This window comes from Numida meleagris, chromosome 1 (assembly GCF_002078875.1).
Source record: "Numida meleagris isolate 19003 breed g44 Domestic line chromosome 1, NumMel1.0, whole genome shotgun sequence".
In the NCBI taxonomy this organism is placed as follows: domain Eukaryota; kingdom Metazoa; phylum Chordata; class Aves; order Galliformes; family Numididae; genus Numida; species Numida meleagris.
Window position 1 is genome coordinate 170,489,736 of NC_034409.1, and position 72,089 is coordinate 170,561,824.

The following is a 72,089-nucleotide window of genomic DNA, read 5'->3' on the forward strand; positions in this document are numbered from 1 at the left end:
CCCTAATGCTGTTTACTGAGTGCACTGCAACTGGATTTTCTACTGCTGTTTCCAAATTCATTTATTCAGAACTTTTCTGCTACAGTAGAAACTGTAGAGACTGATCTCTATGTCATTCCAAGTTACTGCAGCCTCTGGCATCTTCACCATTTTGTAGATACAAACCAGTGTTCAGCCCTCAGCTAAATCTGTAATCTTTCAAAAAAAGTTGGCAAAACCATCTTCGAATAAAACATGCTGACGAGGCTTAGTTATTCTGATTGCTATAGAGTGGTGTAGGTTGGAAGGGACCTCCAGAAGTCTGTAGTCCAACCTCCTGCTGTTCAGCTGGAGCAGATCACATCAGCTTACGTTTTGCATATCTTCAAGGTTGAAATTCACAAACTCTAGGTAACCTTTACCGTATTTGACCCTGGTAAAAATAAATATTTCTCTCTTGGATTGAATCAAAACTTTTTCATATGCATTTGTCTATGCTGCTATTCATGCTTACATTTCAAAAGAGTCTGGATGCTCAGTCTTCTCTATGCTTTTCTTTAAGGAAGCTGTTGATAGCACCAAGATCTTCTTATGCCTCCTCTTCTTCAGGCTGAAAATTGATCACACCTGCCAACCCTTAACAGCCCCTAGGATTTGTTTTGGAGCCTAAAGCTAAGCACTCCAGCATGTGGTCCCACAAATACTGAATAGAACAGAAGAATCTCCTCCCCTAGCCTACTGGCTACGCTCTTGATAGCGCAGTCCAGGTGGCCACCCTTGCTGGAAGATTTATCAGTGGCTTATGGCCAGCTTGTTGTTTGTTAGGAACCGCCATGTCTTTTCCTGTGAATCTGCATTCTAGTCAGTGCCTCTAGCCTGCACTTTTCAGGACTTTGAATTTGGTTCTTGTTGGATTTCATTAGGTTTCTTTACAGCAGTTTCTCTCTCCAGCACTGTCTGAATGGTAGCCTCCTTCACAGTGACTGCTCTCTTCAATTTGTTAATCATCAGTAAACTTGCTGTGAGCGTGCTCTGGCCTGTATTCCAGGTACTGGCTCAGAGTCAAGCAGTCTTATGCTGCTGACCACACTTCAAGACTGATTGAGGAGCCAGCTTTCTACCAACATTATTTCTCAGTTATCACATCCATCCAATCTCATCAGTTTGGCTGTAAGGGTATTACGGGCTTTGTTGAAGTCAAAATATACAACCACCTCCCTTGTTTCCCCTTGTCCACACAATCAGTCATATCATCATACCCTAATATGTTGGTGCTACTGAAATAACTGAATTTAATTATGTCAAAATTAATCTGTTGTAATCCAAGTGTTTACCTTCAACAACTGGTCTACCTTATTTTTAAGCAATCCTTGCCATCCATTGCCTTCACATAATCCGAAGATGTGTCTTTAACTTTTTTTTTTCTTTATCTGGAATAAAGAAGTGGAGGAAACTCCCCTGTACTGCAAGGTCACTACTGTTCCTGAAGTAATTGATAAGAATCTTGATGGTTTGAAGTTTCAACCGACTTGCACATGACCTTGGTCCGCGAGATATTTTTGCTGCTCTCACTTCAGCTCCCAAACCATCTGGTGAAGCACATATTTAGACTTGCTGTCCTCTGCCAACCCAGCCAACTAGCATGGTCTGGGCTCATCCTCACATGCACTCCGTGACCCAGTTCCTGAGATCTCACCTAGTTAGGGCACCTTGTAATCCCTGAGTGGAGAGTGGGACCTGTAAGTTTCCTGGAGAGGAGGTCAAAGAAGAGTGTCCTGGGGCAGACAGTACACTGTGGCCAGGATACAGCCTCAGAGACTTTCTAGTGATTCTGCGGCTCTTTCTGAGCTGTCTGCATACAGCCTCTAGTATGACAACTATTCAGTAGGCTGGTTACATTCTTGAAAAAGTTCTTCAAATAGTGTTTAGCAAAAACTGGTAGTAAGGAAAATGGTTACTGATTAACACTCTTGCTGTTAAGATTTTACTACTGCAGTCACTAACACTGAATTTGACATGAATGCTAACCTAGGTCCAAGTTAATACTGAAATTATTGGTTTGGCATGGAATGTGTTTTCAATATGTCTTTTGAAAAGGTAGCATTCAGTAAATGCTGAAGGCTAAATAAGCAGATAAATTTAAATGCAGTTGTAGTACACTGATTCTCTGAATTTTTGTTTCTTGATTAGATAGCAGATAATTTTGCATTCAATCCATAAATCAAGTGATAATTCACTGATTAGATAATAGCATCAATTCTAAGTTGAAACTGTCAAAAATCACCTGTCCTAGTATATACCAGTCAAATTAAAATGACTTCTTGTTCTTACGGTAAGATTTCATACACTCTATCCTATTGTTCTACCCTCATACATTAGATCCTACTGGATCACTAATCCACCAGGAATCAGTCTGCTTCTTGGCTCTTCATCTCCTGGTTTTCTGCTGTGTTAATTAGCAAATGGAACTGGCTCAAAGAGAAGATTGACAGCTTCCAGAACTGGCATAAGGTAAGCAGCAAACGTGTGCAGCTAAACATGAGGATCAGGACCCTGCCATTTCGGTAACAGCAAGAAAACAGATTGGCCCATTCCAATGTCTCAAGCATTAGAGCCAAAATTCACATAATTTGAAAGCCAGCTTTTGGATGCCAATGCTGGTTTTGGCTATGTTAACGTAACGATAAAACATAACTCGTTTGAAACTTGGGAAGCAGTTATGTCTTACCTAGCAAGCTTGAGGGCTATAAAATACGGCTTGCTGATCGCGCAACAGAAGTAAAATTAGAGCCTTTGTTAATTTCATAGTGTGTCAGTAAAACAAAATTGCAGTCCATTTTCCTGATAAAGGGCATAGATCATTTCTCCAGTCAGCACTCGGTCCCATGGCATGTTGACTTGACCAACAGCACCAATCTCGCCCAGTTTCACACTGTCTCTTGCATCAAGCGCTGCTTTTCTGAGCAGCTGGTGAACCATTTACAGGTCACTAACCCCCTGAAATTTCTGGGCTTTTTGAGTTCTGTGGGCTTGTTGAGTTCTCACTTGAATGTCAAAGCTGGCACTGAAGCAGCCACAGAAAGCGACAGGGAAACAGAGGTGCGACCACGCAGCACTAAGCTGTGCGATTAACGCAGTCGGCCTCGTGAAGCTTTGCCTTAAGAATGCAAAGAATAGAGCTAGAACCACGGCCGCCGCGCAGCCGGGGCAGGGCGGGCCCCGCCGCTCCCTCAGGCGGCCGCCGGGCACACAGTGGCCTTTCCCCGGTCCCTGGGGCGCTGGCGGCGCCATGGGGGAGCGCGGCGACCCCGAAGGGCTGGAGCTGGAGCTGGAGCTGGGGCGGGAGAGGCGGAGGCAGTGAGTGACGGGGCTGGGGCCGAAGGAGAGGTCCCAGGGGTGGGGGGTAGGCAGCAAAATGGCGGGTGGTACCGGGCTGGTGTTGCCTCAGTGGGTACCTGCCGGGAGGTCCCGCAGTGCAGTCTGCGTCTGTGGGGATTGAAAAGAGTTGGGGGGGAGGAGTGTGGCTCTTGGTGAAAATCTGGGATTGCAGGGAGAAGCTGCAGGCCGTGGTGGAATGTAGCAGGTCAGGGGGCTGGGGCTGGGGCTGGCACTGGCACTGGCACTGGCACTGGCACTGGCACTGGCACTGGCACGAGGAGCCTGTGGAAATGGGTGAACAGTTCGAGCCAGAATGAAGCTGGCTGTGAGCAGGCAGGGAAATGGGGCTGGGAGGGAGCTTGCATGGGGTAAGAACTGGTTTATGGGTCAGAAAAGGGCTTAGGGGAGTGATTCCTGTTTGAGGTGGAGAAGGGAATGGGTGATGAGGTGATTGCAATGCACATTTCTTTCCAGAGTGGAGTAAAGCTGGAAAGCCAGATTTCACTGTCAGTGACTATCCCTGAGATGTCTTCCTACCGCAGTTTTGCAGTGGTGGCAGCGTGTTACTGCTGTAAGCAGCACATGTTTCAGGGTTCTGACTAAATCGTTTGATGTTAACAGTGTTCATGTTAATGTTCTGTTCTATGGAATTCCAGGGATTTTGTTTTTCTGGTTTTTTTTTTTTTGTCAGTTACATCTTTATTAAGGAACATTATTGCCTTCTGAATGCTAATAAACAGAAAGTTAAAATACCAGGAGCTCCTTGAGGTGCTGCCTTAATTCAGACCCTTACTTTCTATACAATATTCAGAGATTCAGTTCCATGCCTGTTTTTCCCTGGACAGTGTTTATTTCAGTCTCCAGGCTGAAGGTTCTCTGCAAGCTATTCCTGCAGTTGTACTTTATGAAATACTTATCCACTTGTGGGAAGGGGATGCTGGAATTTATGGTAGAGTCAGTATGTTGGGTTGGGCAGCATCTCTGCTCAAAATGGTGCAAAAAGAAGCTCGGTCATACTTGCACCTGTGTATAAGCAAAGATCCTTTTAAAGAATCTCCTGAGTAGTAAGTAGTGTGTCAGTGTAACACAGAAATTATCCAAGGCAAACACCAACTTTTATTTACCAGACACACCATTTTGTTATAGGTGCCCGAATAAAAAGCTGACTGGTATTGACTTTATTTCACTGCTTTGATTTATTATTGTTTTAACTAATGAAAACCTGGGTATTTTATGCACCTGAAGTTCTTGCTGATATCCCTGAGAATGTTCTGCAACACTGGCCCAAAGCACATTGGTCACATTGAGACGCTGTGTCGCATTGAGAAGCTGTGTCTTCTGTGTTGATCAAACTAAAAATACACGTATTTAACAAAAATCTCTATTTCAGTAGCATGAAGAGACACAGTGAAAAGCCTGCTGTTCCTGCTGGGTTCTGCAGCTACGTCCCATGTTTATCTTGTGTGTACAAACAGGCAGTGCCATTATTGTATTGTTATTTATTCAACTGTTGGCAACCACGGTTGTTAGAAATCAACATCTGAACCAGGCGCCTGTGTTGTCAGTGAATACAGAAGGCTTTAAGGTGTGATTCATCTGACCTACTTTGGTTGGCTGCTTTAAAAGGAGATGACTCACACCCTGAGAAGTTTCTCTCCATTGAATATAAAGAAAGCTGAGGATGACTGGCTTGCAGATAGATGTCGGCATTCCTTAGAGCAGTCTCATCCTTGTCATCCTTTTGCTGGCTTATTTGATTATTGTTCCGCTCAGACAGTTTGCTAACAGCCCACCTACCACTCTCATTTAAGAAGGGATTTTTACTTCAAAGAGTAAATTGAATCATCCGTGTCAGTAAGGGGTCTTTACCTAGGTACCTGCTGATTCTCAAAGATTGTGGATATAATACTGTGAAAGGCTTTAATGAAAGTCAGTAGTTTAATCTGACACTGAATTACTGTAATCGAGATTTAGCACAGGTTCTGTTTGGGAACTGTCACGACAAATGTTCCTGAGGTAGAGAGGAAGCATAATACTGCATTATACTTCTTAATAGACAGGGGTCTTTAAGCCGTACATGTATGCATGTCAGCTTACTCTGTCAATTTACTAATGTCGATAGAGTTGCATGTGAGAATTCCACTTTGAGATTTCAGCATTTGTGGCTTTCCAGACAAGGAGGGTTGTAGGATTTCCCAGCACACCGCTGACTGACAGTGCCTGGAGCTTTCAGTGCTATATATGTTCTTCCCTGCGGTGCCGTTTGTAATGTGTGGTATCGTTTGCCTTGTTCATAGATTCTGAAGGCATCTGTGTATTTTGTCTTCTACAGGAACCAGTAAAGGCCTGCTATGTTGCAGAGCTGGAGCCCTAGAACTAATGATTTGCCTTAAGCTTCACCTGTAATATGCCACTGGTCTCTCTCCTGTAAACAAAATGGCTTCAGGCAGTCTTTTGCCCAATATGTGCACTAGATACCGAGATCTGGATAGCAAAGGGTGCGGGAAATGGTTTTCGTCCTAAGTGGCTGTCACTTTCAAGCAAAACACCACCTCTGAATTGTCTTAAAAGGAACCTCTGCAAATTTCTGTCTTTATTTTCAATCACAGACTTCTTATCCGAACTGCAGCTTTTTTCTCCTTCACAAGAGCGTTCCTGACATTGTTTCGTACGTGTGGATGTCATTAAATTTCCCCAGTGAGAAACTTAGGGGCTTCCAGGGTTTATGGGCTTTCTTCTGTGATGACTATCATTTGTCCAGTGATATGGGAAAAAATCATGGGCCTTGAGTATGTCTAATTATTAATAAATGTGGGGCTATTGGTAAAATCACACCAGTGTCCCTCTAAGTACAGCCCAAAGCTGTGGGCAAGCAGCTGCACAGAGCTGCTGTTTTACATTCACAGTAACAGACAAGTGGTTTGGCCTGTTGTTTCCTATCCCAATTAGAAGTACCTCCATAAATGCCAAATACTGCCAATGCAACAGTGAGCTGAAGCACTTAACAAGTTGGTCAAAGTGATTTATTTCTGCATCCCTTCTCTGTCAATACAAAGAGCATAGTTTACTGCTTATACTCTGAATAACTAGAGAGTTACTGCCCTGGCTATTCCTAGTTGCTATTGGAATACTAAAAGTTTACTAATAATCATTTTTTTAAAGAAAATGTTTTTCATTTCCAAATGAAAATAAGATTTTCTCTCAGCAGTTACAGCCTGATACCTCACAATTTATCATTTCAGCATACATTTTAAGCAGGAAGGAATATAGTTGGAAGTTGGTTAGCAGCTTTGCTAATGAGGCACAAAGAAGAACAAAATCTAACTTGTGCTGTAAGAGATGTTATGTATAGTCTTGAAATGACGACAGAAACTAAAAACTGATAACATCATGTTTGAAGGACTCATTCTTACCATTCTCACCCTCCGCATCCATCTAAGCACACAATTTTCTTTAAGAGGAAAAATTGATTTCATTTGGATATAGCTCAGCTCTATTTACGTCTTTGCCTGTGTCTAACTCCAGCTGTTTCTTCCTTCCAAAAATGCCATTTTAACACTCGCCATCATCACAATTTCCTCTCTTAAAAGCACTGAGAGGCTGATAGAAATCTGCTGTAAGGAAATGTTATCTATTTGTGTTGAAAATATGCCAGTGATTTAATAAGATTTTGTCTTCCTTCTTAGCTATCTGCCTCTGCCATTTGGAGTGGGAACAAATAAGCCGCAGTGATCAGATTTCCTCCAATTTTCCTGGATCTAAGCCTTTTGACTCATGTGCTTCAACTCTATCTTTGGTGAGACTTCCACCACAACCTTTTCTGTCTCCAGTCTGCTGCCTGTACTTTCATTATTTCTTTACCTGTGTTCCCCTTCTCTAATTTAAAGTTGGTGGGGAAGAACAGCATTAGAGCAATGAGAGATTGGAAGACCCGGTTCTCTTTGGTTATGGGAGATTTCTGTCTAATTGTAACTCAGTGTGTTTCTTGCACTGAAAACTTACCTGAATTACCTTCAATTACCCTTCTGCTTATTTTATTTTCTTTAAACTTCTATGCTGTTTCAGTTTTTCCTTCCCTCCCCATTCCAGGCATCTGTCTTCTATTTCTTAAGATTGGTTGGTCTGCTTCTGTTTCCATAGCTTTCAGTTGAAACTGATGTTCCAAGCTATAGAAAATAAAATTCTGCTAACTGAATGTGATCGTGGAACAAGCAATAGATGATACTGTTCTGGCGCCAGAGCAGATGACTAAACCTTTTATTTCTAATATAGCTAACTATTTCTTGAAGAACATTTCTCATGAATGTGTTCAGAATGGGAAGATCTACGTTGATGTGAAAGCTTCCCTTACACAACCCACCAATAAATAAGACACACAATGGTTTTCTGTCTTGCATGTTTTAATGAACTAGGCTAAGATTTGAAATACATCTTATTTGTTTTGATTACCATATTTGTATTGTAAAGCATATTCCAATTTGCAGAGTTGTGTTCTCAGTTCTTCTGAAAGATCTCAAGTTGGCCTTTGAAAAACGGATGCATTCAAGAGCCTTGGTTTGTTTTGGAAATCTTCCGAACAACTTGATATGAAATAATCACAAAGTGCTTTTGTATTGTGTTGTGCTGCATTTTGTTTGGAGCTGAGTTGAAAATATATTTGATTTAGTCCTTTTTTTTTTAAAATAATTAAATTAATACAAAGCCATTTTATTAACTTTTCTAAATACCACAGGCAAATGCTTGAAAATTCAATATTTGAATTGAGAAAAACAGTAACAGAACTGGAGAAAAAGCTTAGCAGTGTTGAAGATGAGGGTAAGTGAATTGCAACAGAGTCTTACTAACTGAATAGGAAACAAAGCAAATCAATTGGTTTTGGTAGACCCTACAGTGATACAAATTTTTATTTTGGAATATTAGTTTTCCCTTTTCAAAAAATGACTATTGTAGATGTGAAATGTGAAAAATTAAGGAACTGTAATGTGAAATGAAAGATGTGAAATTATGGAGTTCTAAATGCTGCATGTTAGCTTTTTTTCTGTTAACTATTAAAGAAATAATGGATGACATGAATTCATAGAGTTAGTCAGTTAATATTCTGGCCACACTAAGCCCTGTGGAAAAAAAAAAATCCCTTGATCTATATTTTCTAGCTCTTTTGTAATTCAAATGAATACTTCCTCATTATGGGGATGACTAACTGGAGACTTTCTCAGTCTTCAGGAAAAAAAATGTAAGAATAATTTGAAAAAAAAAAGTTAACTTCTACTTGAAATAGCATGAAATAATCTGGGAAACAGAATAACACTGTGTTTGTTTTAAAGGTAATGAGTGGAAAACCAGATATGAGATGCAAGTAGAATTGAATAGACAGCTGCAAAGGCAAATTGATATTCTTAAAGACAAGGTGGAGCTTATTCGTGGAAATCCAACAGGTGGAAATGGGTATTCATAATTGTTTTTCAGTAGAATTAGTGATTATATGTTGAATGAAATCACTGAGTTACACCTTCTGCTTATTTGTAGATAAACTGGCCGTTGTTCGCATCTTTGATCAAATGCCTGTGGTGAGTACAGTGGAATTCAGTTGCTTTAGTTTCAAAACCACAGAAGAAATTAAAGTAAATTAAAGAAATTGTAATTTTTTTTTTTGTTCCTTGACAAAAAATATTGGTGGTCCTGCTGAGAAACCAAAGCATACAGCCCCACTTACTTTCTTAATTGTTTCAGTTAGACAGTTGCTTATAAATACGTAAGGTGTAGCAAAATAATGAAGTGGGAGCATAAGCCCTAAATGTTGGCAATAATTGTGTAGTAGATTTTTTGATCGAGTGAAGATTCTACATCATGTGTGGTGAGGTGTATGAGATGGAGTAGCTAGACTGGTTCTATCAATAACTGAAAAAAATATAAAACCTTGATCACAAAATGATGGAATTGCTTAGGCTGGAAGGGACCCCTTTGCAATTTTCTAGTCCAACACCCCTACTCAAGCCAGGTCATCTACAGCAGGTTGCTTGGCATGATGCCTAGTGAGAATTTGAGTATCTCCATAGATGGAACCTTCCCAACTTCTCTGGGCAATATGTTCCAGTATTTGAACAATAAAAAAAGTGTTTTCTTAATTTAGATAGAATTTCATGTGTTTTGGGTTGTGCCCGTTACCTCTTGTCCTGTCACTTGGCACCACTGAGAATACCCTGGCTCCCTCTTCTTCCTTCCATCCCATCAGGTACTTATGCTCATGGATAAAATCCCCCTGAACTTTCTTTTCTGCACACTGAGCATCCCCATCTCTCTCAGCCTCTTCTGCATATACCAGTGCATGGAGTTTTCCTCACCAGGAGGAAGACTTTAAATCTTTGCTTGTTTAATTGAACTCTGTGAGGTTCCCCTCAGCACAATCCTCCAGTGTATCAAGCACTACTCCCACTTTCGTAGCGTACGTGACAATAAATAACAACAATTGCTGTTATTTTGTGTAATATAGTCCAAGGAAAATTCCTAATTGTATACTAAGTACTCCATTTTTGCAAAGCAGAACTGGGTTTTTATATTTTGTTAAGTTTTATTGCTTAATATGCTTTTATTTCACCAGCTGCATTTCAGCAAAGCATAAAACAACTTCTTATGCACTTAACACAAGTAGAAGTGTCTCCATCTGACTCCCGTGCTTCAGATTCTGAAGATTAATGAGAGTTCACTGAGCCTAGAGGAGTCTGCATGCTGTGTTAGTGGGAATTATTACCCATTTTAAGCAGAGTGTGAATAATTGATTGCTTATTCTGATCTAATTCGTGGCATTCAGATAGTAAATATTCTTTTTAGTTTTAGTGCTGTCCTGGACTCCATGGTGTTTTCTAGATGGCTGGATTTTTTTTTTAAACAGCCAATTAAAAGCAATGACAGAACAAAATCCTTCCCATCTCATTTGCCTGTTTCAGGGATTTGATTTAAAAATACGACCGGAATTATTTTTGAAAAAAAGTCTTGAGCACAGGACATTGGGCTAGAAAATTTACAGCAGAGTCTGCTTCAGACAAGGTTATTCCCATCAGCCTGTAAAGCATAGACTGGCGTGCACACTGGCAGTATTAAAAGTGTTTATTTCCATCGAATTTCCTATGTGCTCTTAACCAATCCAATTACACCTTGCCAAGGACCCGGAGAGCCATTACCAGCTAGATAATCTGTAAGCTTTATCAGCAGCTGTGCCACACCAATCCAGTACATTTCTAATCCCTACTAAATTCTGCTTTGCCTCCTCACCTACGAGCTGTCATTCTAAGAGATTTGATTACTGTTCCTGTAAAGGAAAGAACTACAGCAGAACAGTAAGATTCATACTGCCAGGAGTCTAGGAAACAATTTGGAGAGTCTTAGACTTAACTCAGTGACACCTAGGGAAATCTGGAGCCCATGTGCCATGCCGTAGGTTTTTATCCTGCAGTTTTTCACCATTCCAGTGTATAGTGAATACATTTGTCTGCTTGTTATCCAAAAGAGTGGAAAAAAATGCTTAGAAATTTAGAAGAAGCTTGTTTTGTTTGTCAGGAGATGGAAAGAAAGAAAATAGGTGCATTTTGGGGTCTTTGCTGTCCTTTTTTTCACTGAAGCTATCAGGAAAGTCAGTGTATATTTACAGTTACCCTTGCAGAATGCAGAGCTCCTTTTTCTTATCAATTTTGGCAGATAAAACATCTGTAAAAAATGCACAGATCAGTTTGTGGTGTGTAAGCATAAAGATTTATCCAAATCATTTTTTTATGTTTTTGGGAGTTGTTCAGGGGGCATGGGGGAATATTTAGCTTCTCCACAGATGAGAATAAAGAACAGATGTGGGGAGTGGGTGTAGAAAAGCAGAGAGCAGCCGGTCATCAATCTACATTCACTCAGTGAAAATGCTGAGTGTATATATAAAAATCGTGTGTGTGCATTAAATGAGAAGTACACTATGATATTCAGTCCTCAGCTTGCTGTTGCATGTGAAGTTCTGTGAAAAAATAGCAAAGTGATTCTTCTAGCAAGATGATACCATTTCAAGAGTATGGCAACAACGAACAGTAGATTTTGAGCAACACACTGAGAAAATGAACTAGCATTTGCAAATCCTTTTAACCTATGTTCCCAAAGAAGTTAAGAGTTATGCAGTTTGGGTTATTAGAGGCACCTCTAATAATTCTTAATTTCATTACCAATTTCAGCCATATTTAACAGAGGAGATATCTCAAAGGCAGGAAGGACATTTGTCTCACTCAGCAAGTCATTTAGGGTCTTATGTACTCAACAGAAAGAGAAGAGCATATCCATAGAGTAATTCATCTTATTTAGAGATAGGTAGGATAAAACATTTTCTTGATTTCAAGCACAACAGGGGAAATAAAGATTAGTCATCAGGGGCTCTGGCAGTGAGCGAGCTATAAAAAACTGAAAGAGAAGAATACAAATGCAAATTCTGGAGTGATGAACAAGGAAGCACAAGGATTTTCAGTGTTCATAAATTGCAATAATTGTTGCAGATGGCTAGCACTGTTTTCACTTCAGAAATAGAATCACAGTGATGACTGATTCCTTGCAGTTAAAAACACCCCTAAATCATTTAGATGAACGGCCATCATTCTTGATGTATTCCTTTTATTTTATTTCCAAAATACCACAAGGGTATCACAGGACAGTAAATGCGGGACCAACACCTTCAACACACAAGTTTGAATAGCCAGGATTTAGAAAACCACGTTTGCGTACTGAGGTTTGATTAAAAATAACTTAAATAGTGACAAACACGGGGGAGTTGCAACACTGAAAGCTGTTTAGTCAGTAATTTATGTCCCAATGAATAATACAAATGTCATACACTACTTCAGGAATAATTACAGAAATAATGCCTTCTCTCTAAAGCTTAACACCGGGTGAATTTTGTTTACCCCTCTTAAACATATGAAGCATTCATTTGTTCGCGTTTTTTTTTCATGCAGTGAGCTGTGGTGAAATACATGTTGTCTGCTAATTTCCTGTATAAGTGGGAGGAAAATGATTTCATTCTCTCTCACCGTTTCTGCTAGAGAGGATCCCTAGATAGCGGCTTTAGTATGCAAATACCAAAAAGCATCCTACAAAATCAGTTCAGAAGAGCACGCTCCCGATTGCATTGCCTTAGCAACGCTCTAGTTAAAATTAGCCAAGGAACGAAGGTTTCTGTCATAAATCACCATCTTCAGGACTGCCCAGCACCATAGCTGAGAAAATTCTCACAGTAGCAGCCAGATACTTGCTTTACAGCACTGCCTTTCTGAGACCAGAGTGATTACATGCAGCAATCCTAGCAGATTAACCTCAGGGTTTTTCCTGTATGTTTTAAACCATAAGCAGAACGCGTGGCAGTGTCACACTGGAGAGGGTGTTGGCAGCATAACAGGAAAAGCATCCAGTGTTTTTGAAAACACAAAGAAGTTGTATCTCAGTAGGTGTTGGTAACTGCCTGTAGGGGACATCAGCACTTCCTCATGGCACAGGAAATGTTGACAATTCTTTCAACAAGTCGCTGTTAAATGAACGTTGTTGCTCTTGCTGGATTATATCACCCATAGCTCTGTGAAAAGCAGGTCTGGTATCCTGTCTTTATTGTCAAAATTGGAAGTATTTTGGAGAAAGTTTTGTAGTCTGCTCTCACAGCTCCAAGCTGGCTCCTGCCTCTTGCCAGACTCCTTTCATCTGACTTAGGACAAATGTTTTGGATGTCTCCAAGAGACCTTTTTGACTTGCGCTTTTTTCCTTTCTTTGTCACATTGGCAATAGTTGTTCCTCCTGGCAGCCTTGCACAAACCAGCAGACTGTTTCTCACAAATCGCTTTGTGGGTTCCCAGAGGCAGAATGCACTTTGTATTTCAAAGAAAACAATCGGGGGAAAAACTTGCAGTCGGCTGACATTATTAGCTGGCTGTTCTCCTGACTGCTGCCTGTTCAGGAATTCCAGGAATTGCTTAGCAATTGACTGGGTCCCTTGGATTTCTCCCAAGAAAAATTTGTAATGAATTTCAAGGCCTTTCCCAAGCTTCACAGGAGAGATACTAAGTAAAACATTTTGGATTCAACATCATCTTTTGTTTTAAATCTGAAGCCCAGCAATGGAGATCTGGTTTTTAACTTCCCCCTCCCAGTTCAGCAGATGATAACCCCTGTGAACAATGCTGTGGGCATCACTGATGTAAGGATTTGGGTAGCACTGCCCCACACCTATTTATGCTGGAGCAACCAGAACTTTCCAACAAATCTGCAGACTAATTTCTTTACCCTGGTTCTTGACAATGTGTGATGCCAACAGGGCCCTGCATTCATGCAGTTCAGCTGTTTCGTTTCAAATACAAAGAGCATGCTAACCACAAGGGGGCACTTGGCATTTAAACAAGTGCAGTGACTTTTTCTTCACTTGTACTGCAGCCTTTCCAGCATCTATTGCATGCATATCGATTGCATATTTTATGTAGGAACGTGCTATGCTAGGTAGTTTTTTATGTATCTTTTTCAGTAACTGCTACAATATATGGTTACGTGAGTTTATTGATATCAACTTAAAATCAATTTCAGTTACAGTAAAGCTAAAGATGTGACATTGCTTTTTGCTCTTGATGAGTTTAAAATATGTTCAGAGATTCAGCTAAATCACCTGATGATCCTCCAACTGCTCGTGTTGGAAGGAGGGGAGTTCATTTTCAGTGCAAAACTTAATTTGATTTAAAATGTCAGGTACAAAGGATTGCAGAGTTATCTTTTGTGGTTGTTTTTTGTTGTTGTTTCTTTCCATCACAACTGATAGATGTATTCCTTGTGTTCTAATTCATGGAGAAAAATTGAAGAGGATTAAAGCTGGAGCATATTGCCGTAAGGATCAGTAGTCTGCATGAGCTCTGATGAAAGCAAATTTCAGCCTCTTGATTGATGTCACGTATTTATCACCTTGTCTGTTGTAGAATGATTGATAGAAATTGTCACCTCTGTTGCCACTGGTAGCAGGGCAAGGAAAAATCCAGAATGAGAATAACTTATGTGGGTGGCTTTAAAATTTGGCTGCAGTTCCCTTCTCTATAAATTCATTTTCTGGCAAGTGCTAAGCCAAATATGTAACTTCAGACGAATGAAAAGAAAATTATGTGAAGAAAAGGACTGTAGAATTGATGTTCCCTTTGTGAAACTCTGGGCTTTTGCCACTGCTGGACACAAAACTTAATGTATCATTGCTCTGAGAGTTAATCTTGCTAAGCCTTGCAACATTCCATTATATAAAGAAAGTATTCAGTTAAAATCTCAGTGTGTCTTCTGGCTTACCAGCTTGCTGAGAGTGGCTTGACATGGGCAACTTAATGAAAACTAAGAATCTTAAATTCAGGTTAAATCCCTTAGTCAGCTTATGTCTCCTTTTTTAGGAATACATTGTCCAGCTATTCAAGGCTTAGTAGAAGAACCTGTTATAAATCTGACCTAGACAATATTTCAATATTCAGGTAAACCAATACCATTAATAAAGTCAGTTGGCTTCTAAAAAGTCATTTGCAGAATTTATCTAACTGGCCAAGAATTTATCTTGGAGTCTTGTTGACACTTTCTCCTGGGAGACTCCTGCATTACTTGAGGGACTTTTATTTCTCTTGAGCTCTCACTGGTCCTTGCTTAGCGTAGAGGCTTTTCTGAGCTCACAGAGCCCTGGTACAAGTTGGGGTTACTATATGTTTTAAGCTATGTTTTCTATAAGCCATTTACTTTTGTGGTATTTTGCTCTTTTAAGCACCAAGCTGATTGTGTAACTATACGAATCAAGAATTGGATTTGTTTCAGTGGGTTTTTTCTCTGCTTGCTTCCCATAGAATTCAGGAAAGGCAAACCTAGTCCTTAATGGTTTGGCTGAGTTCATATGCTGGTGTTTCTCACTTCTGGATTTTTATTGCTGTACAGCAAGACTTCAGTTGTAGAAGGTCTCAGCTAGTTCTTCAATTATTGCTTTGATGGTAGGGGTGGGAGGTAACTTAGAACCAGTCTTTGCTGACATGGGTCTCCAGGACCTCTCTGGACTTGGAGAATTTTGTTAGTTGAGTAGGAACATCTGTCTGGCAAGATTTACATTAGAACTTCAGTATTCCTGTTCTGAGCTCTGCAGAATCTGTTAGGTGCCTGGACCCAGAAGCACAGATCAGAAACTGGGTTTGCCGCACTAATTTCCTAGGTATTCAGTGGGAAAAGAGAAGCTAGATTGGAATTCACAACAGAGTGCATAATAGAGATGGAAAACCATTGGGAAATTGGTGTGAAAGGTACAAAGAAGTGTCTGAAGTCCTGTCTCCTTTCCAGAAGTATACATGATCTGGCAGCAATTGTCACTTCTTTCTCCATCTCTTTCAATTTTGTTTTGCTGACTGATTAGCAGCCTGGCCTCAAGAATTATTTCAGCATTTGTAAGTAAGGGCAGTCTCAAGACGTGGTATGCTATGAATTAAAACTCTTACAGTGGCAGAGAACTAAAATGTAAGTCTGAAATGTAATTTGTTAGTTAATTTTTAGTCTGTTAGGCAGAAGAGAATGAATTTCTAGAATAATTTGGGTAGAATATACTTATCAGGTTGTGCTTCATCAGTGCGCATCCAGGACCACCATGACTACCGGAAGACTTTTCTTTGAGGCTCCATAAGGGCTTTTAGCAGAAAATTAACCAGATTGATTAAGCGTGTTCTCATGGAAAATCAAGCAAGAGTTCAGATGCCTTACCTAAGTTTAAAAAAAAAAACACACAAGTGTAAAGAATGTAAGACTCTGCATAATTCACTTCAGGATGTTAAGTTCTGCTTGAAGTATAATTTAAACACGTCTCTTTTTGATTTTTTATTTATTTATTTATTCATTTAATTTTGATTTTTGGATTTTTTCCCAATCTATAAACTGAGAGTAATTTCAATTTCCTATTTCTCTGGAGGCTCACAGATGATAATATATTATCATATTATCAACTTATTTCTGTCTGCTTGCTCATCAGAAGCACTGATGTCGTGCACAGTTCATTTGCTTACAGCTGGATATCATCCTTGTTCCAGAGCTGAATGAGTGCCCAGACATCTGCACCAGACCAGCTGCATTGGCAACAAAATATAGACAACACTTGTGAAAAGGTTAAAGTAAAATAATTAAAGAAAAAGAAAGATCTGAAAGTAGTCTGCTCTTGAGGTGAAAGAACTCAAAGAAAATAGACCAGTACCATCATTGAGGATATACCCAGTTACTCTGTTGTGACTAACAGCTGCAACACCAAGACTTGCCATCTTCAATAACTGATGGACAGTCTTGAGGGGAAATAAGTAGCGGAGTGTAGAATTACACAGAAGTCTTGAAAACAGCATGAACTTTTGTGTTCACTGTGTTTCAGCTTACTGTGGTGGCACAAAATATGTTGCACAAAAATAAGTTGTCATATGATTGTGATCTTTAACGTAGTCAGGTCCAGAAGGCAAAAAAAATTAGTTTTCTAGCCTGGTTTTGTGAAACCTTCTTTATCTGACTTTTTTTTTGATTCTGTACAGACTGATGCAGTGAAAGAGCACATGACCCTAGTGGAATTTAGCCAGATCTTTAATCTGTGGCTTACTGGTTTACTTTCTGTCCTTAAATTGGCGAACATTAACTGTGTTGAATATAGGAGCCTTCTGTATTGGGACAGAGGTTTCATCTGCATCCAAGATACTTCAGCTTTAATAAGGAAAAAACCAAAAACTCAATTCTTTTCATGTCTCTAGTGTCTGTTATAACAGATTAAAGATAGTAACAGTTCAGTCATGTGTGAAACATTCTTGAAAGATACAGCTCTTCTGTATGTCTTTTTTTTTTTTTTTTTGAGCAGTGGGAGGGGTTATCCTCTTGGCAACGTGTTTTTAAAGCACTGTGTCTTCTGCCATGCTCCTGCAAAATCTTGGCTTTAATGAAAATCATTCCTAGGGAAGTCAGTAAGAGCAGAAGTGATTTTGTGGAAAATAAAGTTTAGAGATGAATAAGTAACATGATGTACAGAAACAAATATGAAAAAGAATAAAAGATGGAGTAATCTGCATATCCTAGAAAGAAGACTGGAGATTTAGAACAGGCAGATGCAAGAGGCAGATTTGCATGTTTGGTGGATGTCTTTTAGAAGCCATTGGTAGATACATCACTTTATAGATCTAGAAATAGAATGTTTTAATGTCCAAAGATGAGGATGTGAGTTATGGACCTAGGCTATACACAGATACTGTCTTTCTGGATCTGATGTTTACACGATGCTTGCAACCCTGGCCATGGCAGGGGGTTTGGAATTACATGATCTTTGAGGTCTCTTCCAGCCCAAACCATTTTATGGTCAATAGAGAAAAATTACAAGAGAGGGGCTAACATGTGGAGAGATTCATATTATCTTTCTTTCAATGTTTAATGCATAGGAATCTGGTTAATAGAATCATAAAATCAGTTAGTTTGGAAAAAACCTCTATGGTCATCTGGTCAAACTATTAACCTAGTACTGCCAAGTCAATACCTAACCTTGTCCCTAAGCACTATATCTGCATATCTTTTAAAGACCTCCAGGGATGGTGACTCATCTACTTCCCTGGGTAGCTGGCTCTAATGCTTCACAACCCTCTCTTTGTAGAATTTTTTCCTGATGTCCAACCTAAACTTCCCCTGCTGCAACTTGAGGCCATTTCTTCTTGTCCTCTCACATGTTGCTTGGAAGAAGAGACCAGCTCCTTTCAGGTAGTTGTAGAGAGTGATAAGGTGTCCCCTGAGCCTCGTTTTCTCTAGGCTGAACGATCTGAGTTCCCTCAGCCATTCCTTGTAAGACTTGTTCTCTGTAGATCATTCATCCTTATTTTCCTTCTTTGGACACGTTCCAGCACCTTGATGTCTTTCTTGCAGTGGGGAGCCCAGAACCGAACGCAGTGCTTGAGGTGCAAGGGGGGGGATCACTTCCCTACTCCTGCTGAGTGTTTCTGATACAAGCCAGGATGCCATTGGCCTTCTTGGCCACCTTAGCACACTGCTGGCTCATGTTCAGCCAACTGTCAGCCAATACCTCCAGTTTTTTTTCTGCTGGGCAGATTTCCAGCCACTCTATCCCAAGTCTGTAGCTTTGCATGGGGTTACAGTCACTGAGAAAATAACTTATATTGCTAAGACAATGGTCAGGTGGTACTGAAAGAATTCGGTTATTCTGGCTAAGAAGATGCTTGATTTAGAAAGAAAAACTAAAATAAAATTCTGAAACAGACACTTTTTTTACTTAGTGGGCCTAAGCAAACAAATGGAAAAACCTGACTAGATTGAAATGGTGGGATAACAAGTAGTAAAGATACAAACTTTGCAGAGATAAATGTGGTGCAGAGCAGATATAAGAGACTTTACATGCTTTTAAGTTCTTTCTTTATCATCTGCTTGGATTGAATCTCGTTGAGAAAGGATAAGAAAATAGATAGAAAACAAAATTTTATCACAATAATATTGGGCAGTTTGTCTTGTTTGTATGTGTTGTTTACCTCTTAGCTAGATCTTTGATTCCCACTACAGGCAGTGGAAACCTTGTCAATACTGTCTGCTGAGTGTGTAGATTCGTATCTGAATTTATCTAAGTAGGCATCTTTGGTAGAACGGTTCTGTAAACAGAGACTTGCAGACATTTCAGTACAGAATAGCCCACTGCTGATCCAGAAGGATGTGTGTCTCTTGTAACCTGTGTGAAATACCTGCCACGTATGGATGTCTTGGACACCCTAGGGCATCTCAGATGGCAGCTGAATTGAGCCCTTTGTAGCTGTTCAGCTGAATGACTCTGAGCATCATTGATGATATTGACTGTGACTCCTAGTAGGAGCTTAGTTCACACATGGACACTCAAGTGTAGATATTCTCACCTCAGAGTGAATCCCATCCATACTGTCAAAAATATGTATTAATATAATACTTGAATTGGAATGTAGTATTATTAGATGATTACTGCTAATATTTCTGAAATGTGAATTTATTAAAAATGGTTCATGCTAGGCAAGCCTGGTGACTTTCTGTGATGAGATAATAGTTTTGTTGTCAGGATAAATACAGTAATTCTGTACATAACTTCTGATAAAGAGACCGTGTCACAGGAGAAGTGGCTGATAGTTTGTAGAGAATGAAAACGAGTAGATTTGTTGAAGGAGAAAGTAGCTGGCAAATGAAATGTAAGAGTGAATAGGAAATTGCTGGGAGAGTACAAGTGGAGTTCTTCCAGGACCAGGTTTGGAACTAATCTTAACGTGTGATGCATGACCTTTATACGCAGTGGAGAAATAGATGATGGCGTTTTCTCCTAACACCGATGACATAATAAAATAGAGATGCAGATGTTGTTTAGAAAAAGAATTACACTGAAGACAAGATTATTATAAATGGCATTAAAATATTAGTGTAGAGGAAGTAGTAAATAAATTGTGTTGTGACTTGGGAGCTGATCACCTGGAATCTGGGTATTCTGTTTGATCCCATGTTGACTGTGAGCCGTCATCATGCAGCTGTGAAAGGGGAAAACGCAATCTTAAATTTTCTCTATTCAGATAAAGAAGCATTACTGATATTGGTCAAGGCAACGTGGTAGCTTCTGGAGCACTTCATACTCCAGTATGGTTTTGCTCTCCAGCTGTGAGAGTGGGCTCCAGGTGGGTTACAAAAGGGGCTACCATGATGATGAGATGAAAGGACAGCCTACTATGTGAGAGACCATTGTTAAAAGCTCAGTTTTTTTATCCTAGTAAAATGAACGTTGAAATAAGACATTCCTGGCTTCTGTATGTAACGCCAGGGAGGAAGAAGAGCAGTTATCTTAAATATAATTACAATAACAAACAGGTCAGAACTGACCTTGAATAATCCAAGGCAAGGAATTAGAACAAATAGTCTGCAGTTAGAGCCTCCCAGTAAGAATGTATCTACCGGACAGAGAGGATCAATTTATGAAAGGGATTATGGGAAGCAGTTTCCTCTGGTACTTGGATGTGTGTTCTGATTGCACTACAACTGGCGAGTGCTAGTAACCAAAAATAGTAACCTGCCATGGTTACTCTAGGTCAGCTCAATTGTACACAAAGTAAATGGCTTCATATGTAAGACATATCCCCCCAAAATACTGCTTTCTAGCCAGGATCTTAGGGGTTACCACTGACATCCCACTTGCCTCTTTAGCAAGTCCAGCAGCTCCCTTGCCAAGTGGTTTGAAAATGGATGTGCAGGTGGGATCTGAAATCTTCTTCCTACAAAAAAAAAGTAGCAGTGAGAGTGAATTTTGTTTAGAAGTAAGGAGCAGTTCTGTCTGGTCCAAAACAGTGACTTTGCTTATCTAACAAGGCACGTGAGTATGGAGGACTGTATTTGTATCATATTGACACAGTGGAAATGTGTAGTTCACAAGTAATACTTCTAGCCTGTGGTTAATTGTTTTTGTCTCTGTGGTGTTCCAGCCTGAACCCTGTAAACAAAAAGTGTGCAAGAAGCAAGCAGAGTGACAGACACAGTAATGCCTGAAGAGTGAGGAATGTGCTAGTGATGTCTTTGTTCAGAATGGAAATATTTGTTTTATTTACTGTAACCACAGGACTCCTTAAAGGAGGTTCTTGAACGACTAAAAGAAGAGAAGAAAAGTCTCCAGAATCAGCTAAAAGATTATGAACTTAGACTGGAACAAGAGGCAAAGGTTTGTAAATCACTGATTGCATTTAATCTATAAAAACAGTTACACTGTCTGACAAACAGACAAGATGTGTGGGACACCCAGTAGAATAGCTTGCTTAATGGTATCCTGTATTGTTTATTTTAAACATAGGCTTACCACAAAGCTAATGATGAGCGGCGCATGTACCTTTCAGAGATTTTGGAGGTAAGAAAAAAACTTGTGTGACTCGATAAGAGCTGGAGCATCTCTCTTGTGAGGAAAGGCTGAGAGACCTGGGACTGCTCAGCCTGGGGAAGCAAAGCCTGGAAGAGGATCTTGTCAGTGCTTACAAATGTCTAAAGGACAAGAGTCAAGTGGATGGGACCTTCTCAGGCTCTTAGCAGCAGTGCCCAGTGACAAAAAAGGGGCAGTGGGCACACACTGGAACATAGGAAGTTCCATGTGACACAAGGAAAAAATTCTTTGCTTTGAGAGTGACAGAGCACTGGTACAGGCTGCCCAAAGAGGTTGTGGAGTTCCTTCTCTGGAAATATTCAAAACCCATGTGGATGCTTTCCTGTTTAACCTACTGTAGGGAACCTGCTTTAGCAGGGGGTTTAGCAGGGGTCGCTTCCAACCCCTATGATTCTGTGATTCTGTGATAAGTTTTAAAAATCATTATGCTCTCTTAGGAGGGCAGCAGCATCTGTTAGGTCCGTGAGGTGAAAGTCTGTTACCAGTTCATTAATCTGCCAAATCCATTACAAAAGCTGCTTTAAAAAAAAAAATAAGAGGGTTGAGGGATTCCTAGAGCTTGTCTATCTGTAAATTATTTTTTGCTTTTGTATCAATTGGAATTTAATTGCTTATGAAGATAGCCAGTACCCTTAACTGAGAAAGCTGAAACAATTTTCCGATACTTGCTTGCCCATCCAGCAGAGACAAGACTACTGTGCTGCAGTTTGATGTTTCAGCTGAAAAAAACAGAACCAAAGTATTATTGGCATTGACACCTTAAGAAAATTCCTCTTTTTCATGTTTCCCCCTTTTTTTCTTCTAAGCTAGTCAGCCAGCTGAGATTGACAATACAATTAAATTTACGAGATAAGGGATAAAGTACCTTGTTTTTATGAACTCAGAGGTTAAATTTTATTGCTGCAAATTATGTAACACATAAAAGTTGATAGTATGAACTGCAGGGAACCTGTAAAGATTTCTAGTACTTCCTGTTGTGAAAGAACTCTTGATTCCTGAATAATGTAAAAGTAATAGCTTAGTGTGATACTCAAGAATGATTGTCATGTACTCCTTGTCATATCTAACTGGAATGAAAGGCTGTAATTAGCAGTGTTTCCATGTGTTTGCACAGTGGGCAAGTGATGTGGTTCATTGCTGCTTTGGGAAATCTGAAAGAATTTCTCAAGCTAGCTTCCCAGCGCTGAAGCCATAAATAGCCTAGGAAATGTGAATAATAACTGTTAATATCTTTATATTAAAGATTGAAGCTGGGAACTGTTGGAGGAAGAAGGTAGGACATTAAAAGATGGTTTTGTTACTATATGTGATAGCAGGAGGAGTACCTATGTTTGGTTGCCTAGAAAAGCACTTAAGCCTGCATAAAACATTGTTTGAAGTGAGGTATATGCACTAGCACATTGCTTAAGTAGGACACTGGGGACTAGTGTATATTATATTTTCAGTAATCAGTTGCATGATTTCAGAGTAACTTGGGGGCAAAATAATGGTTTTTGGATTAATCTGCCTATCTCCAATTTTCTGACTGTCAAACGCTGTCTAAAGTAGTTGTAGAGGGATCCTCTGTAATCTATGGAGATAGAGACAGATAGATGTTTAAGGTGCAGACCATCACACTTGTTTTAGATGAAGTGGATTTCCTAGGCACTTTCCTGGCTGTCTGCCTGAGCTATAAGGAGAGCCTAGTGAGCAGTTTAGATTGGACATCTTTCTTTTACACTGGTAGTCTGAACAAGGTAGTCATCCTCATCATGGATGCAAAATAATTACTGGCTCATCTGGTTCTTTCCGACCCTTCACTCCTATGACCTTAATTTCATTGTTGCTCACATTATTTTCAGATCGACATAGGCATGCACTCCCTGTTAACAATTCATTTTATCATTAGAGGCAGAAGCAAATTTGCATTTAGCCTCGACTTTTTCAGTTGTATTAAAATCTCACTGTTAGAGTCTGTGCTGTAATGCTGGCAGCAGTACAGTTAGAAGGATAACAATATACCACAAGACACTGTTATCTTGTGACTACAGTATATTCCAGTAACACGCTCTTGATTACAGAGAACGGATATAATGTCTCGTTAGGCCTTCTTTCCTCATTATTTTTATGCTTGTCTTTAGCTCACAGCAAAAACAAAACACAAATACAATGGAAGTTTTACTGATAGGTGCTAAAAATGTGCAGATGCTGAAAGCTTTTGTTTTCTTTCTGCTTTGTTTTGGATCCCTCCTGCAGCCTTCAGCAGAAACAAAAGAGAGAAATGCTTCTGAGCAGCAGTTTCTTTTATTTATCTTTTTATTATCATTGGCTTTTCTGCTTTTTTTTTTTTAGAGTACACATATTATCTGAGTGCTTTTGTTGTTTGAGTTGGCTGAATCCATAAGCATATAATCAATTTAAAATTGTATTTTTAAAAGAAGCTGAAGACTTCACAAATTGTAGAGTTCATGGTAGAGGTGCTGGTGTTTTGTGGTGTATTCTGGTTTGCTTTTTTATGTTTTATTCCAGTCTGAAAAAACGTTGGTTTGGGATTTGGATTCCACAAATACCAAAGCACTTTCTGAGAGTATTCAGAAATTTATTGGAGAAGTGAGCAAGGATGAACAATTGCAAATTTTCAGAAAAGCCATTCTCTCAGGCCAGATTTTTACCACAAACTTTTAGTAGCATGGAACAGTCTGACTTGTGACTGGGATCTCTCTGCAGACAAAGACCACAGTAATAGACAGGAACAGCTGGAAAGCTGCTTATGCAGCTTGGGCTCAGTTTAGTTAGGATGGGCCTGGGGTAAACTGTACCAGCAAAAACAGTGCTATGGGCAGTAATCTTGTATACTGACAGTCTATATTCATGTAAATAAAAAGCAGCTCTGAAGGCAGTCAGCGCTTGGTTGTTATCTCATGATCTTGTCACAGGAACGCTGCTCAGAAAGGTGGTAAATGATACCAGCCGTTATCTTCACTGGAGTTCATTGGGTGAAAAAAAAATCTTCCCTTCAAGAAATTAAACCTATGCAGATCCCATTCCTTTTTATGCAAAGCACTCTAGAAAAACTGCTTCAGTTATAGCTGGGTTTGCTGTGACTGGGTAAGGAACACTTGCCTAATACGTTGTACAGCTAGAAGCACCATAGGCACCATTGTCTTACAAGGAAGTAAGACATTTCACTGCTGGATTTTCTTTTTCTCACAAGGGCAGGATGTTTTCACAGGTTCTGTGAAATGTAATGTTTCATGTAGCCAGACTTTGAGTCTTCTGTAGGTTACTCAAAAACCTAGTCCTAGGCTTTCAAAAAGTCTTTGCTGTCCTGGTGAAAGTGCTGTATTGCTTGTCATGATCCTCACGTATTTATTGCATGTTTCTGATGGATCTCTTTAAAGAGGCTGAGAAAATTCCGTTTACTTACATTAGACACCCAAGTGTCAGCCAGACAAGCCCTACACCTGCTGCATTTTCTGTTTTTCTGTCCATGGCATAGCTGACCCTCTGAGAGGCAGCTCTAGCAAAGGCATCTGGATAAGTAAGCAAGTGCTGGGTGAGGGGGGAGCACTGCAAACTAAGGAACAGCAGAAGCAACTGGGTTGATCCTGCTCAAATTCTGTTAAATGCAATTCCAAGTATTCCAAGTGTCTAGTATTGTAGTCATGACCTCCAGAGTACACAGAGAAGCTTTTTTAAAGTAGTTCCTGTTCTTTATTAATGCTTTAATCATTCAAAAGTGCAGCTAAGTCACTATAATTTTGTTTTTCTATCCCATTCAGAAAAGCATTTTAGAAACATAGTCGTTCTTCACTGAGAATATGCAGTGTCACCAAAAACTTGCTAATTTTAAACTGTATAGTCTCTGATTATCCAGTGTAATAAATAGTGATACTGTCGTATGGCAAGGGATGTTGGCATATGCTCAGTTCCCAAAATCAATAAGACGTTGGCATAGTAGGTGCTTAAAGTTCTTTGTGGCAGTAAGACCATAGTTGGTCAAAATCAGTTGGGGAATACCTTACTTCATTAACTGTGATTGTGATAAAATTTAACTTTTTTTTTTGTAAAATTTCTGCTGTTGCAGACCTCAGCTATGCTTAAAACTGTTGAAAGGCAAAAAATGGATGCTCTGACAAGCAAGGGAAAAAAGCAGACACTGAGGTGAGGTTTTGTTTATATTCCTTCTTTTTCTGGTTCATTTCTTAAGTAAATACTGTGTTTTGAATGATGCAACTCTCTGTTCATGTTAAATATCGCTAAACATAATCCTAATGATAACATACTGATCTCAACATCGTTTTTGATTCTGGTTTTCAATCAGCTTTGCTTAATGCTAAGCATGTTGCATGACTGAAAATACATATGCTTCCAGTGGCCTTTTTGAAATCTGCCATCTCTCTGTGTTCTACCCTTTCAACCTGTGTTGTTAACAAGGGATTTTCTTTTCTTCTGTTTTACTGTGGAGTTGGGGGCAACAAATGTCCCCTTTGGTCCATTAAGAGTAATTCAATTAAATTATTGCTTAGCTCGATGCTTTTTATTGAGTAGAGATTGTAAGGACTTCTAGAATGATAATGTGAGTGATTTTAGATCATACTGGAATATCCCGATTTGGAAGGGGCCCATAAGGATCATTGAGTCCAACTCCTAGATGGCAGCATGAAAAGTCTTCATTGTCAGTGTATTTCTAGTTAATTACATGGGTTAGAAATTTAAATGTGAGAAGAGCCCACCTGTTCTGAACTACAGAGAAATAAAATCAATTGCTGATTGTAGTGCTTGTGAGATTGCTTGAAACTGGGGATGTATTTTTTTAACTGAAACGAAAGTATTAAGACTATAATGTACAAAGAATATAGGGAATCGGGTAAAGTTGGATTGAACCCAGTATCCTGCCTCCAGTTGCGGTAAGTAGATGCGTGCAAAAGGGCAGGCAGATAAAATGTTTGCTTTTGGAACTCTCCCAAGTATTTGGAGACTTCCTGAGCTACTACGGTTTCTATGTGTTCAGTATCTCCCAATAAATAATCTTCCATGAATCCACTTACCTATATTATTAATACTAGCATCCATTATACATACTAGGAACATCTACAAACATAATGAGTAATTTATAAGCATGAAATGCATACACGTATTTGCTTACCTGCTTTATCCTTCCATTCTGTGTAAGCATTAAATAACAGGATTTCAAAAATTGGAACGCTCCAGAGGAGGATTTTAGTAGAATATGAATGAACTGAAGTTTCCCGATACAGAGAAAGACCATCATATTTTCTGCCCGTGTTCCATTGTGGAGAGGGTGTGAGAGAGTAGTGTGGTGGTGCCTAGCTGCACATCAGTGCTAAACCACCACAGTCTAACGTAGTTCATGTGGAGGAGGCCAGGCAGTTAGAACTAGAAGAATTCACTGTCTTTGCTGGATTAAATATCATCACACAGATACTGAGTTTTGCTGAGGGTTAACACCGATCAGCGATTGTGCTGGCAGTCTTATTAATTTATTTTACCATACTATTACTTACCGTGAAAATTAATGACACTGGATTTCTGCAATTTTCTGTATATCAAACAAAAGAAAATAAGGTTTACTGTAATTGCTAGTCTCACAAGGCAGGTATTGTAACAAAATACCCCTTCCTTCCCACTTTACCTCAAAGGACTTTTTTTTTCTCTGAATTGTCCTTAGTAGCAAAGGACCTAGTTCACAAAGCATTGGTTTTATAACCAGTAATGTACAATTTTCACCTCAAATTTTGGTCTTGGTAGAAAAAATAGAGATAAGAATGAGACTTTGGTGTCATTTCTATTTTAAGTACTAGATACAGGTAAATGTTCCTCGATCATGACAAATTTATCACAGCCCCTGTTATTTCCTTTGAATTATGTTTTGATTTACTACCTGAAGTTTTTTTCATTCAAGCTGATGTGAATGAGAAACAATTTCATTCAAGTTAAGAGAAGATCTGTGTGATTGAAAATCAATTGTTCTTGAGAATAATTTGAAAGTTTTCTGTCCAGGGTGGTTCTGTTAGCCTTTCAAAAACCACCTGCATTCACTGGATTTGAAACCATACTATAAAACGATGCTTAATGTTTGTTTTAACCTTAGGTAGGGGTACAGGAAGCCCAACTCATATATTAAAACAACGCTGTAACATTTTTGTGTTGTAATTATGAACCATAATTTTTGTTGCATTCCTTTTCCTGGCTATCTAAACATAGAGGACAAGCTCAGTAGAGATCCTTTTCTGTGTTATTTCACAGTGCACCAAAAAAAATAGGGTAGTTGACAGCTGGGAAAAAAAGCAAGGATGTTTTGATGACTCGTGTCTCTGGTGTAGTCTGAGCAGCCAATTTAATGTCATTCTGAGCCCCTACTGCTGTACTGAGGTGAATAGCAGGGCTTATTAGCAGTTTCAGCACTGCACTGGCAGCAACTACCTAGCTGCTAGTTTGCATCTGGCATACGACCAGCTGCATGCAAAATTCCGCACAGACATATGTCTGCTTGGTCCAGTTCTGCAGTGGTTCTTTGATTGTAAGTAATCAGTTGATCTGAATTTCATTTCCAGTTGGTTACTTCACAAACTGAGGCCTAGGGTTGTGATCGTCCAAGCTGTGAATGGATGCAGCTCCATATTTCTGTGGGACCAGCTCTCCCCTTACGTGGATGCATCAGTCTCAAGAAGACTAGGGAGTCTTAGGGAGAGCTTTGCTGGCTGTTTGCCCAGAGATTTGAAGCTTGTGCAGATCATGTCATTGCAACTCCTACCAACTCTCTGGCTGTCATGAATGTAAAGATGCGGTTTTGTGACATATTTTCCTTCAGAATGCCTATTATTTGAGAGAGAGACTGAAACCCTTTAGGCAATTAGGGCAATATACAGTGCTGTCTGCCAGCTGCAGTGATGAACAGGGAGAGAAACAAAGATACTTTATGTAAGTGTGGAGATGCATGCTGCATGATGGTGACAATGAGCCTTCCAGTTTGTAGAATCACCATTTCCCCCCTGGAGATTTGTTTATGTTCTCACTGACTTCTCGTAGATCAAATGAGACCAGCTCCAGTAGGTTTTGTGTAGGTGGTGTATGTATCTGTGATGAGTACCGCTTCAGAAGTCTGCTAACAGCATTTCCTATGTAAGATCATGGGCTCAAGAGAATGATCTGCAGACTGACACACCTGCACCTCCATGGAGTGGTTTTCCATTTCTTGATGGGGATTAGGTAACTGATGAAGATGTCTCATTGGCTTTCTCTTTGTGCAAATGTTTAGTATTTTGTTCATGTTCTTTGAATGCCATCATTTAGATAACAGGACGTAGTCAGGAATCATGAGATGAGGATTGTTTTAGAATGCAGAATAATCAAATGCTCTGCTAGCCCTCCAACCTAGAAATACACTTGTGTTTTCCTCTCAGGGTTATTAATTCACCATAATAATCAGTTATGCTAATATAAAAAGCATGCAAATTTCTAGCAGTTGAAGCTTACAGGAAATGTGACATTTGATGACTAACTTCATCCATTTTATTTCAGAGGGAGATGCAGCGTTCCGCAAAACCTGAAGATGGTTAATCCCCAAAAAGGACCAATTAAAAATACTGCAGGAGTAAAGCAGCTTCCAAAACTAAAATCCTGATTTAATATACATTTTTTTAACTGAAAATTTCTAAATCAAAAATGAATGCATTTGTGCTATACTGCACCAAACCCAGACCAGCACATCTTCTTGGCAGCCTTAGTATAAGTTTGTCTTTGCCTGTTGGAGTTGTTCTTCTAGTTGACATTTTTGTTCTGGTGATCTCTGACTCTTTCCATTCTGGTTCTCATCAGTTATTCTGAGCATCTGGGAGCTGGGAGCTTTGGAGAACATTTAATTTGTTTATATACTAGGTAGATCTGGTAGAACTGGTAGGTAGAACTGTTGAACATAAATAAGTCTGTAATATTTTTGACATCTCAACCAAGGAAAAAAGAACGCAGAGTGATATAACCTGAAATGTAATCTCTCTACACAAAACAGTAAATCTCTGTAGAAATTCCATCCAAAACCATCTGGTGTAGCAGCGAAGAAAACATTCAAGTAGTCTGATGTTGGTGCAGCTGAATATGCCTTTCATTTCTCTTTTAAGAAGACCAGCAATAGCCAGTACCATACAGTAGAGTTCCTTTGCAATATAAAGTTGTTTATTTTTTTTCCATGACCTTTATTACTCCAGCAGAGAGACAAAACACATCCAAATTTAACTTTTTAAAAAGTTGGCTTGCCGTAGATCCCATTACCTTTTGTTTGTATGGCCTACGAGCACACTGTCACATTTAGCTATTTTAGGCACTAGTTACAGAGAGAAATGAAAGAAAAATTGAGCATTTTTAATGAAGGATTCTTCAGAACGTGTCTTGCAAGGGGGATTGTTTCTTTTAAACATTACGCTCACATTATGTTTCCTGATATTGGTATGGTGCTATCTGCAATTTGAATTCTCATGTGGATGTTTTTATCCACAGTCTGGGTTCCATAAAAATCTTTATGTATTGTTCAGTGGCACTGTTCCATATATTTTTAGGGCCCCGAATAGTGCCAGTCTTTAATCTCTTCAATGAAAAGTAGGACTACTTTGTGTTTTCATTCTTAAGAATGCAGTCGTAGTTTCATTACCTACAGCATTTTAGTCATTAAACTTTGACAGAATTAAGTAGCAGCAGAAAAAATGTTTTGGTAATGAAGCTTCAAGCTTCTGGGTTACATCGTAAAAGCTCTTGGCAAAGAAAATATGATTGATTGACTGCCCTTTATTATTTTTAAGAGCATCCCTAGCTCTTTGCAGTATCTAGTAAAGGTTTTTGCCTCTTTAAGAGCAGTACAAATAGTTCCTTATTACTGGCAGCACTAAAGTGAGGCTGTAATTAAACTCTTACAAAAAGATCAATGATGCCTTTATAAGATCCAGGGAAAGAAGACCTGCAGTATTGTACAGCATATTCAGTATGCAGAACTCGTTTTTCTCTTATGTAGCGTGAGACTTATTACAGATATTTCTCATGTTATTCTGATGCACCTGGTATAATTCTTTCCTAAGCAGGCTGGTCTGCGTAGCACAGCTGATGAGGGTGGCACTCTTCTGTTCCTGTTTTTACATGGAAAGTTTCCCAATTTTATTTGTCATTGTGGAGAGAGAGAAAAAATCACCATAATGGTTCTGTTGGCGTAAAAGACAAGGACATCTGCAGTAGCAAAGAATATCCAGTTCTTGGATTCATGCTGCAGACATTGCTGCTGTCTCTAAATCAAATGTTAGTCAGTGCTGTTGACTGTAGTCCTTGTAACACTTCGGAAGAATTGGAAACTGCACCAGCATGACACAACAGCATTTGTTCACAGCTGGAGACTTGATTCCTTCCCTCATGGGTAGTCCTTACTGAGGTAACAATTCTGAAGCTTTAAAAGAGACATTCATTGTTAACTGTTGGTGCAATAACGACCTGAGGAGAGGAGCAGACTGTGTCCTCTTAGTCCCTGTTTCAGCGTGCCAGGAACAAGATCAGGATTTGAAACTCAGCAGTCTGGTAATTAAGCCCTGAAGCATGTGTTTCACCATTCTAATTATGTGTCCAGCTGTAGCATTTGCCTTGCAAAGCGGTTATAGTTCTCTGCTCCTTACTGTAGAAATTACTTGCCACTTCATTTTCCTCCTGTCTTTCTGCAAATAAGGGCAGGCTGATGACTGAGTTTGATCAGTTGAGTTTCTTTGCAACAGCAAAAAGGTAATTCTTGGTTTCAGAAGTGTTTTGTTCTAACTTTGGGCCTGAATAAAACATTTACACTGTTAATTTTTTGTTTGTTTGTTTGTTTTCTAAGAGCTTTTGGAAACCATGTATGAGTTTTTTTTAGGTTTGAGTTTGGTTGGGTTTTGGAGGTGGACACGTGTTTTGAAACTCCTGATTTATCCTTCATGGACTTTCCTCATTATTATGCTGTGCTGTGAAATGGTTCATGTTTACACTTGCAGCAATTAACAGTTCCATGTTTTTACACAATATCTTCTACATGAATGATTTCAGCACATTTTGGAGTCATTAATCCTTCAATGCACGGTATGTACCATTATTCTCATTTTAGGCCTGGGAGACTGAATTTAAAGTAAACAGGAGTCTAGTGAAGTCTGTCTTTTCCCTGTTTTCCTGACAGGGTGACTTTTGGTAGTTTTGCTGAGTGACTCTAAGGTTAGTTTAATCTCTGTGCAATGTGTTCTAAACAGTGGATGAATCAGAATACAAAAATGGAAAATTGAATTGCTGATAGTTGTGGTCAGTGAGTGAATGGAGCTAAATGTCAGAGGAAGATAGGATTAGAGGTGGAGGTTTGAATCTGACCAAGCTTCTTCCTGCAGTACAGAATGTAACTGGGATTTTGACTTACTGGTTGTAGTGTAAGTAAGTGTCCGTAATCAATGGACCAAGAAATTTGATCTCCTAACTCTTGGGACTTGAGAGTACACTTCCCTTACATGGTTACTCGTGTAACTCCACTGATTTCAGACAAGTCAGGACTTGGAAGTAACTATGGCATTTAAAGTACTGAAGCCTATTGTTGCTGGAAAATATGAATTAAAAACTCAAATGCTGGTAAACAAACATTATTTCCCAAACGACCATTCACATTTTTTAGTTCTCATGATGTAGATGGTATTAAATCATGATTTTTGTTTTTAGTAAGTCAGTGTAGTAGCATTGTATTCCTCTATGGAGTACGTATTTACTGGATAGACATTGAATATGTGGCTGATTACTATGTAATTAGGCAGCATAACCACAGACTCCAGAGAACTTGGGTGATGAGTTTCCTCGTGCTCAGGATATCATTAACAGTGGAAGAGTATTTTATCACTTAAATACTTCGTTTAATGAGTTCCTCAGATAGATAACTGACTAGGTGGCACTGTTCACAGCTTCCCCGATTCCTGTGGTACTCCATTTCCACTGGTACAGATAAGATGTATAATTTCCTCTTAATGCATTCCCAGTAGCAGAAGATGCTGCACAGGCATTTTTAGAAACGTGATATGGACACAACAACTAACCAATAAATAAATAATGAAATGCACCCCTATGCTATTAAGCTTCTGCTGTTACTGCCAGACTGGTGTCAAACATAAACAGTAATTTGAACTAACTGGTTGGAAGCAAAGTAAACTGCATGAGTGAAAATCACATCTAATTGCAACAGTTTTATCTCTTCACAAGGAAGTGTCGCATGAATGGCAGACATCTCTAGATCAGATAACGAGGCTTTTCAAAGGTGGAAGTCTGTTGTAGTTTAACCCTTTCATCCAAGGATACAAGCATTTTACGTGGTTCCTTACAGGTTACAGCTTGGAACCCGGTTCTCCTGGACTACATTTGTCTGTCCCGTCAACAACTAAGAACCAAACAGAGCTCAAGTGAGTATTTCATCTCTGCAGGAGCAGCATGCCGATGGGAGCAGGCTTTCTATGTGCTTCTGTGTGCACACTGATGCATCACTCCACAGAAGAGGCTTACCCAGGCCACCCTGTCCTTTCAGGACTGAGAGAGAACACAGTACTGACTTGCTGCAGACACTACATGCACCTAGCCAGGGAATGCTAATCAACTGCTTGTGCTTGGGGTACCTGGGCTCCCAGGTGTAGACAGTGTGATTTCTCCTCCTTTTGTATCCAGACGTGCTCTGGTGCCATGGCCTGGTCTGCATTTGAGAATCTCCACTACCTCATCAGTATTTGGGGGAGCATAACCCCTCTCACAGTAAGCAAAGAGCAAGATCAAGTCCACCTGATGAGACTGAATGTGTACAAGTCTATGGGGCTGGACAACGTGCATCCCAGCATCTTGAAGGAGCTGGCTGATATAGTTGTCAAGCCACTCTTCATCATATTTGAAAAGTCATGGCTGCCAGGTGAAGTCCTTGGTGACTGGAAAAAGGGAAACATCATACCTACGTTTAAGAAAAGGAGAAAGGAAGATACGGGAAACAACAGGTCAGTGAGCCTCACATTTGTGCCTGGAAAGATCATGGAGCTGATCCTCCTGGGAACTATGTGAGGCGAGGTGATCAGTGACAGGCAGCACAGTTTCACCAAGAGTAGATTGTGCCTGACCAATCTGGTGGCCTTCTGCAATGGGATGATGGCATCAGTGGGTGAAGGAGGGGCAACTGATGTCATATACTTGGACTTGTGCAAGGCCTTTGATGTGATCTCACATCACATTCTTTTCTCCGAATTGGAAAGATATGGATTTGAAGGGTGGCCTATCAAGTGGATAAGGAATTGGTTGAATGGTTGCAGCCAGAGGGTTGTGGTCAGTGGCTCTCTGTCTAGCTGGAGGCCGGTGATGAGTGATGTCTGCCAGGGGTCTGTCTTGGGATTGGTGCTCTTCAGCAGCTTTATCAGTGACAAAGATGATGGGATGGACTGACTTTTTATGTGGTCTAATAGTGATAGAATGAGGGGGAATGGCTCTAAACTAAAACAGGAAATTCAGACTAGCTGTTAGGAGGAAATCCTTTATTCAGAGGTTGGTGAGGCACTGGCACAGGCTGCCCAGAGAAGCTGTGGATGTCCCATCCCTGGAGGCACTGGATGCAGCCCTGGGCAACCTGATTTGGTGGGTGGTGAGCAGCCCACAAGCAGGGAGTTGGAACAGGATGGGCTTTAAGGTCCCTTCCAACCCAAGCCTTTCTGTGGTTTTGTGATTTAGTATCAGTGGGTTCCTTGGTGCAGTCTTCCCTTTATCTTGCAGACGAAGAAGGAAGAACTTCATTTCCGGGCTGGTGGAGTTCCTACACACTGGGTCCCATATAACTTTTTCACCCCTTTTATTCTTGTCTCGATCAAGACAACCCTGCTTCAGCAACCCAGCTCTACAGTGAAGAGGACAGTATGTTTCTGGTGCTGAAAAGTGATGTGAAGATAAATACAACAGTGCTGAAAGAAACCTCCTGGTAAAAACACAGCCTAGATAAGCCTAACCTAAATCAAATGGGTGTTTTCTTTTATCTTACAGTGAAGAAGGATGACATTGCAGCTGTGTTGGTGCAGACACTTAACAGCTGTCGCTGCCTCATCTGATTGAAAATAATTACTGGTGAATATCCATGTCATGTTATTCTCCAGTGAGCACAGCCCAGCAGTGTCACTCCAGTTTTTGAGGGAAAATTGTCAGTGATGGAAAGGGAAGGACTCACCTGTGAGGTGTGGCTGGGCACACTCTTTGCTCCCACTGCCCTGCACTGCAGGCACCAGCTGCCTCCTGCAGCTATCCGAGCCCTCTCACCCCAAACACGTGTCTCTTGGAGAATCCGCTCAGGAATGATGTGGTTTGACTGAGCACTGTGGGATGGGAAGCAGAGTAGTCATGCACAGCTGAAGGGTTATTCTGGGGAGATGGATGAAGTGACAAGTGCCCCTTGACTCATTGCGCGCTGGTCAGGAACAGAATACTGATATGTCCTGAAGGAAGGAGAAGAAAGGAATACAAACTTGGGAATCGTGTGCCCTAGCCCAGTGCTTAGAAGTCATACATCTGTGTCTGAGCTAATCACTGTATGTTCCATGTGTAGTCAATGGAAAGAAAGAGAAACCTTGAGAAACAAGTTTCCCTTGTTCTAACAACGAAGTTAAAATGGATCAGAGGGACCATAAATTTCTCTCCACAGACTAGAAAGAGAATGTAGGATAACAAATTCACAATAAGCTGTCTGATGTGGCAAGGTAGGTTGAATCCTATTGAAAACATGGCTGTTTTTCTTGATCTGGCTGGAGATACTGACACCCAACATCAGTAGATTGTTTGAGCTAAGAAGAAATACCGAGCTGCAATGTGATTCTCCTTTGGGTTGATCTTTTCAGTGCGCAACAGGTCCTGTTCTTCAAGCACTGTATTTACAGTGTGAGATGACCTATTCTCAAGTTACGCTGGCACTTGCAAGGACAAATTGCCTCATTTTTTCTTTCTTTTGAAGAGATTTGGCAAGCTCTGTGTTCTTTTGGAACAAAAACAACAAGCAGCCACATTATTCTAAAAAGCCCCTCTAAAATGTATGGAACCCCAGGACACAGGTGGGAGAATACAGCCCAGAGATCAATGCACTACAGACCTCAGAAGAATTGTGATGCAATCATTTGGTAGGAATCAATAATGTAGAGATCGATATTTTTTGTGTGTTCCTGTCTCTTAAAGAGCTGAGCTAGGAATTTACTAATGGCGAGTCAAATTATTGGCTGGGCAAACTCTTGAAGGATTAAAATAGTTGGCAAATCCTGCCAGGCCTGCAATGGCAGGCAGCATAACTTCATTAGTATAATGTATTTCTGGGCCAAGGATAATTTCTCCAAATGCACTTAAAAGTGTTTGGATGAAATCATCTGCCATCAGAAGTCATTTGTCTCTTCCTTAGGCCAAGCCTTTCGTCTCTCATTGGCACACGAGCAGAGGGGACAAATGCTGCTGCTGTGCTGTCATGTACAAAATCACAGGATGGCTGAAGTTGGCAGAGACCTCTGGAGGCCACCTGTCCCAACCCTGCCCCAGCAGGGACACCAGAGTAGGGTGCCCAGGGCCACCTCCAGGTGATTCTGGGAGATCTCCAAAGAGGAGCCCCCACAGCCTCTGGGCAGCCTGTGCCAGTGCTCCGTCACTGCACAGCACAGCAGTGCTCCTGGCGTTCAGAAGGAACCTCCTGTGCTCCAGTTTGTGCCTATGGCTGCTGGTCCCGGCACTGGAGAGAGCCCCACAGCAGTGGGGACCCAGCAACCAGCACCACCTCAGTAGTGGAGGTCTCCAGCTGCTGCCTGTCCGGTCAGATTTGCTCTTGTTGATAACAATGACACAAATAACAGATCCCTAAAATGCAGGAGTGATTTACTTTAAGCACTTTAGCACCTGCTGTTACTCGTTAAGGGATTAGCGTGCCCCAGATTGTTACTGGCAGCCCAGTGCTGACAGTTTCAGCACGCAGCACATTCCTACAAGTTCCCTTCTAATGGATGCTTGCTCTTGTGTTCTCTGCTATCTGCAGCACATGATTTCTCACCATAACATTTTGTAGTACCGCAATCTGATTCCTTCATCCCATCAAATTAAAGCTGGTTGCCTGTAAGCCTGAGTCACGAGAGATCTCAGCTGTTCTCTGCTGGTCTGGTGGCTTCCTGGCACCATCTGTTGCCTGATGCCGGTGCTGGTCACTGCTGTGCCCTGTTGGAGCTGCCTCTCCTCCCCTGGTCTCACCAGCAAAGCATTAACCAGAAATGCCTTGAATTGTGCTGCTTAATACAGCTCTGTGAACTACTTGTCTGGTCAAGGAATGAACATCAAGGAACAGTGTCCACGGCATTTACCAAGGACAAAATAAGGAGAGGTCTGCGCCCAAAGGTCAGAACATTGGAAAAAGAAGATGCAGACACTCCAGAGAACAGACAGCATCCTGCTTCCTTCCCAGCCAAAGCTCTGGTGATGTGCAAAATAACATTAAAAAAAGGGAAAAAAAAAAAAAAGGAAGGAAAAAATCCAGCAGCTGAAGCAGAGGAGAGGAGCAATGTAAATAAAAGTTATAAATGGCTGCAATTTAAAAATTGCCCTTCACTTCTTCCGGGCTGGTTTGTATAACTGCACCCTGTGTTAGTATCGTGAAAAGTTATCTAAACAATAGATTTATGCAACAGAAGGAGAAACTGATCCGTAAAAGCTTCAGCTTGAGGTTTTTTGAGGGAAAATAGAGCATTTTTATAATAACAGTGTAGTATTAAACTCAATATAAACTTCAATTTAAAGCAAGCACTGGTAACAAAGCCGAGGGAGAGGGGGAAACTTACCCTATAAAACCCTTTGAAAGGTTTACTTAAGAAATAGCTTTGGGGGACTATTCTAAACCTACAAGTGTGCTCAGAGGGAAGGAAGATCCTTCTGCTGTGGAAGAAAAGAGGCTCTCTGAGGGCATTATGTATTTACTCAGAAAGACGAAGCCAACAAGCCTAATGGACTGGTTGAACAGTAGAAAGTGACAGTGTTCTCCAGTAAGATCTGGAAGATTTTTGGCGTTCCTTTTGAGAGGCAGCATAAGCACAGCTGAGATGCTTGCCTGATGTATCTGTGCAAGAAATGTCCAGCAGCTTCCAGTGGGTTCCCAGAGAGGTTTCCAGCAGCATTTGAAACAGAGGGTGAAACAGAAAATATTACACAATGTGCTATTAAGGTTTGCACTGAGCCAGATTTTCAAAGGACTTCACAGATTAGAGTCAAAGAGGACCTAAATGATATGGGGATTGAAAGTTAAATCCCAGAAAGGGAATTCGTGATGCTGAATCTGCCTCTGATGTCCCCTGTATAGTGACTTGGAAAAGTCAGAAATGAGAGGATGAGATTTGCAGCGCTCAGATGCTGACTGTGGAAAAGCTGGAAGCAGCCAGGCAGTACTCCAGTTATTGGCATTGTGTCCAGGAATGGTGGAGAACTCCCTTCAAGTCTGCTTAATCTTTTCCAAATCAAGCAGGCAAGTTTTTTGTGGGGAAAGCTCCACTTTCAGTTATTGACCGCTTTGTTATGAGATGCAGCTTAACCAGAAATTCTTTGCTGTACTCCACTTCTGATCCCACAGAAGCCTACAGACATTTCAGCATTTGGGTGGTTTCTTGTTAACGGAGTTATCTACCATACAAAAATAAATCCACGCTGATGTCAGCACCTGCACCATTGCCACGTACGTGCTTTCCGCAGCCATCCAGAATTCTGTGGCGTTTCACAAACACAAAATGCTCTGCTAGAATGTTTCAATAAAATAGGAGGGGGGGTTGAATACTACCTTATGTTATGAGATATATCTGTATAGAAAAAATCTGAGAGTAATGATAGTCAAGTGAAATGAAAAGGTCTCCTTAATAACGAGTGTCACAGAGGATTTGTTGTAACCTTTTCACCCTCTCCGTGGCCAATCAGTGTTTCTAACATGTATGTCCCTGGGAGCGATGCTCTATCCACGTTCATTCTCTGTCTTTGCTGCTCCCCATGCAGCATTTGTTTCAATGGAACAGGTCAGTCTCCCTATTCTTCTTTTTCACTAACACTAAACACAAAGAGTCTGAAGTTGTGACTTTGATGATTTTGTCAAGCGATAGCAAATTATTCTGTCTGTGAGCTGATCAGTCAGGTGTGACTCGTGGGTAGGTGAAGTTTGGGCTTCTTCAGTGTGTGCAGATATAGTGGTAGGCTTTCTTTCTGCATGTGAAACTGTTCTCAAATGAGCCTTTTCCTTCTGTACAGACCTTGCCCTGCATTTGGAGGTGATTGTCCCCCTCTGCTCCGCCCTTGTGAGGCCCCATCTGGAGTACTGCGTCCAGACCTGGGGCCCCAGCACAGGAGGGGTGCGGAGCTGCTGGATTGTGTTCAGAGGAGGTCACAAAGACAATCAGAGGGCTGGAGCACCTCTCCTGTGAAGAAAGACTGAGAGAGCTGGGCTTGTTTAGCTTGGAGAACTGGGGAGGTCTCTGAGGAGACCTCATGGCGGCCTTCCAGTACTTGAAGGGAGCTAATGAGCAGATGGCAGTGACTTTTTACCTGATCTAATAGTGATAAGACAAAGTCAAAGTCAGCCTGAAGTGCTGTGCCATGTCTAGGACTGCAGCTTTCCTATAGTTAGGAGAATATTTGCTATGGGAAAACAAAGGAAGGACAGTAACAAATGGTGCACGTTGTTGTAAAGTAAGTATTTTGCTTTTAACAAAAATATATGAAAAAAATCTGTTGAAAATATTTCATACCAAAGATTATTAATGATTTTTTATGATCCATTTTCTACCTATGAGTCTTGTTTTTTTTCTGAATTTCCAGGGGGAAGGCACCATTTCAGGTGCTGAAAGCACTGTTGTCAGTACTTGGAATACAGGACTTGTTTCCTACAGCTATTACCACCAGAGGTAACAACATTCCCAGTGGGAGTGCGTGTTCAGGATGCTGGCCCACATGGAGGAGACTTGCACAGCATGAGAAAACTTGAGGCTAATATATGACAAAACCACAAAAATCTGCAGTATTTGTAATGTTGTACTCACGTGGTGGCTATCTAACCAAAGAAGGATCTTCTTGGGTTAGTAATATGAGGATTTTCTCGTATTACAATGGTGAGTGGTCAGTGGAAGCTGCAGGAAAGCTGCACAGCACTGAGCATCATCCCATTCATCTGGCCTGAGCTCTGGGGAAAGCATTTTTGAATGGAGAAATGACTCAGCTAAAAATAGATGATTACTTTTACATTTGCCTTTTAAATGCCATTAAGTAATCAAATTAGCTCCTTTGATTGGGAGGAGGGCTCTTAAACCTACGCAGCAATGTGTGCTAATGAACAAGCAGGAGGGAGTTGGGCAGAAAGTTCTTAGGTAGAGGCCAAGCCTGGTTTCCTTCAGGGTAAGGCAATGGGTGAATATTGAGCACCCCTTGCTTGGTCCTACCATATCCCCTGAAGTCATCCTGCAGCTTTTGGCCTGGCCTAGGTGCCCATAATTATATGTGAGACAGTTGGTTGTGGCAGCAAGGCTGGGCAGCACACTGAGGCGCTTGACCTTGAGGGCTTCATTTTACTTCGATGATTCTGAAAAGGGAATACTGTTATAATTAGGACACTAGACTGTGGGAGATAACGATGGTGTGGTGACTCAATTTCTCACTTGTCTGTGAGATAACAACTGTTTCCTGTGGGTGTTGCAGGAACTGTAGCTCTGTCTTGTTTTAGAGGTGTCTCCATTTCGAAGTGACAGGCATCACTGGTGAACGCCTGAAAATGAGTCAGTGCCTTCCAACTCAGGCAGCTGAAACAAGAAAATTGAATGAGCGCTGGAAATTGTGCGTGCCTACAGATTTTGTACACCAAAGAAGTGAGGCTGTTCGACTTTATTGTCTGGTCACCCAGCAAGATGCAATCCCCATGTTTTTACAATGGCTTCCTGTGGACTGTTAGGCTATGGACTGCTTCTGCAGCACAGCAGAGCCCTGATCTCACTGTCACAGGAATTTCTATCAGTATAGGCCAAATGAGTTACACAGGGTGAGAGAAACAGTGGAAAGTTGATTGGTATTCTTCATTCTCCCTTCCTGAAGATTAAATCTCTTTTGTGTAGGCAGAAATGAGTAGAACAGGCCAGTCCACCTTTTGGTCAGAGGGGCAGAGACACGTACAAATACTTAGAATCTTCTTCAGCATGCTATGGGCATGATTTTGAATAAATGGTGTTGAAATCTGTCGTGTTCAGATATCCAACTGTCGGAGGAAAGGGACCCTTTATCTTCCTTTTTTACTGGCATGAGAACTGAACAAAATATGCTGTTTTGTCTTAGCTGAAATGGGTACAGAACATCTAATAGGACTGAATCACTGCCAAAACAGTTTCGGGTTAGAGAGATGAGCCTGCATGAAACTGTTGGCTGCACTGGGATTATTTTCAGTTCCTTCTTATTGACCGGCTCACCTCTTTGGAAGGAAACAGATGAGATATTCAGTACAGATTTCAGATGTCACCCAGACAGATGCAGTGACAGAAGCCTGTCCTTGGTGCCCAATGTGAAGCAAACATAAAACATTAAAAGAAAGAATATTTGTATGTTAAAAGTGATGGCAGCAAATTGAAAGTGGTAATAATAATTTGTAAAGTGACTTCACTTTTTAAGTGGTTCTCCACTTGAAGAACCTTTCAAGTAAGAATTTGTGCCTTATAGCTGAGCTATAGCTTATTTCAATTTAAATTCTGCAGGCTTCTCAGTCTAAGCAAGAGATCCACCCACAAGAAACAGCTTGCAGGCTCAGACCTTTCGCTGGAAGAGTTAGCTGACTTCTGTCAGTCAGCTCGCCTGTGTATAATCCCCCTCCTCTCTTCTCTAAATAGCAATAGCTAGTGGAAAATTTATTTCCATGGGTGTGGGGAGGTGATAGGAATAATAAAATGAATTCATAAACTGAGTTGTGCATGTTGAAATGCATCTCTTGATTCTTACTTATATTAGCCATTCACATACGGTGCATGGCGGCAGAGTTCACAGTTAATGCCAGTCAAATGGATTTTGGCATTTAAAGGTCAGGTAGCACCAACATGCATTGAGGGAGCATGATCAAAACAAAAACCATGTGCAGAAGTGCCTCAGAAAGAGAAGTCAGGAGAACGAAGCTTGCCGTTTTCCTCGTCAGGTGGTTTTGAAGCTCAGTAGGGAAAGTTTCACTTGCCACGAACCATGAAATAAAAGTTCTAAAAATGACTTATAAGCACAAGTCACTTGCTGAAACACGGCTAAAGCTCCTGCCTGTTAGAGACCAAATAGCCATGGCAAAGCAGAGGTAACAAGAAAGAATTGTATGGCATAGCTCTGCTGTTGTTGCCTTCTGCATCCTTCTTTAAAGGTAAGGGAACTTGCTGTACCCATGGTACACAGCTTCCTCCATTTCCTTCCTTGTCTTTGGTCCTTGGAAATTTTTGTTGTTTTTTTTTCATCTGACACAAGCTGGTAGTTTTAAAACGACACGGTTATTAAACAAGGAGAACCCAGTGAGTTGTAAGGGGCTGTTATTCAGCTTAAAACTCACTGAATTGTGCTGGTAGAGTATGGGTATGCACGCACTGCTGTCATTTGCACAACACCAGATAAATGAAGCATTTTCTTCCCTCTTGTTGATATAATGCTTTCATAATAGCCACAGTCAGAGCAAAGCCTTTGGGAAGAAATGTAAACATTTTTCTAAATTTGCTCTGTTACATAAGAACTGAAAGGTGAAACCAGCTCTCCCCTCATTCCAGAACAAAAATAGACCAAAAGTACAAATGAGAAATTAAACTTTTCTTGAAATCCATTTGTGGTTAACATAGAAGGATGTTTTCAAACTTGCTGCTGTCTGCGTGTACGTGTCTGTGAGGTACTGCTTATCAACTATAAGATAGAAGGAGACAGAAAGAAGGGGACAGACTCTTCAGCAGGTTCTGTTGTGACAGGATAAGGGGAAATGGATTCAAACTAAAAGAGAGGAGATTTAGATTGGATAGAAGGAAGAAGTTTTTTACAATAAGGGTGGTGAGGCACTGGTACAGGTTGCCCAGAGAGGTGGTGGGTCCCCCATCCCTGGAGAGACCCAAGGTCAGGCTGGATGGAGCTCTGAGCACCTGATGGAGCTGTGGGTGTCCCTGTTCATTGCAGGAGTAGGACCAGATGGCCTTTAAGGGTCCCTTCCAACTCAAACAATTCTATGCTTCTATGGTAACATCTGCTTTTCCACAGTCCCTGCTCACCTGAGAGTCTGCGTTTGGCAAAGGCTGCTCATGTGGGTCTTTGTGCCGGATTTTTAAAAGACTGACACACCTAGATGTGAACAGAACTGGCATAACCGTAATGGTTACTCACTCTTTCTCTCCCTACTTTTGGAAGGACAGAAAGCAAAGCCCATCTTTTTTCAAGGCATTTTCATATTTCTAGCAATGACTTAGGAAGAATTGTATCCCTGTAAGCAAAGCACTGTAATGACCCACTGCCGTGTAACCCATCAGCATTGGTTTGCAATTTGACCTCAGTGTGGTAGGGAAAGAGGCAATGCACCTTAAGTAACTTCCAAGATGTAAGACTTGTAGAAAAGGATGATCACAGGGATAGATCTCTGACTGATGGATTAGAATTTGTCTCTGCATTACAGAGCATGAAAAATGAAGGATATAGGATTTTCAGTTTTCAAATCTGCGTTCAAAATCTTTATAAGTTGATTTGACTTGAAAAAATTGATCAAGCTGAGGAGCAGGAAAATACATGGAAACGAAGTAAAAGGGAAGCAACAAGCAGTTCTTCTAGATGTTAAATGTTTACCTTAAAAACAAACAAAAACACAACCAAACAAAATGGGCATGTTTCACTCTCTTATGTACTTCCTCGAAAATGCTGCTGATGATCACTGAAGCCAACTGTTGTAGTGCATAGCTTCTGTGAGCATTAGTTTTCAAGGAACGGAACAGTTTTCCCTATGCACTCCTCTACTGTGGTACAAAGCCATTGCACACGGACTGACACAGGACTGTGTTCCTTGGGAAGACCTCGCACTGCTTGTCTCCTAATGCAAGCAGCCAAGATGGTGAGCGCTCGTGTTACTGCATTAGGCAACCACTGCACTAGAGCTTGCTTTCAAGAGGAGCATACATTCTCCTAATTGTTTTAATTGGAGAACAAATTAAGTTATTACCATGAGCAGTTGTTTGATCTGCAGCAAATAAAAGGGGAAATTATGTGTCAATGGTTTACGGGCGTTCGGCCCGGTTCCGTGACAAAGGGGACGGGGGATCCACAGGTCCACGTCCCGGGAAAAGGGGAAAGGGGAAAAGGGTAAGGAGATGGCCCTGAGAGCAAAGAACAGCAGCAACAATCTGAGGAGAAACAAACTAATTTACTAAATAAGATATCGGAATGCAAAACAACACACTATAATACAATATAATTACAATTTACGCTGATAAATCCAATACAGAGAGAGAGGATGTCCCAAAAATCAAGGTAGGCCTTACTCTACTACCGACGATAAGACGGCTGGAGAGCGAGGTGCTGCCAAGACGAGAGATGGGCGGAAAAAGGGACGAGGTCTCATGATCTGCAAGTTTTTATACTGTGAGCTTTTATCTTTTCCCTCCGGCTGGAAAATGGTAACAAAGGAGCAAAGTGCTGTGGGGACTGTAGTCCTTCTCTTCTGAGAACCAGGTATATCCACTACATGATGTTACGATGTGGAATACCAATAACCAAAAATCACAAAACCATGACATTATGTTACATCATTCTTCAGACATATTCTGTGAGATATATTCAAGATTGGATTTCTCAGGTACTCTGAAATCCTTCTAGGATGCTTTACAATATTGTGCACCCTGCCTAAAAAAAGTACTTCCCTGTGATTAAATGATTTCTTCTTTCATATTTACACTGCATAAAGCTTTGAAAGCAATGGAAGGTCTTACAAGAGGCACCTAAGTCTGAACATCTGTCACCACCAGCCCATGTCATGGCACAGTGTTCCCTTCAGGACCAGTATCTCAGTCATTTGTCTTCGCTGGTGAGTGTGAATACACTGTGTGTACACAGCATGTACAAGAAGATGATCTTGGCGTATGTTCAACTTACTCCTTGTCAAGAGAAACTTTTTCTAACTCTTACAACACCTCAGTCACTGGTCTTCTGCGTGCTGTTTGTGCAACTATACATGCCATTCCATTAAGAAGGCACCAGGCACAGGTAGATCCCTCACAGATGCTCTCTGAGACTAAGCCCCTTGGCACACTGCTATGAGTAACCTGGAGGCTGTCCCATGAGTAGCCCTGACAGTCATGTATTTATGTGTGCATCGAGCTTTTCTCTCTGGGAAGCCAGGCCAGCCTGCTGCCTCAGGGTCATCTGTCATTCAGTACTTAAATTGAGCTTATAATCAAAAGAGGGACAGAATTATACGGTCTGATAGTGATACGACAAAGGGGAATGGTTTTAAACTAAAAGAGAAGAGATTTAGATTATCTGTTAGGGGGAAAGTTTTCACTTAGAGGTGGTGAGGCACTGGCACAGGCTGCCCAGAGAAGCTGTGGGTGCCCCATCCCTGGAGGTGGTCAAGGCCAGGTTGGATGGGGCCCTGGGCAGCCTGAGCTGGTTTGGGGCAGCCCTGCCCATGGCTGAGGGTTTGAACTAGATGTTTTTTCCCTCATTCCAGCTGCCAAAGGAGCTATGTGCCAACACGAGAGGCAGTGTGAGGTAGCATCAATGTCCTAGTCAAAGAAATGCAGGTAGTTTGCAGCGCTACTTCATGAGACTTAAGCCAGATCTGACTTAGGTGACCTTTTGCTTTTCATTCATGAACAAGCAGGTATAATCAAATTTAAAGATGCTTTGAGCACTGGTCTATGCTGTCAGTTGTCCTGAGGATCTTTCTGAGGCCCTTGGCAGAGCTGGTTTAGAGGCAGCGGATGGCTGTCGTGCTATCTTTACTTGAGTGTCGATCATCTCTTCCTTGTCAGCTCAGCCAGCCTGCAGCCGTGCTCCCTGGGAACAAAGAAGAGCTGCAGTTAAAAAGACCACAAGATGCTCTTTCCTCTGGTGGTGGGCAAGTGCAGGTTGCTGTGATCCTGTTCTTCATACCAGAATCTCGTTTTCCTCAATGACTGTCTTAACTACAGCCCTTGCCCCTGCTTGACAGGTTTCAATTTCAGGATGCAGAAGTACAAAGCAGAATCTTATTTCTCCATATTTGTAAGCTGAGCCTTACTAAGACAACATTTCATGACTGAAAGAACTGTATGGCTGCAAGATGTCACAATTATCAAGAAAATGCCAACATCTAAATGTTCAGGATTTGTTTCTTCTTTGTTGAGTCTGTAAGCAGGTATGCACCATAAGCATTGTTGGGTTTGGAGGAGGAATCAGTGTTTGTTTCAGAATGTGGAGGAAACGCTACTTCCCACTGCCACAAAGCCTGCTCAGCACTCAGAGGTGGCTGTTTTTCTGGTCTGAATCTACTGGTTTCCAACTCTTGTTAGGTTTCCGCAGCAATGTGAGTCAGAAGGGAAAAAAGACTGCTTGAGATGTGCATCTTGAAAGAGTGGAGAAAACAAAAATATGGAGGAAAAAGCTGAGCATATACAAGAAGAGGCATTCTGGATCAACAGTGTTAATGGGCTGTCAAATTTCCAGCTGCCAGGCCTTAGTGACCTACACTACAAACACCAAACAAGGAAGATATCTGTTCAGCATTTTGCCATCTGGTAAACTTTCGTGACTAAATCCTGTTGTGTTAAATCATTTATAAAATGTTACTTTGGGAAGCTCCAGAAGCCTTAGAAAGACTTAGAATTTTATTTATTTAGTTTTCCCATATTTAGTAAATAATCCAATTTATCAGCATATAAAAGGTGGTGATCAGTCCTCAGGTTGGGAGAACAATCTTCAGATTCCCTCTCAAGGCCAGAAAGATAGTGATTTGATCCTAGGACTTGATTCAATATTGAGGCAAGTGCATGTTTCACTGAAATTTCCCTCTCACCTTTGACTACAGGGGAAACTCAGTGGAGTGCCTAAAGTTAATGGTCACATGGCTGTGTAAAGGTATGTGGAATGAAAGGGTCTGTGGAAGATAAAAGATACAGACATCTCTTTTGTGGGGATATCTGATTAATGGCTACTCAGCATGAAAGACAAGGGTAAGAGAGATGAGAAGTAGTAAGCCACACCCAGATACACAAACCCTATGGAGCAGGAGATAACAGAAGTAATCCCACAGACTGGAGAGCTGAGATTGCTGGCTGAAGGGCCACTGGAGGAGCTATGGAAAGCCCAGAGGAAGTTAAATCAGGGCTTTGTAACTAACTGATAAGTGGTGGGGAACAAGCTTACTATGGGTCTCATGGGAAAGAATCATCTTATTTTGGAATATCTGTGGGGGGGATGTGGGATTGTTGAAGGCAATCATGGAAGAGTGTAACACTGCAGGATGTTTGAGGGAAGCTGAGGAGCGGCCAGGATGGATGTAGAAGGAACAAGCACTTGAAAGGAGGGGTGAGTAAAAGGGCCATCTGTGTCTAAATAAGCTGCTGGTCTGGCTAAGCTGCTCTTTGTCCTGTCTTTTTAAACAGTGTTCATAACTATTTTCCTGTCTGGGGATGCTCTCTATACTGCAGATTTGTGCCTGCAGGAGTCTGGGCTGCTAGCAAACTTGGAGCCTATTTATCTGTCAAGTAACTGGATCGGATCATCTGTATTGTTCCTGTGCGTGTGAAAGCTGCTTGTTCTATCTCCATAGTGTGTGTGTGTGTGTAGGGAGAACCTTCCTCAGCCTGGGCCTCAGGTCAGGGCCTGAAGCAGTCAGGCCCCATGGGTCTGGGGCAGGGGACATCAGCCCTGAGGCCCACCAGATTCAGCTTCTGTCCAGTGACTACAGCCCGGATGCCTGCAGGCAAGAAATCAACAGAAATTGTCTTATGCAAGGGATGAGGTTCTCAGGAGAAAGTGAGATGATGTTCTGTACAGCTTACACCATCTCCGCTGCGGTTTGTGCCGTGCTTGGGTGTGTACAGAAAGGGCCACAGCCATGCTTTCTAGTGCAGTGTTTAGTTTACTTTGAATAATTTAAAAACAGGAATTCAGTAGGAGCAAATTTGAAATAAAAGGTAAAAAAAAAAAAAAAAAAAACACAGAGACTTTGACATGAGGCAAAAGCCAGGCCCAGAAACATAAGCGTAAGTAATGAGTGATAAAATCATCAAATTCTGCTGCTTCTAGTGCTGCCAGCAGTTGTTGTCATTTGGAAATGCCTCACTGGTATCTCTCAAGGAACTTCATTCTCCCTCTGCTATCCTCAGGGAATATTTCCTCTCACTGAGCTTTAAAGGGTCTCATATCTTTCCCCAGTTAACATTTTGAAGCACCATACCACACAGTTTGAAACATATACGTACGTATCTAGGGATAATTTATCAGGGCAAAGCAAATATTACGATTTGCTGAAGTAAATCTTTAGATTTATCGTAAAAATATATCACCTTAAATGTGTAGCTATCTGGGTTGGGTAAAATATTACCTTCTTTGTTTTAGTCAGCTTATATATGGCATTACCAACCTAAATGCAGACCGAGAGCCAGATGAAAAATAGCACTGAATTTTTCTTAAAGCAGTGGCAACCAGGTGCCTGAATTTCTGAAGTGTAAATTACTATTCATACAACTGGCTTTTAGGGGAGGTTTTTCTAAGTTAAGGAGCTCAGGTCTAGTCTCTTGGTGTTTTCTAATGTACTGACAGAGAATTAAGTGTGTGGGTTTCCATCACCTTGATTACCCTTGCTGTCAGCAGGAGAAACTGCTGAAAGTAATAATAGCAATAATAAGATTGTTTCCTCTTTTTTTTTTTTTTTTCCCAGGCAGAGTCCTGCCAATTTGCAGAGGAATTAAATTCATGCCGATAAGAAGATTAAAGACTATTTAGACTGCCATCATTTGTGTCCCTTGGAGAACTCGTAAGCAATATATTCTACTGGCAATACCTGCAAAATTTGAATACAAATACGAGTAACATCTTGTCTTCCTGAAGTAATTTTTGCTACCTGTGCCTACAAACAATAAGCAAAGCTCTAAGTATCAGAAGGTAAAACAGACATCGGGCTCATAAATAAGGATGTCTCCTTCCAGTACGAAAATGCCAGATCTGAGAAGCCTGAAGTTTCAAAAAATAATTGAGAAGATTTGTTCAGTCCAACATTTCCTTCTAAAGTAAAATAACTTTACATTGCTGCCATGCCAAAGCAAAACAGTGTGTCTGAAGAGAAACTAAAGAAATGTATCTGAGCTACAGAACTTTTAATAGCTGCAAACACTTCTCACATGGAGGGCACCACTGGTTATTTGCCTATTTACTAGATTCACCAGTTTCATCATCCAGACATTACATAGTGGTAAGTAGAATTCAGCCCTGAAGGTCTGCAATACTTCCAAGAACCATCTGAATGAAAAGCTGGTTTCATTGCTTTTATTTTCATTTTTATTTTCATCTATGAAATATTCAGTTCATTCAGGGTTTAATGTAAATGAACTTCAGGATTTAAAAGAGCCTCAGGAATCTCACGATGTTCAACAAAAGCCAATACAAACTCCAGCCTCTGGAACACAAAACCCCACGTGCCAACACAGACTGGGGACACCATCTGCGAAGCAGATTTACAGAGGACAGTGGGGTCCTGATGGAGAACAAGTTGCCAGCAATGCATCCCTAGATCAAAGAAGGCCAACAGCTTTCCTGGGCTGCATCAGCCAACCTGTCCACAGAAGCAATTCTTCCCCTGAATGTGGCACTTGTGAGACCATATCTGGAGTACTGTGTTGAGTTTGGGGCTCCTCAGTACAAGAATGACGTGGACATACCAGACCCAGAGAACAGAGAAATCCTGTATGAAGTAATTCATTGCATTTTCCCTATCCTGAATGTCAGTGTGGAATTCAGTGTCCATAGCACCCTTGTACAAAGCATACCTGGTTCTCATTCAGGAGGATTTTCTACCTGTAGGGATTTAGACTTTTTGGAAACCCAGTGGTCTACTCAGTTTGATTTATCTTGATGTAATCCTACTACAAAAGTCACACGATGTCCACATGCCAGCTCAGACCAAAGTTCAGAACTGCTTTCCACTGTCGATTCATTGCACAGTGGTAATCTAGTTGTTGTTCTCCAGTACTCCTTCAGTTCTAACACCCACTGTCCTGTTTCTACTCTGGACTTCTATTCTGGACTTTGATTTCTTTAAATCAGGATACCATTTGATTGCAAAGCTATTTGATTACATTGAAGGCAGACTTCCTAGCCTTTTTTTCCCCCTCTTCCTCTAACTGCTGAAAACTTTCACACACCAGTTATGCGTGTGAAGACTGACATTTCCATGAGCTAATCAGAATATGCATAAGGAGACAGAGAGGATTTTCTTCCCTTTACAAATGTTTGAGTGACACAGTCACATTGGGGTTTTACTCTAGGAAACAGAAAAGAGTACCTGAAAAAGTAGTTTCTTTCTCAAACTCTGAAATGTTATAATAATAATATTCTTTTAAAAAATAATCAAAAGAAATTCCTGCCACTGTTGGGTGAAGTCAGCTGTTAATTATTTACATTTTCTCCTTTATTCAGCTATGCTTTCTATGTAATTAAAAATTCCTTCCCATCCAACAAGAAGCCTGTATTCCAGCTGAGTTTGGGTCTCCTAGAGCGAAAGGGTTTTTATGTTATTGCTTGTTTTTAGTCATCCCCTGCTGATACCCTGTCGTCTGGTCAAAAGAGAACGAATTTGCAAGAGGCTTCTAGCAGCAGAAAAGCCTCTGAAGTTTTGCTGTAAAATAATGCATATAACGTAGTGGAAAACAATTGAGCTCACAGTGCTGGAAACCAATAAATGGTTCAACACGCTAAGCCCAATATTGATCTGAAACAATTTCATGTTGTCCTTGTGCATTGCCAAAGTGGGAAGTATGTGTAATAAAGAGGCTAACACAATTAACTGATGAAAGGGTGTAGAATGAAGCAAATCATGCAAAGCTAAATGACTGACAAATACTTGGTTAGATTTCAGCTTGCTATAGTGAGTCTCGTGTGTTTGGTCTGAGAATATTGTGAGATGCCTAAGAGCAATCAGGTATTGAAAATGACTTAGTAATCAAGAGAAGAATTTTTGGGAAAATACATTTCCTAACTAGTTTGACTTTGCAGACTGCTTGTGGGCTGTCAGTCCAATGTGAAGAATTTGCAGCTTCACACACAGGCTGGTATAGATGCACTAAAATGGAATATGAAAATAGTCTGCAAATACATACAGCATTGTCACGACTGAATTCTGTGGAAATCAGCGTGTAAGCTGGAAAAGCACAGAAGACAATCTGGTTGGAATGCAGGATGGAAAGCTGATCCAAAAGTTACATACATTTTAAAATGAGTTCAATTAAAGTCATGAACACAGCTGAATGGACACATTTCTTTTTTTTTTTGAGATATACAACCAGTGCAGTATGACAACACCAGTCAGTGAAGCAATGTGGGAGTCTCATATATACAACATGCATATGCACCTGTCATGTTCCAGGGTGCATGGACTCAATACCATTTATTAATCTATGCCATATGACGTTTGTTGTTTTTTTGATCTTTTACTGCTGCAATACTATAGTCAAAGATAACGAGATTTAGTTCGATATCTCCTACATGGAGTCCCTATCAGAAAACAGTGTTAGGAGGATGATCTAAAAAACTGCTTCTGAATCAGCTGCCAACCTGAGATAACATTAAGGACGTGTTCTCTATTACCTCATATATTATTGAGTGAGCAGTTTTATTCAAATGAAAATGTTTTTTGTCCCATTTATTTTGTATTAGCTTCTTGTCTTCAGAGAACACTGCTGAGAACTTATCCTCCTTCACAAAGACTTTTCCATACTTTTCATTCTTTTTCAAAGGTTTATGTGGAGGAAATGCTATACACAGTTACTGTTGTGCTGCAAGATTTACTAAAAATTCAAGATTTTTGTGGTTTTATGTCTAGTTCAGACAACTAACCTGTTACATTAAATATTATTTTTTTAATTGGTTTGTACAGCAGAAGCATTTGGAAAGTCCAAATGTTTTCCAAATGTTAATTCGTTGTCACACTATTTTTCTGTCCCTGTTAGACCGTAAGCTCTAAAGTGTGTGTTACAGAGCCAGCTATGTTCAGGGTATTAAACAAAAGCAGCAGGGCAAATTCAGACTGATGAAGCTCAGCTGGGTTGGTGTATCTGGTTCGGTAAGTACTCACTGTCCAAAGCCTAAAATATCTCATTAAAAATGCCGCTCTTCTCTTTTTTTACAGACCTTGATTTTCAAAGGGGAAAGCTTTCTTCTCTCTGCGGGGATCTCATGAGCACAGATCTGAGCTATTGGGAAACAATACTAAGTTTTTGGTAAGGAAAGCTGCAACGGAGCTTGCACTATTGCCATTTCTTGCAGTTCTGGAATAATCTCAAATACGGCTGTTTTGCTGGCGTCGCATCTAGTCACAAGCTTGGACAAAAAGTACTATCATATAGAACATAAACGTTATTACCCAGTTTTCTTCCTGAACTGTTCTTAACTTTGAGACCAAGTATTCAGTAACCCAGTAAATAAACCTTTATCTCATTTCCTGGCCAAGTTTTATTCAAATAGCATCAATATTCAACTCTTTGGGTTATTTTTCAAATTCAGTGAAAGCACAGCCTCACTTACTGTAGGTTTAATCTTCAGAAACCACAATATTCAAACAGTTCTTAATAGCGTGGAAGTTCACAGGGTGCAACTTAATGTGTCATCATTTTTACCTTAAAACTGGGATTTCTGTAAATATTTTTTGCTATAAATATTGCTCAATTAAATGGAACTTTTTTCAGATTTCCAGTGAAACAAAACAATTAACTCTTGAAACTTTTCCCACTATGTAGCATACTAAAACCTTCAATTTTAGTTTCTGAAATAGATAATTTGGTTTAGTGCTCCAGTAGTTTCTGAAGATTTCTGAAGTAGCTGGAGCAGAGCTACCCTTTATGAAACAAATGGTTTTTGTTCTCTGGGGGGTCTTGTTCTGTTAAAATAATCAATTGGATAACAAAAGCTTATATTAGGAAAGAAATTCTCTGCAACTTTGAAATAAGTGAACTATCCTTGTTCTGTTTGGACTTGATTCACAAAACTTTTACCTAGTTATAATCCTGATTATACAATCAGGACCGACTTTTATATGATCAGTTTTATCATGCCAGGAAACGTCAGTATGTATGTGTTTCTGAGCCTGAGGGATAATTAATTTAGAGCAAACCAGTGAATAAAAGGATGTTTCTTATTGAAAGTCAGCCATAGCCAGTGATAACAGGAGATGGAAAAAATAATTTTAAATACATTTATTTTAAATACTAGAGACACTGTAAAACCTTTGGAATTTGCATGGCAGGAGTTGAATGTCTGAGGAAATAAGTAACGAGCAATAAGATTCATGTTGTCATTTTTAACAACTGACTTGTTTATATTTTTACAGAGAGCTATTAGACCAAAGTTAATAGCTGGGGAATAATGTATTTATAATCTGCTCCCAAAAAGCACTTCAGAACTATCAGATATCTTGGTCTCCCAGCTGTCTTCTGGGGCTTGGCTCTTCTATCAATACTTTCCATTTTAGTTCAGACTGAAGAATTTACACTGAAATATTTGGTTCCCAACAAAATCAAGGATCATTCAGTCCAGAAAAAGTTTTCCAAAGATGTATGCACGAGCGTGTTCCAGTTTTAACTCCAGCATTACATTCCTCCAGCCCATTCTCAAAAGGCTTTAGAGCCTCAAGGAACATGGCCAGGTAACACATACCCTCTGATTCACACTGTAAAAATATTTCTCTTGAGAGGGTTAAACAAATTCCTTGTATTTTTCAGGTATTTTCAACTAGAAAAATGCAACATACTAAAAATTAATGTTGTCTCCAAGGAACAGGACACCGTATAGGTCTTTGACGAAATCCAGGGCTGGGCAGCAGCATGGATGCAACCAGCTTGTTTGGGAGTGGGAAGCCCCAGATACTGAGAACGTGAACCATTCTGAACCACGTGGCACAAGGCAAGGGGTGCCTCTGGAGTGAATGCATTCAGCGATGGAGATACAAAGATTTACCACTTACTCAAGGTGATCAATGGCCAAACCCATAACTGTGTTAGCAGCAACAAACTACAGCCATCAGAACTTTTGCCTTGCCTCCTGGCTCCAGCATGTACATTTGCATGCATTGCTCCTATCCATATTTCATGTATTGTTTTTTGTATCTGAGGTATCCAAACACATTAGTGGGTATCATTCCACAGAAATGTACAGATAAGTCTATATACCTAGCTTTGGCTCCCCATTCAGTGCATGCACTGGGACCCAAACTGTATTCAGAGTTTAAGTGAGCAATACGACTTTGTACAGGCCTTCTCCACTGCAACTTCTAAAGAAAAATATCTGCAATCCAATGACTTGGAAGACCACAAGTCAGCTCTTTGGGTACATTATACCTCTTCATAATAAAACAGATGCCTTGTTGACCTGGGAAAACAGTGTCCAGTTATAAACTATGTTTTGTTATATCCATCTTCAGCTTTCATTCTAATGCCAGAGTTCTACTGCTCCTGCAGCCCTTGAAATGATAAAGGTTTTTGCCTCTGTTAACAATGTACTGAATCAGGCTGAGATTCTCTTTAGCACAAATGCGTAAACCTAGGATGAACAGCTAAACACAGCTTTTCAAAGCTCTGCAAACTTGGCTATGCTTTAGTGAAGCTGAGTTCATAGAATCATAGAGTGGAATTCATTTGCAAAAGTTGTTCTCACAGCTTTGAGCAGACGTAATCTTTCCTATGTAGTTACATTTTAATTCATTCCCTAGCCTTTTTCTTAAAAATAGTAGGCACGCACAGTATTTTGTATTATTTCTAAACAAAATACAATTCCGTGAGTACTAAAGGAATAGATTTCAGTGAGTATTTAAGCTTATTGATTTCTTACAGATTAGGTTATGTACAGATGTCAAGTAACACATGCATAAATGTTTTCCTAAAGCATAATCTTGGTTTGTTTGATAAGAGTTGAATTACCTGATCCATATCACTCAGCCCAGGTCACCCACACTCAGCTCTCTTTTATATCAACCTTTTGGTATTTTTTCTCTATTTATCTTTTAGGGATTTAGAAAATGCTTCTTCATTTTCTTTCAGAAAGCAAAAAAAAAAAACCAAAAAACTTTTCATGATACAGGAGTCTCACCTAAGTAATCACAAGATAAAATTGAAACATCAGCATCTGTATTTACTGATGAAGATGCTTCAAATCTAAAAGGAATTGAGTTGAATATTTTATAATCATAATTGTACGATCAGCATCTCATATCAGTGGCAAAATTAATTTGCAGATGCTCTCAGCCTGACACCATTTTGCTGCCACAGTCAAGATAAAACCTGAAATATCAGAACATATCTCCTCACCTCTCTTTCAAATCAGCCTAAAAAAGAAAACAGCCAGAAAAGTCAAGCAGACAGAGGAGTCCTGCACTGACACATTGCACCTGGATGACAGAAGTAAGAGAAGTGACTGGATAGTGCCTAAGGACCACAGAGGTGCAGCAGGGTGATGAACAAACTGAAGGATTAAGGCTTTATGAGGATACAGGGTAGAACCTAAGCTGAGCAAGTGCTGTCTGCCGCTGCTTAGGGCAGACCTGGTATCACAGTTCCGCATGGAGTCCTACGTAAGCTGCATTATCAGAAAGGTAATGGGTTTGCCTTCCACTAAACACAACCATGCTAAAAACTTAGCATTTCGTCTCCACAGCATTCCCCAAGCATTTGCTAAGGAGAGGCAGAGATATGCAGATACACCCTCTTTTTCCCCATTATTACACGTTACAAGTTTCCACCGGCTACTGGTCTAATTAACAACTAATGGCAGTTTCTGACTGTTTGTATAGCAGAACAGTTACCTTTCTAAGTGTGTTCATATTCTATACGTAATCCAATAATTGCAAGATTAAGCACTTGATTATGATCTAAATTGGTACTAAGCAGAAAAAGGGCGTCTTACACCCAGTGGCCCATTATTTTCCCCATCAACATTTAAGGATTGTTTATGCACCATCTGTATTACAGTCACATATAAAAGGCCACCACCTGACCTTCTCTCCATGCACTGTGCTGATTCATAAAATAAATGCCAGTCTTTTCTTTAACAACACTAAGATAGGAAGGGTATGTGCGGAAGCATTGCACAGATCACACCATGACAAGCGCTTTCAAACAACAGGCCTAGAAACCAATGGGCTGCACCTCCCGAAGAGCAGGTGCGTTATAGACAGTAAAGGTTTAAGCCTGGATTTCTGAGATCTAGATTTATGATTTCTTGAGATAGGCTAAGTTCCATTTAAGGGTACTGACATACATTTCTGATTTTTTAAAAGTGAGGCAATTAGATTTCCTACAGATTAGCTCATTCTTGTATCCCAGGAAAAAAAAAAGACGTAAGATACAGGTAAAAGAGAATGGAGAAGGTAGGATATATAATACAGTGGGGCCTGTGCAATCTAAAGAGTTACTCTCCCTCATCTCATTTTGCCATCTGTTTCATGTGGGTATATGGGTATGTACATACCCTTTTCCTGTTTGTCTCTGATTACCACTGACTCTCCTCAAAGAATATCATCTTATATCTGGTTTGTAGGCAGTGCCTCGTCCTTCCTCTCGGTAGTTACACAACCAATCTCCCCCTCAGCTATCCACCCAGCAGTCTGTTTCTGATTCTTCCTCTCAGCTCCCACGTGGTAATCATTCCTTTCTGATATATGGATGTGCAATCCCTCAATTCTCAGAATATACACTTACCTAGCTTTTCTTAAACTCAGTAACGTATCTGTTCTGCTTTTGTTCTGCTGGGTTCTAGGGTATCCCCACAAAAGCTTGCTTTGCTTACAGCTTAGAAGATGTACCACACTTCACTGTTTTCAGTCAGCACACTGGAATACAAGTAAGATTGATCAAATATGGGCAGCAATTAGTGCCCTTTAAAACCTGTAATAATATTTTTTATTTTATCTTGCACATTAATGGTAAGAGCATTTGATAGATGATCTGTATGGGAGCACATATTCCCACTAATAATGCCAGTGACTTTGTACATACATATTTTCATCAGACAGCCATAATATTATAATATGCACCACCCTTTTTGAAGGTCTGTATTTGCCTTGCTTCTTTTTTCACCCAGCTTTGTGCTTGCTTTATCCTTTCTCATCCAGAAATTTTGTGTCTCCTGCCTGTTCTCAGAATGAAAACGTATGAACACAAACTCTGCAGGGAGTTCAGGAAAATCTCTATTACATGTTCTTTCCTGCAGTTTTTGTGGTTTCTCACACAGACAGAACAGAAAAGATGATGAATCTGGGGCAAATCTTCTGGCTTTGCACTATATAGTATGTGTCAGTGGGGAAACAGAAGGACTTCAGCTGGGCTGACAGTACGCCCAGCAACAACGAGGCAATATCTGCTTAATGAGAAAGAAGGAAGAAGCATTTTTTACCCCATGTGCTCAAGTATCTCATGCTATGGAGTTCTGACTTAGCTCAGAAATACAACTACGAACTTCTGTCAGTATTATTTTATCTTGTAAGTCTGCCAAAAGTACATATTTTACTCTGAGTCCATTTTTCAAAACTATACACACACCTGAAAATTAATTATTATTATGGTTATTATTATAATTTTTGCTTTCTTTCTAGTCTACCTGCTTTTGTTCTGCAATTCAGTGTAACCTAAGGGGACAAACTGTCCCGCTAAGATTACAGATGTTTGGTGAATATGCTGGGGTGCACAAGGAACAAGGAGCAAGCCAAGTCTTTCAGCTACCTCCTTATCATCTCCACCCACTGGCAGCTCAGACTGGACAAAAGAAAAGAGACCTCAAATACTTGAGCTCAAGTATTGAATTCTTCAAAATGTCAAGAAATTTAACAGCAGAGAGGAGAGAAATTAGTGGAGCCAGGGTATTTTCATCCAGGCTGAGGACAAAGTTTAGTAGGCATTCATCATCGGACTTCAAAGAATCAGTGCAGGCAAGACGTGCTACCAACTGAACTCTGTGCATTCTGCTGCTTTGAGAACGATGTTTTCAGCATCTCTCTTCACTGCATGGGAACTTTCTCCACCTTATGATAAATTGTTTTTAATCACTCTTAAATTATTGGTGACTTTCAGCTCGCTAAGTAATTTTCATGGTATTGTGCAATTAATGTATCATTTTTCCCTTCACAGATCTAGGAAAGCTTTTCTCAAAAATAACAATTAAAATAGTTATAAATTCTTTACTAAGAAGCAAGTGTAAGTAATTGCTTGCTGATACTTTTATTTTGCTTCTGAGACATATTTTTTTTCCAGCACCTTTTTTCCTGGAAATATATTTACATGGGAATACTAGCAGCTCAACTAATATGAGAAGTGGTAAAAATGTAATTCCTCTATAGCTGCTATCCACCAGATTCTGTTGAGTACCAGCCTATATAATCCTCAAAAATATCATGCTGAAACTGGAATTACTCCTTATAATATACGTAAGCTCTTTTAAATAGTAAACTAATAATTCAAAAGGCCATAGTATATAAGTACTTAAGAATAAAGAAAACTTTTTTTGTGTGGGGGGGAAGATCATCTAACAAACTTTTCATTGCTGTGGTTTTCAATAAAAAGCTTTAAACTTCTGCCAGACAGCAGTGGAAATCTATGCTGACTTCAAGAGGAATGCTAGAGCAGAGGAGATATTCACATACTAGCTTAAAAGGATCATAGTTAAAGCATCTGAAACTAATACATAACACAGGATACTGAGGTTGCATGCTTCTAACTGCTATGTGTAAGAAATAATAATTTATATTAAATTACTTGCCATCTTAAAGTGATTGAGCCTAATGTTTTCTGCAGGATGTAGTGCTTTTAAAATGGGACAATTATCTCTTACATAATAAACCATCTGCATGGATGTACTTTGTCACTCGATTTCATTTGATATTACCCAGAAAAGAAAGAATGTGGTTAAGCAAGATTTATCAAGCGAAGATGCCATAATCAGCTAAAAATCCATCTATAACATCCTGGTTAGTTGCTAAGCCTTTGAAAGGGGCTTGAATAGAACTGAAATGTGATGCTGCATAACTCGGGTTGACATGGCAACGCTTGTAGCACAGAAATTCTCAGCTTTATTAGCAACTTCATTTTAATTCCTTCCCCTTTTCATGCACTCCCCCCAGTTGCTGAGGTAAATTTATCTTAAGAGTCTCTGATTGCAACTCATAAATATTTGGCACAATGAAGATGGCGTGCTAGTCTTTTATTTTGCAGGCAGCAGAATAGTAACAGGTCTATGAGATGAATCCCTAACAGCATTTTTTAATGACCGTGTTAAATTTAGTGCTGTTCTGAGAGAGATTATGTGTATGGGATGCCTGCTATATTAGGACTGATCTGGCAGTACTCTGCCAGAGGAAATAGGCAGTGAAGAAGAAATTTGCTCAGTATAGCTACTCTAGCAAACATATATGCTGTTAAGGGTCAAAAACCAGAGCCGTAGGCTCTGAAGGCTCCTGCTGAGCTGGCAAAACCAAAAAGATCTGTGAGAATACAGACCAAAAGAATGATAGCGGGGCAAAACAAAAGGACCTTCTGAGACAGAGGGACGTTTGCAAGAACAAAACTGAGGCATGGAGAGCACTTTTGGGATATTTCGATAAAACTGCTGCTTCGTAGATGACCATGACAAAATTGCAGTGCTTTAGGTAATACAAACACATTTTTGATCATTTTAAAGTAATTTTCTCTAAAAGCTTTGTTCCTAATGCAAAGTAAGCCATTCTTTGCTTTTAAAAAGCATTCACATCTTTAAACTTTCCTTAATTATCTTCTTCTCCTGTGCATGAGAGAGCACTGCAGACTGGTGTATGGTGTGGGATGTGTCTGACACCTTATGGCATGTGCTTGAGAGGAGGAGGAAGGGAAGGATTGCAGAGGTAGGACACCATCTCAGGAACATGAGGAAAGCAACGTGCTGTGCTGCGTGAATGCATGAGGTACAGGCAGAGCTAAAGAGGAGAGGCAGGATTTATTTCAGTATGTGACACTTGACAGGTCTACTGGATACAGAATCCCAAAGGCACACCAATTCAACCAGCCTCTTGGGAAAATCATGGATGATAAATGGAGTAGTTCAATTCTGAGGCTGTTTGAGGGATAGGAGAAATGCAAGGCTCCAAAGAGGATAAATAAAGCAGACTTGGAGTGAACAAAATAATAATAATAAAAAACTTTGCTGAAGCTTTCTCTGTAACCATATTGGTGGCTCTTTGAACCCCAAAATAACTTACCACTTTGAAAAATGAGGTGCTAACATCACACTACAGCAGTGTTAAGGAGTGAGAAATGAGTGTTTAAGTAAGTTTGTCACCTTGCTTTACAGGGGAACCTCAATTTACTGTGGAAATCCTGACATCAGTGTGAAAGATCTCTGAAAAGGAAATTCTTTTCAAGGACTACACTTGAAAAGAAACTTGACATATGAAAGAACAGGAAAAATCTTGCTCTTCTCTGATACCTGTGCAACTAACAGGATTGAAAAATGGTTGAAACTGGCTTCCACAAGAGCTTCTGAGCCCATGCTAGTTCTGCATCTATTTAACCTCTGATTCCTTCCACAGTGGCATTCCAGAGAATAAAAAATCCCAGACATTTGTGCCATTTGACAATTGGGTTTTCTGATGTTCAGATCGTTCTAAATATAATAACCCTGATAAAATCAAACAGAGGAAACAAAACATGAATACAGTTTGGAAGCAGTCTCCTCTAGACTTTTATCAGCCAAAAGGGAGGAATGAAAAGGGAGACTGTAATGTCACTGCCTAGTTCCATACCATCAATTAATTGTTAAGTTGAAACAATGCTGTTTATCCACATGGATAAGCTTTACTAAAGCTTCACAAACTTAAACCATGCATGTTTAAGGTGACTTTTTTTAAAGATATAAAGAGATATAATTCCGTAAGGTCTATACAAAACCATGTAAAACAGCCGTTCATAAATTTTCAAGGGATTTGTTACACTAAACTTTCCTATACTAAACCAAAATTAATTAGTTCTTCAAAACAGAAGACTCTGAATTCCATTTTCATGGCAAATTAAGTTTTGCTTTGTTACATCTAAGAGCGTGTGGATTAACTTTCTTAATAAGACTTTCCTCCCTATCAACAATGGTTTGAATGTAATCTTAAGATTTGCATTTGAGTTCTTTCTGGATATTAACAGTAACAGGTTCTTATTATAAAAATTCATGTTTCAAGCTATATAGGAATATATTTCATTTGACTGCACCTACACTTCAAAAATGTGACCATATGGATAAGCAGAAAAACAGTTACTTGGTTGTGCAAAACTGCTATCTACCTTGTTTTCTACAAGGCATCATTAGTTTCCCCACCAAATCATTGTTACTGTATAGACAGGGATGGCCCTATTTCTCATCAGATGATTGAGCTGTCAATCCCCAAAGTTTTAAACTTACAAAAGACATTTATCTACTGCAGCCCAGAGCTTTTGCCTCACTTTTTCTAACGGTTAATGTACTTTGGTGAAACTCTGGCTTGGTGTGGTAGAACTGCAGGTATCTGGAACTATCTAGAAGTGAAGTGTGTTGGGCAGATCTCACTTTTGTACTTAGGCATCAAAAGCCTGAATACAGTTTTAGGCATTTAAGTTCTCCCTTTGGAGGAAGGGGAGAAGGCTGTCAATTATGATTACTTACCTTCTCTGTTTATTAGCTGTTCATTTTATCTCAAAGACGAATCTTTAATTAAGATCCAGGAATCACCTCTACCAAGTGTTGTGCTTAGCCATGCAGTGGGTGAGTGGAAGGACCACCAGTAAAGGTGCCTCTCCAGATAGTACAAGCAGGTGACCAGGATCCCTCCATAGCTGCGTGAGGAAAGAAATGGCTGAAGCAACACCCCTAATCTCTGAGTGAAAAATAGGGAAGAGAATGGTATTCAAAACCTCATCCAGCCAGAAAATATTTTGTTTTATAAAAATTGCATTTGTAAAAAATGTCTCCCAGTCCTAACCTGCCTTATTTATTTTTCAAATGCTAGGCTACCACATATGTGGTTCTTAGCTGGTTCCAAAAGATTTGTGTACAATTTGTGCATTTATACTTATAAAACATTCCAGGTTTCACTCGTAATGACAATGTCCCCACATTCTCAGAGCATGTGAATACTATTGAGACTGGGGTTTATTGTGAACTTACATATTCTAAATTATTAAAAATGCTTCTGCCAAATGTGAGCAGTCAGCAAAGAATATCAATTTGCTTTAATTAGATTGAACTAAAGCCCAGCAAAAATTCAAATCCTGCACTTCAGAACTATTCTAATTCAGCTTATTGGCAACTTAGACTGGAGAACGATTATAGTAGCAGTTTACTTAGATAATTATCTTGCTATACTACATGACAATGCAGCATGTTGTGGAGATGAATGGAGTTGTTTCACAGGTACGATTTGGTCTGGACCTGCAGAGTCAATTTCTACTGAGTAATCCCAAATAACAAGGTTTGGGGTTCAACTTGTTTACCAATACATGCGAGCAAATCAAATCAGACAAGCAGCTCTTTATACATGCCCTTTATAACATCTGAAATATCTGAGTAACATCTGAAAGAAAAAAATTAGGAGACACAATTCTAACAAACCATACTGGAGGTCTTTTGTTGGCACGGTTAAAATATCAAAAAATGCAATACCAAAATTTTCCAAGACAAAAGAAAACAATGTTACATCCAAGACATATTCACTTTAGAGTGGGACCTCTTTCCAGTGGACATACAGGTATAAATAACTTTAAGAATGTCTTACACAATTACCAGCATGTAATTACATCTGTTGTATGCTAACCAAGTTTAGACCTGATCTATAATCTGTTTTTAAAAGGATGAATTTCTTGATAAAATTAGTTACTGGCAGAATAAACAAGATAAAAGGTCTTTAGCTGTGAATGATCTTACTAGAAACAGAAATTGAATTGTGTAGTGAGACAGGATATCATTTCGTTCTAAATATCCTCACTGGAGAGGAAATACAGAAGGACAGAAAATATGGTACAAACTTTTTATTTACTCATTCAACAATGAGCACGAGAAATCAGCAATGAGAACTTATACAGTTAGATATACTAATGACAGAGGAATTAAAAAGAACACTATTGTGAACAACATAAATACTACCAGTATCATAGGTTTGTTATTAGAACCAAACAGCTGAAATTGTCAAAACCAGTGCAGAACAGACAGAAGTATTCAATGCACATTTCTGCATAGCATAGTCACATTCTTGTTACGAATGTGGCATGCTTTATAATATGTAACTGCTTTATAACACATAAATAACTTCAAATGCATTTTTAGTTTAAGTCTAAAAATAATTTATTACTGGAGTGCCTGAACAATTAATGTGGCTGTTTAAGAAAATAAAGAATGTTAAGGAAGTATTAAAAATGGGCTCAGAGCTAAGGTTGTGTTAGCATTTAAATGACATAAAAAATAATCTTTAGAATAAAATTCTCTCTATCCTGGAATCGGTAGCAGGTAAAATAACTGAAGGCCTGATATGTGATGTAATCAATACAAATAATGATTGTGTAATTAGTGCCAATGAGCATATCAAATTTGTTAGCCTTCTGGGTGAGTCTATGATTGATATGATTGATAGAGGTAACTACATTGGCATACGCTTCTGTAAAGCAACAGACACTCAGCAGCCCATCAATCTAATTAAGTGATTAGTGTTACACAAAATCAGTGTAATAGATAATAATTAATTAAAAACTAGTTGAATGATAGGTCTCCAAAAGTGATTATAAACAGCAAATACTTCTCCCTTGGGTAAATCACGAGCAGTTCATAGAGCTCTGGTCTTTTTGGAGTCTCAAGGATCATGCTGCCCACCCCAGAACCCTTTGAAAGCTGTCCGGTGCTGCTGCAGCTGCTTGGGTCCCTGCTGGGAGCTGGCGCGGGCTGGTTGCTGATAGAGCACATGTGATCACGCCAGCACCAGCTCTCAGCCTGCGTCGGCATCCCGAGAGCCAGGTGCCTCCCTGACATGAAATAGAATGACTTCCAAACACACCCTTGGCACTCCTGCCTTGGGGAATCAAGCCCTGTATATTGGAAAATGCTGTCCTCCGCTACTACATAAATTTATGAGTGATCTAAAGGAATATTTAACAGCACGACTGGTAAAATTGCAGATGACTTAAAATGCATAGAGCACTAAATAATGCAAAGAAAAAACACTTTTTCTATAGGGAATTTGACATCCTTTAGTAAGCCAGGATTATTTGAACATGCTTTTTGAGACAGCTGAATGAAAGGTCATTCAGAAGGAACAAAGAATGTAGGTCACGTTTAGAAGACAGGAGACTGTGTCTTGGAAAGCAGCGGTTCCGACCAGGATTTAGGGGTCACAGCAGTTAGCCAGATAAGAGGAGCTCCTAGAACAATGTTCCAAGGCAGCTGGCATGGTCTGAAGAGATAGACCGGTTGCATGGTGACATAACTGTATCCAGTTCCACTGTATCCAATTCCTTCAAAGCAGTGCTTAAAAATTAGAAATGCTCAGAAAAGTACTGCTAGAATACCACTGGATCTGAAAAACCTGACTAACAGGGACAGAGATAGGAAGTCCAAGTTACTAACTCTATCCAAAGGAAAGTTAAGAAGACAATTTTGTGTTAGAAAAACGGTACACTTATTTAACAGAACAACAATGTAACTGTTGAAACAAGTTGCGCCAGCTTTGCTTCTATTTAGAATTGCATTGTTCTATGTAAGCTGCGGACAAAAATGAAAAATGCAAAGGAGAAGCATCTCTCGAAGTTCTTCAAAACAGAAAACAGTAAGAACACGCAACAAAGGCAAGCAGACCATGAGGTATTGTATTGTATCTTTATGTTAAACATGAAACTATAATTGGATGAAATATAACACATTTTAAATATACTTGCCTATTAGATTTATACTTTAGAATTTATTTATACTGCATTCTTTTATTTTAACCTTTGCGTATTTTTTAATTTATTTTAAGGTGCAATGTAATCAGAGTGAGGATCCTTCTTGAACATCTGCAAAGTATTTTGCACACTTAGGTTAGGCGTAAATAATACATGTCAGAGAGAAGTAAACACCAACGGGATAAATAAATTATGTACGTGAACACAAGGCACAATAGCTAGAAGTAATGAACTGAAACATAAGAAATTTTCCATTAACCTGATTGTCAGAAAAAAAATAATCTTGTAATTGGAGGAATTCCACTTAGAAGAGATGTCTCCTTTGGGAAGCAGAGGCCCCATTACCTGTGACAGTGTCAAACAAAGCAGCACTGAACAATGTTAAAGAACAGCCCCTTGTCAGGACAGCGATAATCTTCTCCATTGGTAATCTTTGCAATCTCCTGCTTTTTTCTTATCATTTAAGACCACCATGAATATTTTATTTGATTGCTGACCTACAAAAGCAGTGGTTTAAAGGATATAATTTTAATGTGAGGTTACCAGAATACTTTAAAAATTATTTGCCAATCAAGTACACTAACACTTACCAGTATTGCTGAACTTGTTACATCGAAACACAGATCAAGAGAGTTTCAGAACAACAGACAAAAAAACAATATAGGTGGTGAAATACTCAGTGTGGAGGTACTCAGTTTGTGTCTCAGAAATGACAGTCCTTAGTTAAGCGTTGTAGTGCCCCATGGGCTGTATGGGGAGGATTAAGTGCCAGGATCCACAAAAACAAAGCAAGGTGGTAGGAGAGTGCTGAGGACAGAGTTGTACAATCAGTTCTGAAGTGCTTTGGGGTTCAGTAATTTTGTTGCTCATACTCCTTCAAGCAAAGGTGCTCCTGAAGGTTTTAGGTGCTCATCTCTCTTTCAAAACTAAGGGAACTGGAAGCGTAGACAGAATACTGCTACTTCTGCTCTCTGCATTACTTTCGTTATTAAAGAAGCCCTCCAGGATGTTGAAGACAGAGCAACAATGAATTTTTCTCCATCAGGAAATCTCCTATCTCCCAAGAGACTGTCTAAGGACTGTTCTAGGGGAATATGGAAGGAGTGCTCCATTCTCTGCTTCTTTTGAGCCTATACAGTTTTTATAGGCTGAAGGAGGTGCTGACCCAAAGAGAAAGATGAAGCAGGAATCTCTGTCATGATGAAAGACCTTCACTGGGAGCAGGGCACCCTGGGCTGAAGTCCCAATCCACTGATTTTTTCTGGATTTATGGATATAAGACACAGAAAAGGTCTCCAATACAGGCACACAAAGGCATCTTTTGTCCTTCCTGACCAAGTGCCATAACCACTAGTTTGCAGACTAATTCCCTCTCTCTGGTCTAATGCATTTTTAATTCTTTCAGAGGGCAAAGTGGAGCAGCTTGAACAGAAGGGACAGACAGTGTTTTGTTTCCTTCCATGTCCCCCTGGACTATATGTGCTGTTTACCTGGCAAGCAGAAGAGAGTTAAATTCTTTGTTGCACAGAGGAAAGCAAAACAAATCCTTCACCTTGAGAATGTTCTTACCTGTGAGGGTCAGGCTGGATGTTAGGAAAAGACTCCTCACCAGAGGGCAGTGGGCAAGGAACAGGCTCCACAGGACAGTGGTCATGGCCCCAAGCTGCCAGAGTTCAAGGAGCATTTGGACAGTGCTGTCAGAAATATAGCTTAATTTTCAGGTAGCCCTGTGAGGAGTCAGGCGTTGGACGTGATGATCCTGGTGGGTCCCTTCCAGCTCAGGATACTCTATGACACTATTCTATATGAACACCAAGAATACCCAAGCCTTTGAGGGGAAACATCAGTTATGACTGAATTTTTGCGTAAGCTGATTTTGTGTATGTGGTCCAAGACCTGAGGGGAGAGTCCGTCAGATGAAGTCTGAGACGCCTTTGGTCAAATACATCCTCTGGGAAATTTAAGCATAAGAACTGTATGATCTGTGGAGGTTCGTGCCCTTTGGGGCCAGCCAGCAACAACGCGAGTGGTGTGAGGAAGCCTGGCTCCAATGTTAGTGCCCAAATTCCACGCCGCCCCCACCTGGTGCACACAGGTCCTGCCACGGGGCCCCAGTGACTGCGTGGACTCTCAGCACTTCGTGATCAGGCAAACCTTTTGGGGATGCCCAGTGACATTTTTGATAAAAAATGCTTTCAAAGGCATTCCGGGGTCCAGGGCCTCACAGAGGCACGGCTCTCATCCCCCGGAGCTCCCCGGAGGCTGAGGGAGGCGGCGGGCGGGCGGCGACCCGCGGTGCGGGGACAAATCACCTCAGGGCGGGCGAGTAAGCGAGCGCCCCAGCGAGTCCCGGCCCGGCCAGGCCCGCTGTGCCCGGGAAAGGGAGGGAGCGAGAAAGAGAGAGGGGGAGAGAACGGCGGTGCCGCCCTCTGGAGAGAGCGCCGGGAGAGGCTGGTGTGAAGAGCCGCATTTCAATGAGGGCCGGGCTAATGCAAATCACTGCAATCGGCAGCAGCAGCAGAAAGGCGAAGCAGCTGCAGTCCGGGCTCCCCAGCAGCGCTCTCCAGCCGGGGGAGGCGTAACAAAGGCATCCGAGCCGCTTTCTGCGGCAGCTCCTGCGATCGCAGCCGGGTGGTCGCCGGGGGGGGAGGGAGGGAGCTACCGCTCCTCAGCCTCTTCCCAGCTCGCCCCGCCGCCGCCGCCTTCCCAGCTCGCCCCGCCGGCAGCTCCGAACGAGGGAGAAGCGCTCGCCGGGCTGCGGACAGCAGGTAAGGGCCGGGGGTCTGCGGCGGGGCGGCCGATGGGGCGCGGTCGTTGGTCGGGCGCCCGCAGCGGCGCGGTGCACCTGTGCCCATTGTGTGGGGCGGCGGCCTCCGCTCGCTGCGGCGCGGCGCTCGGCGGCAGCGCGGGCAGCGGCACTTCCCGCTGCGGGCCTCGGGGCAGCGGCGCTGGGGAGCGCGTCAGGTGCTGCCCGGCGTCGGGGCAGCGCGGCCGGCCGCGGTTCTGTCAGCGGGGGGCTGACGTTGCGGCACGGCTGGGTGTTCCGTGCCTCTCACGAGGTTTCCTCAGTGCGTTTCACAGGCGTTTCCCCAACGCTGCGGGGTATCTGTGTTTGTTAAGCTGGTATCGCTTGTGTCCTTATATATGTATATATATGTATATCTTTTTGCAGCGACTGAGCGGTCGATCTGCTCCTCATCGTCGGGGGCATGGTTGCCGGCTCCCGGTCACATCGCTGTATGATGTGTGTTCCATCGTGTGTGTGTGTGTGTGTGTGTGTGTGTGTGTGTGTGCACGATGGAGGCACCCACACCTGCACTCGGCGCTCCTTCGGCTGGACGCGGTTCGCTAACGGGTGGATGCGCTGAGTGCTGGGCACGGCGATGTGCTGGGGTGTGTCCCTCTGTTCCTATATATCCGTATGTAAGTACGTGTGTGTGCACGAGCTGAGACATCGGATCCAGTTATTTAGAATTTCTTTGTCTGCTCCGACCTTGTGGTTTGCACGCGCTTTGCTGTAATTAGCAGCAGCACCGTGTCGTTCCAGGAGCTCGGTTTCTGTTCTAAAGGACGTAATTGGGAATTACAGCCATTATTGATTAGAGCATAAGCGTGCGGAAGGAAGGGCAGCGGCTCACACTTCTCTCCCCCATACTCCATAATTATCTTTTAAAAGACTGTGTCTTCATGCAACTTATTTTTCCTTTTTTTTTTGTTTAGTTTTGTTTTTGTGCGTGTGTGTGAGGTGAATCGAGCAAATGAAACAGCAGCCCTAAGGAAAACCCATTTCTTCTATCAGTGGTATTGCTTCCCAGATACAGTTTTTGAATTGTGAGTTCTGAGATTGTGTAAATCTGACTAAATAGCTTCTCCCTGGCATTGAAAATGGAGTAGAACAACTTTTTTTTTTTTTTTTTTAACATGGAGATGTTGTGGAATATACTCTTGATCCTAAGCTGTGGCCATTAAATCATATTTAGTATTTAACCCATAGGGAACTGTCAGTGAAATGCTATGGTGAATTTCTTGTTCTGTGAGTTGAAGTGGTGTATATATATTACTGATGAGGGGAAAGGTAGATTATTTTTCTGTTCGTATATATATATCTATTCATATTTATATCTGTATGGTTTTGTCTATGTGTATATACATACATGTACACATATGAATGTGTATATATATATGCACATACATTCACATACAGTAAATTTTGTTGTGTATGTATATGCGTACACATTTTATATATGCACACATACATACGTACTGCGTGTGCATGTGTACATATACACACATGCACTATTGGTAGCTTTAGAAGTGTTACAAATATAAATCTTCCATGTACGCACGAGCCTGTGATGCTGTGTCTATAGAGCAGAATAAGTTACGAGCTGTCCCCAGCCAGGGTAAGTAATTTCCAAGACCCTGTGCTTGCAGTGGTTGGCTTTAGGTTCTGGTTCTGGTCAAGCACGTGAAGAGCTCAGAAAAGTTGTGGAGCACATTCCCTACAGTTTTGCAGCATCAAAGTCCAGCTCTATAATCACTGTTTTAGTGCTAGCTTGTGTAAGCTTAAGAGCATCTGTAAGTCTTTCTGTGTTTGCTCCCACTGTTTGCTCCTACTGCTTTTGAGCAGGACTGGATGTTACTTTTTTTAAAGGACATACAATTATAAGTGGTTTAAACAAAGCTTGTGCTTGCTGTTGTTTTTTTTTTTTTTCCATTTTATTGGAAATCAATGAGAGAGACCACTTCTAAATTAGGTCTGTGTATCTGTGCTATAAATAAACTTTCTGTGCTTTGCTGTTCTGCAGAGAACTGCAAATTTAGGTGACTATTAAACTGGAAGAAATGTGTCTGAAACCTAATGATCTTTTGGTTGTTTTATTTTTTCATACTTAAAATTATTTATGAAGATTAATGTGCAACCTGTAGTATTTAGTCTTGTGTCGCTCATAAAAAGGAAAGCAAGTAAATGCCTCTTTGATTTCGTTTCTGAAAAAGTGAACTTCCATTTATGTGAACTTATATTGAACAACTGGGAGCATTTTGACCAGAACAGAGAGCTCTTTGCCACTGTTGAGCATGGGTGATGCTAATTGCTGGTTTGCCATCAACACTGAATTTATCATTCCAGTGATAGTCTTCTTGGCAAAAGAAGCTGTTGCCAGCAAGCAACTTGAATGCTAGTGCTAGGACTTTTACAAAATTTTCAAGAAGTATTGTTAAGCACAAAAGTAGCTTGCTCTTTGAATAATACTAGCTTTGTGACTCCTCTTTTACCTTCTATCTTTTATTTTTTTTTCTTTATTTTATGACGTTTGAGCACTTCTGTTGGTTCGGAGTATGCAAAGTGTTTGCACAAAGACAACTGAAGTAAGCGGCTGGAATAAGCAAAAGCGTTTTAACAGTGGGCTTGACCCACCAAGTCACATTACTGGTATTGATAGCTCTGATTCTAATCACCAACCTGCAACATCTGCTCCTCTGAGGAGCTCTTACTTGTTGCCAAGCAGTAAGCAATTACTGCGTTTTCAAGTGACACCTTTTGAGATCACGGATGGAACAAACAATATAGTGGGGTCAAATGGTCTAGAAGGTAGACTGGACTCAAATATCGCCTGAATATAAGATGAGGAAAAGGTAGAAAGCTGACCCATTTGTTCTTTTCCAGTAGCCCTGCTTTGCTACCTCATTTTCAGAGCTCTTACTGAATAAACTTTACTGTTTGTGTATTGCTGGCAGTTGGTTTCCTGAGTGGTGTTTCTGGGGCATATAAAAGCCTAACTTATAAACCAGTTTTTATGACATGACAGGAGGGCTGTAAAATGAGCATGTGAATGTAGCATGCCTGCATTCAAGCATTTTTCTCAGTCTGGAAAGTAGTCATCTGTATCTGTCTTGTATATAACATGATGTATGAAAGTGAGCTCCCCTAAAATGTGTATGTAAGTTGTTCAACCTCTTCTCTTTTCTTGTACATCCCTTAGATTGAACTTCAAGATGTCATTTGGGAGAGATATGGAGCTGGAGCATTTTGATGAGCGTGATAAAGCGCAGCGGTATGGCCGAGGGTCCCGGGTAAATGGCTTGCCCAGCCCTACCCACAGTGCCCACTGCAGCTTTTACCGAACCCGTACTCTACAGACCCTGAGTTCTGAGAAGAAAGCCAAGAAAGTTCGTTTCTATCGCAATGGAGACCGGTATTTCAAAGGGATTGTATATGCCATTTCCCCTGACCGGTTTAGATCTTTCGAAGCTCTGCTGGCTGATCTGACCCGAACTCTGTCTGACAATGTGAATCTGCCCCAGGGAGTGAGAACAATCTACACAATCGATGGCTCCAAAAAGATTTCCTCCTTGGACCAGCTAGTAGAAGGTGAGCAATAAGAACTGGAATTGTAAAGTTTTGTTTGAGCCAGTGTTTGTCCAATCTGTTAAATGTTCTGCAAGTAGGTAATGGTGTTGTACCTACTGATGGGGAAAGGATCTTCAGCTGTATAACTAAAACTGTGAATTTCTTAAGTTGTGCCTTGAAATATACTTGCCTTGCTACTTATTTCCCTCTTGTTGAAAGTGTCTAAGCTTTCAGTTTTTTTTTTAGAGTGGTCTTCATAGCCATAGATCTTGAAGGCCACATCTGCTCCTTCTTCTGAACTTGCATATTGAAAAATAGCTATGAGAATTTAGTCAGTTATGCATGACAAGATCTGTGGTGCCCACTTTCATAAGTTTCATCAGTGGATATTTTCACCTCTACATTAAAGTCAATTCTCCAACTTTTCCTTACAAAGGAATATGCGTTAAATAAAGTACCCTCCACTCATGGAGTGGAATAAATGCAGACAACCTTTCAGAGACTAATGTTGTAGCTCTGGTTTAGCAGGGGTGGATGATCTAAATAGAGTTAAACAGGACAGGAGAAAAAAGTTGGTTTTTTTTTTTTTTTTCCTTTCCTGATCCATTGGCATCCTAAGTGCTTCTGGCTTGCAGCAGATTTCTTTTCATGTTTGTAAACAGTAGCTCTTAGTATAAAACATGAAGATGTAGAAGGCCTGAAAGCATTTATCTAGTATGTAGGCATAACTGAGCTCGTGTTTTTATCTGTAAAGTCAAAAGTGCAGATCCTTGGCTGCATTCAGAGAAAATAAAGGCCAAACAACTATGGTTTTCTTGTTGCTTCCATGCTGTCTTGGCCTCAGGGTGCCTCAGGCAAACTTGTAAGCTAGTGCATGGACATACAGCTGCTGGGGAGCCAATTTAGAGTTGTAACAGAGTTTGTAATTTCTTCACATTTTTCATTTTTAGCATAGAATGAGAGAACTCGCAGTGTCAGGGTGTAATGAAAGGATCAGAAGAACACTAATTTGTGAAGGGAAGAAGAATGCTGAATAAGGTTCCAATCAAAGGAGCAGATCCCCTGAATAGTGTTCAATCACTGTTCGGTTGCCTCCTTTGGATATCATAGCAGAGGAAAGCTTCTTAAGCAGAAGTTTTGCAAAGAGCGTATACTTCATAATCCTCCCTTCCTAAAAAGCAAAGTAGAGAACAACTCCAAGATGATCAGAGGGAAAACTGGAGTATGAGATTGCCTATGTGAAGTAAGGGTTTCTTGGGTTTAGGTCCATGGTTCTAGTAAAATGGAAAGG

The 72,089-nt window shown here is 40.6% G+C and overlaps 2 protein-coding genes across 4 annotated transcripts in view; both read left to right on the forward strand.

Moving 5' to 3' along the window:
* On the forward strand, nt 3,014-31,111 carry LOC110388459 (coiled-coil domain-containing protein 169-like). The gene is made up of 8 exons (XM_021377762.1): nt 3,014-3,336; nt 8,090-8,172; nt 8,682-8,792; nt 8,884-8,924; nt 20,981-21,079; nt 21,209-21,262; nt 25,359-25,435; nt 28,817-31,111. The coding sequence occupies exons 1-8, from the start codon at nt 3,029-3,031 to the stop codon at nt 28,917-28,919; spliced, it is 876 nt and encodes a 291-aa protein (XP_021233437.1). The 5' UTR covers nt 3,014-3,028; the 3' UTR covers nt 28,920-31,111.
* Nucleotides 65,548-72,089, forward strand: part of DCLK1 (doublecortin like kinase 1) — a 239,558-nt gene continuing 233,016 nt past the window's right edge. The window contains exons 1-2 of one of the 3 annotated variants that reach the window (XM_021377782.1): nt 65,548-67,214; nt 70,431-70,819. In XM_021377782.1, coding sequence (XP_021233457.1) covers nt 70,444-70,819 — 376 coding nt within the window. In that variant the 5' untranslated portion in view covers nt 65,548-67,214; nt 70,431-70,443. The remainder of the gene's footprint in view (nt 67,215-70,430; nt 70,820-72,089) is intronic. The other 2 variants (XM_021377773.1, XM_021377812.1) reach the window with 2 other exon arrangements.

Bases quoted from the DNA above. Each gene is read 5' to 3' on its own strand.
- LOC110388459 (XM_021377762.1), top strand. From the start codon at position 3,029: ATGTCAAAGCTGGCACTGAAGCAGCCACAGAAAGCGACAGGGAAACAG. The intron at 3,337-8,089 runs GTGAGTGACGGG...TAAATACCACAG, and splicing joins GGGCGGGAGAGGCGGAGGCA to GCAAATGCTTGAAAATTCAA. The intron at 8,173-8,681 runs GTAAGTGAATTG...TTTGTTTTAAAG, and splicing joins TAGCAGTGTTGAAGATGAGG to GTAATGAGTGGAAAACCAGA.